Genomic DNA, 72,089 nt, shown 5'->3' on the forward strand with positions numbered 1-72,089 from the left:
CACTAGCAATGAATACAGAATAATCATGTCGAAAACCTAAGCTAATATATGCATACTAATCAATCATCTACTTAATAAACATATATACAATGAGTAATGCTATGAAATGCAAGAATGTGTCCATTTCTCAAACTTTGGAATAAGCCCCCCAGTAGGTTATCACATAAAAGTCAAGACAAAAATCACTCGACTTTTCCACTCAAGTTTTGCTACTCCAAAGTGCAAGTGGGCATACTTTTACCTTACAATCTCAATGACACACAAGGAAGCCGGTTGATCAAACACATCTCGCCACTTACTATCCTACTAACCTATTCCTAATTGAGCTAGAGGTCTTTATTAGGTGTCATGGGATTAGGAGATGGTTTAAGAAGGAAGGAAATGGATATTCAAAAGGGACAAGTCCGAGATAATAGAGTCTTCATATTATGTAACTAGAGAAAACCTTGTTATTTACTTTTGCTTCTACACTTTGTTTCCATCCTTAGCCATATTTTTTTTTTCTTTTTCTTTGGCTTTTGGCTCCTTTTATTATATTTTTTTGGAGTTTTTATTTTATTTCTATTTTTATTTTTCTTTTCTTTGGATGGAAACTTCTTTTCTTTATTTTTTTGAAGCAATTAACTAACTTTTGTTTACACGTGTTTTTTCTTCTTCTTTTTCTTCCTTATTCTATTCTCAGACTTATCTAAATTGGGTAGGTTGATTTTATTTTTATTTTGTTCTGTTTTGTAACAGGGTAAAGGATTTGTGGTTTATGAAAGGGCTAATGAAAGGCTCAATGGGGCGACTAGCGGAAAATAATTCATAGGTTTGAATTTCTGGCTATATCGATCCAAAGAGGGCCTAAATTCTTGCTTACGATATGGTTTAGTGATCAAGCAAGTGGACGTGTGATTTCTCTATTCGGAATATACTTCTCCCTTGAGTCATTTCTCAAATGTTTCACTCATATAAGGCTTTAGGCTATATTCTCATAGGATTTGTAGAATAAGTACTCTAGCCTAGATTTCCGAAACTTACTGCCAAACAATCATAGATACTCATGTAATATATTTATAGATAGATGCAAAGATTATTACCTACATATTAACCTAAGTTTCTAAAAACTATTCTAATGCAAAAGCTACGTGAGACTTCTAGATTATTAAGAGCATAAAGAAAGAAATAATACCAATATTCCTAAGTGTATAGCATAAACTTTTTATTTTTATTTTTATTATTTTTAAGACAAATAATACGTAATATACAACCTAATATGTGCTTAACATTTACATCGTCGTTTTCTATACCACCCCAAACAATTTGGGAGAAGGGGGTTCATGAAACAATTCAATAGCACAATTAAATTATGTAACTAACTAATTTTTATAATTTTTAACATTTTATAAATAAAAGTGCGTAATTTACATCCTAAAAGTGTCTAATTTTTGCAATATTTCTATCCCACCCCCAAACAATCGAACGCTTTGTCCTCAAAGTGTAAAGAGATAAGGAAAGAATTTACCATAGAAACGTGGCAAAAATTGGCAGTACCTATAACACAAATATTGTAAAGATGATATGATAATATGAAGCACAATTAATAAACCGGTATCGCATTTCAACTAACACAAACTCTACCGAGTAAACATGACAGGCTTAGGGTGGCAACATGATTTGAAATGAATACCAAAATACGCCACCCCCAAACAAAATTGGAAAACTCTTTTTAAGTTTGGAAATTATGTTTGGCCTAGACTCCAGAACGTTGGTATTGTACGAAAACTTGGGTCTTTTAAAGTCAGATTCCCTAGACTTATCTAAACATATGTATGAATATGCAGTTTATCATATATCAACAACCGAAATAGTTATGGATCGTTCCATAAATAAATATCGCAGAAAACATATCCAAACACAATCAAGCACCAAGATTTCCTACGACGCAGCCTAGTGGAATGAAAGCGAAGTCGGATAGACCTATAACATAACCGAGAATGCACCTTATGTTTCATCTTTGAACGAGAGGGTGTCCTAGTGAATAAGTGTGGAAAAGTGAATGGTTGTGGAAAATATGGTGGATTGGGATAAGTTTTAGAGGGAAAGCATGGAAAACATGAGGATGTGGGTTTAGCACAAAACTCATTCATGGTGTAGTTAGGGACTGTCTCAAGTTTGAAAATGAAGGTGTCAAGTGGTTTATCCTTGGGAAGTATTTGTTTACTAGGTGGATTTAAAAAATCATGAAGCACAGGAGAAACTAAAGGATCGAGTGCAAACTCGAGGTTCCTTTGAAAAGGTGGAGGGTGGGGAATATTGGTGATGGAAGGTGAATGATTCTCAGCTAGAGCTCTCAAGTCCATATCATCAGAAATCTTGATATATGCAAGACATTCCTCAATAGGTGGGGGTCAAAAGGATCACCGGGATAGAGATTGAAAAATTCATCTTCCGTCATAGCATCAAGGGATGAATGGTTGTTGGCAAAGGGGGACTCGCGAAATGGTAAAGAAGCGGTGCAAAAGAGTTGCAGGAATTCTTCTTCGATTTCGTCTACTACTAGGGAGTCATTGTTAAAGTTGGAATTTCCGAAGGAAAGGAATTTGTTAATCTGTTTCTCCGGAAACATGGTTTTGAAGTAATCTTGAGCTAAGCTCTCGATCATGCTAACCTCGCCATTTGTAGATGAATCGATATCGTGGTCCTCGCTTTTGAAAACATTTACCTCAACGTAAAGATGGCCAAAGGACAAGGACATCGAACTATCGCGGCAGTTTATGAGCCGCCATGGAGAGCCAAGAAGGGGACGCCCTAAAATGATAGGTACAGAGTCGTTAGTGACTTCGTGGTCGAGGATAACGGTCGGCCGGGTAGTAAAAATTTTGGACTTTAACCAAAGACGGTTTCAACCACACCCTTAGGATACTTAATAGACCGATCGCCTAATTGCAAATGTCATTTTAGTAGGTTGCATCTCCTCTAGACCTATTTGTTTATACAAATAAAACGGGAGTAAGTTACCACTAGCCCCCGTGTCTAGTAGCCGGTCGCCATGTGAGAATCTCCTAAGGTGCATTGTACACAAAGAAGACGACAGTGGTCCTTGTACTTAACAATTCCATTATTTTCGGATAAAGTTGAACCGCTCAGCTTAGAAAGGCGCCTTTAGGTATGTTGGTCTTACGCCTAGTAGTGCACAACTCCTTAAGAAACTTAGCGTGGTTAGGTAGCTTTTTATAGCTTCGAAAAAGAAGGTTTATCGTTAGACTTTTGAAAACGCTCCTAATCTCCTCAAAGTTAGTATCCCCGGTTAGCATGGCTAATTTCTGAGGAACGGTGGTTTCGCTTCTATATTTCGCGTATGGCTCGACTTGATGTGTAACCTTGGCTTTCTCGTTTCTTAGGTTGTGGTTTAACCGGGTACCTCTACAAAGGTAGGTTCTTCGGTTTCTATTTCAAGATCTAGTTCGATATCCGGTGGGAGGAGTATCATGGGGTAACTATAGGCATAGTTATTTTGTTATCAACCACTCTTCCGAACGGAGAGTGGTGATGGCATTTAGCTCACCTACGGTTGTAGTTTCCGTACTAGTATTACAGCTTTACCTCAAAGGCCGTGGTTTGCCGCTCTAGGGTTGGGTATCGTATCGCCACCCGGAAACACGCTTTTGGTTGGGCTTTCTCTTGGGCTAACTGTTGGTTTAAATTATTAACGGATTGTAGAATGTGTTGGTTAGATTAAGCCATGGTTTGGAAAAGTTGTTGCTCTCACTTGTATGAAGGTGTCAAGACGCCCGGTTGTGTGGGTGCAAGTAGTCACGTGGGTGGTGGACCGAACTATCTCGCATTGATTATTTATGGGCGGATTGTGATAGTTATTATTTACCTAACGATACCTCTATTAGCATTATAATTATTATAACATTGACCTTGTGCTTGACCTTGTCGAGGTTGCGCTTTGGTTGTTATAATTATTATAATTACCCCGATCCCCGCCCTTGTTGTGGTAGAGCTTGGTTATAACCGCGGCGCTGGCCTAACATATTGATTATTGTACCTGTAGGTGTGACTTGTTGGTTATTTCTCCAACCGGTTGGGATTTTGTCTCCAAGCGGGCGCCAGTTCACTATTAATGGAACAAGAATGTTCATAGGCTATAGGACAAAGGGAGTCGGGATGCTCGTGACTCCAAATGTAAACTACATGGATTTGAATTTACATTCATGACGGGATAGGCTTTTGTTGTACGTAAATGGCCTCTACCTTTTTGTGAGGGATTCAATTAGAGTTTTAAGCTCGTGGATCTGATTTAACCTCAAACATACCGGGTAGCCTTTAATCGCTGAAGAAGAACTAGCGGAGCGGAGTAATCGCCACTACCCTCCCCAATTATTATTACGCTTTAGTCCGATCTTCCAAAAATTTATATGCCTCCTCGAGGCTCCTTTTACTTAGGAAACTACCCCATTCATTATGTCTAGGACTTCTTTATGGTGGTGTAGAAGTCCTTTGAAAAAGCAACGAACTAACGGTCTTTTGCTAGGTGATGGTGTGGACACTCTATAAGGAGATCGGTGAAACGATTCTAAGCCTCCTAAAAATGATTCATGAGGATTCTCACGCCGAAAGAAGTGAATCTTGGAAAGCATTTCATCCGCCTTTAAAGGGTAAAAAATGTTCCATAAACAAATAAACAAGTTTGGCCCACGAGTCCATTGTAAATTAGGCGCTTTGGGCAGCTTAACCAAGACGCCGCCTTTATCAACTAAGGTGAAAGGGAATACCCTCAATTTAATTTGTTTCGCACCAACCGTAGGATGGTGGAATGTTGTAAAGACTTGTTCAATCCTACGATGTAGCCGATAAGGTTTTTTTTCATGGTCTAAACCATGAAAAAAACGGTAACAAATTAAATATATTTGGGGATGCGTAAATCCCCAATCGGGTCTAGAACGATGCAAGATTTAGGGCTATCGCCAAGGCTTTATAAAAGTCGAGAGAGGAGTCTCTTTCTTCATCCATAATATCGGTGGTGTGTGTGAAATAGTAGCTAGAGGTGTAGTGGGTGGGAAACTAGATAGACTTGTTTGTTGACGCTGCCGTGTAATTACGTTAGTTGTTTTCTTCTTCGACCGCACCTTTAATCTCATGCAAGACTAAGTCGAACTTAACTAAACATGCAACACTCCAAACAATTCGATATACTAGTAGAAACCTCTAACCGAGATGCGAGGTGTGGAAGAAAGGAATACCGATAAAGCGTCCTTGCTTCGCTTTATGAATAGCGCCTTGTTTACGCTGTTCAGTGTAAAAATAAAGTTAGAACACCGAAAAACTTAAAAATCGAAGTTTGAAACAAACCTCGTAGAAATCCGTAAAATTTGGCTTAAAGGCGCGCTTCGCTTAGAAGCGCGGTCGCTCGTGTTCCAATAACTTAGCGGGGTGGTCGCGGTATGGGGCGGTCGGTCCGTGTTCCAGCTATAGGCGCTAGTGCGCCTTATATAGGCTGATCGCCGCTCAAGTGTAATTTTTCACGGAACTTTTCAATGCTGAAACGAACAACCACAGTATGAATCAAACAAGGGTGGGTGGGTGAAATGGGACTTAAAAATGACTAATTATACTATGAAAACAATGCTAAAGTGAAACTAAGATGGCAGCGGCGCCATTTGATAAACATAAAATGATATAGTTTACCTACGAAATGAACGATGAACTCAAAACGTAAGTAAACTAAAACTATTTACGTGTCTATATTTATCAAAGTTTCTACTCTCAATTCTATTGAACAGATATAGTGGAGTAAGAAGTTCGTTCCACTCCTAGTTCTCTAGCATGGAATGTTTTATAATCTAATTTGTCGGTCTTAAGTCTAATGAGAGGTTTACGAGGGGGAATTATACTGCGATGCAACTACCCACAAGATACAAACTATAATTGATTCAACTACGGAAATACTACGATGATTATATAATAAGGAAATAGGGGGGATTGATTCCATCTTAACTCAACTTAACTCACTAACGACGAATCGTCGTAATCCGAATTGAACTGCTACGCAGAACAATTGGTTCTTCCTAATCCCTAATTACACATGACATTTCTACCTATTCATAACTAGCATGTGAACGATTAAACCCATTCTCATGGCGAATTAATCGTTTCTAGAGTGGAATAGAAATTATGACGACTCTACGATAATCGGAATCAAGTTTTCATCAAGGCTTCTCAACCCCCTCTAATGGAGGTTTAGCCGAGAATCATTCCGCAATCATTTCCATATGAATCTAAACTACACATCATATTAAAATTCTAACTTAACTAATTTAACTAACAATAATTAAATTCTAATTAACAACTAAGAAATGGTAACCAACAATAATTAAAACTAGATCTAATAGATTGAAATAACAAAAATCGAAATGACAAGAATAATAACTATTTTTATTTGTCTAATGAATGATATTCAATGATTCAAGAAATTAATCTAAAACAAGAAATGAAATTCTAAACTAAGTTCTAAAACTCATTAATGGAGGCTAACTAATCTAATTCTAATCTAGGTCTAACTATCTAACATTAACAAAGAGTCAAGCTTTTGTTTTTATACTTTCAGATCCAAAAATCGTGCATGGGCTTGGAGCCATGTTTTGGGCCAGAGAATCGGGCCCAAAACCCAATTCTTTCAGTCCAAAAGGCCTCTTCAGTTGCAGTTGTCTTCGATAGACTTTTCGTCCACTTCTGCTCCTCTGATTGGGCTAAGGCTTGGACCATTGGAAAGCTCTTTCCGATCCGGTCGTTTCGACATAAGGTGGACCCAATTCCAAAATCTGAGTCCAAAGATACGGCCTTCGGAAGTTCTACTGACTTTTGCTCCTTTATCTCGCTAAAGTGGCACATTTCTGCACATAATGGACTTTGAAGCCTGAAATGCATAAAAACACGTAATCAGTATTAACTCTTAATTATTACTCACATAATTGGTCTAAAAGTATGATGGTTAAGGGGTTAAAACTACAGTTTTGGGCTCTTATCACAAGCCATGGCCTCTATCCATTTAGACACGTAGTCCACGGCAACTAGAATATAAATGAAACCGTGGGAAACAGGGAAGGGACCCATGAAATCAATGCCCCAAACGTCAAAAATTTCTACTATCAAGATTGGATTTAATGGCATCATATTACGCTTCGTGATTCGCCCAAGTTGTTGGCAACGAATACACGTCTTGCAATGCACTTGGGCATTCTTAAAAAGGGTAGGCCAATAAAATCCACATTGAAGAACTTTAGTGGCTGTTTTCATTCCACTAAAATGGCCACCACACTCTTTGTCATGGCAGAACGATAGAACTTCATTATATTCCCACTGGGGAATGCAACGACGAATAATCTGATCCGCACAATACTTAAAAAGCAAAAATGACAGCTAAGAATTCTTTTTCGGTAGTTGAATAATTCCGTTGAGCATCGTTTAAGGTTTTACTAGCATAATAAATAATAGTGGACTTATTATCTAGGTTCTCATCCCCCAAGACAAAGACAACCGTGCATAATCACTAGCATCACACATGAGTTCGAAAGGTTTAGACCAATCGAGGGTCAGATAATTGGTGCAGAGGTTAGCATGCTTTTAAAGTTTCAAAAGCCTGCTTACAGCTTAAAATTAAAATCAAAGATTGCATCCTTTAAAAGCAGATTAGTTAAAGGCCTAGCTATTTTCGAAAATCTTTAATAAATCGCCTATAAAACCTCGCATGGCCTAGAAAGGCTCTAATATCACGGACAAATCCGTGGTTTTAGGTAGAGTCACTATCTTATCTAGTCCGCCTTTATCTACTTCGATGCCATCACTAGATACAATGTGACCTAGTACTATGCCCTTTTTCACCATGAAATGACACTTTTCCCAGTTTAAAACGAGGCTCTTTTCTTCACACCGTCAAAACCTTAGACAAAGTTAGACAAGCAGTCTGTGAAAGGAGTCTCCATAGATAGAAAAATCATCCATGAAAACTTCCATAAAGCTCTACCATGTCACTAAATATATGAAGCATACACCGAAAGGTACCAGAGCATTACAAAGGCCAAAAGGCATTCGCTTATAGGCATACGCTCCAAAGGGACATGTGAAGGTACTCTTTTCTTGGTCATCAATATCAATAATAATCTGAAAATAGCCCGAGTAGCCATCTAGAAAACAATAAAAAGCATGACCAACTAGGCGCTCGAAAGCATCCGATCTATAAAAGGTAAAGGAAAGTTATCCTTTCGTGTCATAGCATTTAAACGCCCCAGAATCAATACGATTCTCCATTTCATAGGACCTTGTGGTGACAACATAGTCACCCTTTCCGCTACGCACCATGGTAACTCCCGATTTCTTAGGAACTACATGAATGGGGCTTACCCATTCGCTATCGAGATTGGGTATATGATACCCGCGATCGAGTAATCGTAAGACTTCTTCCCTAACCACCTCTTTCATGGCAGGGTTCAGACGACGCTGAGGTTCGCGATAAGTCTTCGCGTTATCCTCCAAATGGATGCGATGAGTGCAAACATTAGGGTCAATTCCCTTAATGTCGGATAGGGACCAACCAATCGCAGACCGATGTTCTCTAATCACCCGGATTAAACATGTCTCTTCACCCTTAGTTAACTGAGAAGATATAATTACCAGATGACTACCATCCGGATCAAGTTGAATATATTTTAACTCCGGGGGAAGAGGTTTAAGCATTGGGGTGGAAGTAAAATTAATTGATGTTTCATCAGGGTCCCCATTTTGCATAATGAATACTTGCTTAGGTAGCAAGTCTTCATACTCAGTATATGGAGCAACCGAAGGGTCTACAATTGGTGTGGACTCAAGGATGGTGTTGACTTCCTCTAAGTATGAGTCATTTACAAAATCTAAAGTTCCAAAAGAAAGGAATTTATACATATTGTTTTCGGGAAAAGTGTTGTTAAAATAATCTTGAGCTAAGCTCTCAATCATGCTAACCTCCCCATCTATAGACGATTCTGGTAACTGTTTCATCATTTTAAAAACATTTACTTCAAATGTAAAGATGGCCAAAAGATAAGGACATCTTACCATCGCGCAATTTATAAGCGCTTTTGCGGTTACCAAGAAGGGGCTTCTAAGATGATCGGTACAGAGTCGTTAGCGACTTACGTATCGAGGATAACAAAAATCAGCAGGATAGTAGAAATCCTCGAACCTTAACAAGCACGTTTTCCACTACACCCTTAGGATACTTAATTGACTGTCCGTAAATCGCAACGTTATTCTTGTAGGTTGCATTTCCTGTAGACCTATTTGTTTATACAAATAATACGGAGAGTAAGTTAACACTCGCCCCGTGTCTAATAAAGCGGTCGTCGTGTGGGAATCTCCTAAGGTGCATTTTACATGGGGGATCGACCGGGGGTCCTTGTACTTAACAATTCCATTATTTTTGGATAAAGTTGGGACCTGTTCAGTTAGAAAGGTGTCTTTAGGTATGTTGGTCTTACGCCTAGTAGTGCACAACTCTATAAGAAACTTAGCGTGGTTAGGTAGCTTTTTAATAGCTTCGAGAAAATGAAGTTTATCGTTAGATTCTTGAAAACGTTCCTAATCTCCTCAAAGTTTGTATCCCTGGTTAGCATGGCTAATTTATGAGTGAACGGTGGTTTCGCTCTATATTTAGCGTATGGCTCGACTTGATGTGTAACCTTGGCTTTCTGTTTCTTAGTTTGTTGTTTAACTGGTACCTCTACGGTGGTAGGCTCTTCTTGGGTTCTATTTCAAAGATCTAGTTCGATATCCGGTGTAGGGAGTACTTATGGGGTAACTATAGGCATAGTTACTTTGTTATCAACCACTCTTCCAGAACGGAGAGTGGTGATGGCATTTAGGTCACCTACGATTGTAGTTTTCGTACTAGTATTACCGTTTACCTCAAAGGCTGTGTTTGCTATTTTAGGATTTGGTATCGCTTGTCTTGAAAACACGCCTTTTGGTTGGGTTTTCTCTTGGGCTAATTGTTGTATGCCCTGATTTATGGATTGTAAGATCTGTTGGTTTGATTGAGTCATTGTTTGGAAAAGTTGTTGGGTAACTTGTATAAAGGCGTCGATACGATCCGGTTGTCTAGGTGTAGTAGTCACAGGTGGTGCGACTGGAACTATCTCACGTTGATTATTTATGGGTGGGTTGTGATAGTTACTATTGTTAACCTGAACGATACCTCTATTGGTATTATAACTATTATAATTACCCTGACCTTGTGCTAGACCTTGTCGTGGTTGCGCTTGGTTGTTATAATTATTATAATTCCCCTGACCTTGTCCTTGTCTAGGTGGAGCTTGGTTATAATTGTTTGCTTGCCTAACATTTTGGTTATTAAACCCCGGAGGTGTAACTTGTTGATTGTTTATGAACTAAAGTTGGGATGCCGTCTCCATGGGGCATTAGGAATAGGATAGCTATTAATGGAGCAAACATTATCTTGCTCTAATTGTTGTTGTTCATAGGCTTAGAGGACAATAGGAGTCAGGGTGCTCAGGACTCAAACAGAAATTACATGGGTTGGAGTTTACATTCATGACGGGGATAGTCTTTTGTTGAATAGAAATAGCCTCAACCTTTTTAGTTAGAGATTCGATTAAATTTTTAAGTTCTGGATCGGGTTTCATCTCAAACATACCGGGCGGCCTTAACGTGAAGAAGAAGAACTAGCAGAGTGGGGATATCATCACTACCCCCAATTATTATTAGGTTTAGTTTGATCTTCTAAAAATTTGTAAGCCTCCGGTGCTCCTTTACTTAGGAAACTACCCCCATTCATTATGTCAAGAACTTCTTTATGGTGGTGTAGAAGTCCTTTGAAAAGGCAACGAACTAACGTGTCTTTTGCTATGTTATGGTGTGGACACTATATAAGCGGTCGGTGAAACGATTCCAAGCCTCGAAAATGATTCATGAGGATTCCGTCGAAAAAATGAATCTTGGAAAGCATCTCATCCGTCTTTAGGGGTAGGTAAAAATGTTCCATAAACAAATTTGAACAAGTTTAGCCCACGAAGTCCATTGAATTAGGGCGCTTTGGGCGCGCTTAACTCAAGACGCCTTTTATCGGCTAAGGTGAAAAGAAATACCCTCGGTTTAATTTGTTCCGCACCAACCGTAGGATGATGGAATGTTGTAAGGACTTGTTCAATCCTACGACGTGTTGATAAGGTTTTTCATGGTCTAAACCATGGAAAACGGGTAACAAATTAAATATGTTTAGGGGAATTTGAAAATCCCCACCGGTCCGCTAGAATGATGCAAGATTTAGGGCTATCGCCAAGGCTTTGTAAAAGCCTGAGAGAGGAGTCTCTTTCTTCTTACCATTTTGTCGGTGTGGTGGGTGGAATAATAGCTAGAGGTGTAGTGATTGGTATACTCGATAGACTTGTTTGTTGACGTTGACGGTTAATTACGCTCGGTGTTTTTCTCCCACCGCACCTTAATCTCATGCAAGTCTAAGTCTAAACACAACAACCCTCCAAACAATCTTGATATATTAGTATAAACCTCTAACCGAGATCGCGAGGTATGGAAGAAAGGAATACCGATTAAGGCCCTTGCTTCGCTTTATGAATAAGCGTCTTGTTTACGCGTGTTCGTGTATATAACAAGTTAGAACACCGAAAAGTTAAAAACTTCGAAGTTCAAAACAAACCTGTGGAAATCCGCAAAAATTCAAAGCGTAGAGGCGCGCTTTTGCGCTTTGAACTTCAGTGTAACTTCAAGTTACAAGTGTTTTAGTATGGTCGCTTCCAAGGTTCCAGCGTTTGGGCCGCCCAGCTCCCGTTTGAAGCGCCAGTCGCTTTTAGTGTAATTTTTCGCGAACTTTTCAATCTTTGAAACGGACAACCACGGATGAATCAAACAAGGGTGGGTGGGTTTAATGGGACTTAAAATGACTAATTATACTATGAAAACAATGCTAAAGGTAACTAAGATGGCGTGTAATATTTATTTGATAAATGATAAAAATGATAGTTTACCTACGAAATGAATGATGAAACTCAAAACGTAAGTAAACTAAAACTTATACGAGTCTATATTTATCAAGTTTTCTACTCTCAATTCTATCGAAATAGAGTGGAGTAACAAATTCATTCCAGTCCTAGTTCTCTAGCATGGAATGATTTCTTAGTTAACTAATCGGTCTTAAGTCTAATGAGAAGTTTACAAGGGGAATTCTATACTACAAGGTGATTTAAATTAACAAGTTACGAATAACGAAAAGGGAGAATGCTAAGGGTTTTAATCTAGATAAAGAATTAAAGGGAATTGAATCCACCTTAACTCGACTTAATCCTACTAACAAAGACTCGTCGTGATCTAAATTGAATGCTTAGCATATCAAAATAGTAATTCTAATCCCTAATTATACATGGCATTTCTACCAATTCATAACTAGCATGTGAGCGATTAAATCCATTCTCATGGTGAATTAATCGTTTCTAGAGTGGAATAATTATCACAACGATTTCTAAGTTTAACAAAGATCAAGCGTCATCAAGGCTTCTTCAACCCCTCAAATGGAGGTTTAGCCTTGATTCATACCACTATCATTTCCCATTGATTTAAAACTAAACATCATACCAAAATTCTACTTGGCTAATTTAACTAACAATACTTCAATCTAATTTAACAACTCAGAAATGATACTCAACAAGAGTTAAAATTAGATCTATAAATTGAAATGACAAAAATCAAAATTAACAAACTAGCTATTTTATTTATCAATACAAATGAAGAACAATGATTCTAAGAGTTTAATCTAAAACAAGAATTGAATTTAAACTAAACTTAATTTTATTTAATGAAAACTAGATCTAGAATTATCTATTGTTTTAGGTCTAACTAGCTAGCATTAACAAAGAGCTAAGCTTTTGTTTTTTATATGTTCATATCCAAAAATCGTGCATGGGCTTGGAGCCATGTTTTGGGCCAGAGAATCAGGCCCAAAACCCAATTCTTTCAAATCCAAAAGGCCTCTTCAAATTTGCAGGTTGGCTTCAACAAACTTTTCGTCCACTTTGCTCCTTTGATTGGGTCAAGGCTTAGACCATTGGAAAGCTCTTTCCGAGCCGATCGTTTTGACATAAGGTAGGCCCAATTCCGAAGTCTGAGTCCAAAGATACGGCCCTCGAAAGTTCTGCTGACTTTGAGTGATGTTTCTACCCGCGTCGACTTTTCAGCTTTTGACCGGGCTTTAGAAAGGCTTTGTCTTCTTAAATCTTGGCCTTTAATCACAGAACTCCTTAGCAACCGATCTTTGCTCCTTTATCTCGCTAAAGTGGCACATTTTTCTCGCACATAATGGACTTTGAAGCCCGAAATGCATAAAAACACGTAATCAGTATTAACTCTTAATTATTACTCACATAATTAGTCTAAAAGTATGACTGTTACAGGGTTAAAACTACAGTTTTAGGCTCTTATCAAGCTGCTTCAAAGTTATCCTTAGAATTGGGATCCGAAACAGGTTCCCAATTTCCATCTATTGGCACACCAGATTGCTTTGTAATGTATGAATTAGGACGACTGCTTTCATCTAATAATGCCTCAGGGGTTCTCTCTCTGTCATCGATTCAATCAAAAATAGGATAGTCTGAGTTATTATTGACTGGGTATAATGGTGTGAGGTCTAAGATCTTCTTCTCTTCTTCGAATTGGTTCTTTAGTTGTACATGCTTGCTTTTCAGTCGAAGGTTGTAGTGGACAAAGACTCGATCTTCCAGTGACTCAGTTCTCGAGTTACAACGTTTCGCCGAATGTACGAATCCAAACGTCACTACTAAAATAAGGGCTTTTTGTGTCACTTTTTAAGTGACACAAGAAATCACTTGTGTCACTTTTGAAACTAATTCTGAAGTGACCTATAAACCCTCAACACATAAAGTTCTACCAAAAGTGATACAAAAGCCTTACTAAATGTGTCACTTTCTGTTAATAAAAGTGACACTTAAAAATAGCCTCTTGTGTCACTTTTTAAGAAAAAGAAAGTGTCACAAATCTTGTTAAAAAGTGACACTAGTTGTATCCATTTTGACCCGAGTGGGATATAATTTAAGTGAAAAGTGACATATTAAGTATACTAGTTGTGTCACTTCCGGACCGTGAGTGAGACATAAGTAAATCGTCAAAAGTGACACATTAAGATACTAGTTGTGTCACTTTTGGACCGAAATGAGACATAAGAATGCGTCAAAAGTAACACATTAAGATACTAATTGTGTCACTTTTGACTTCGAAAATGAGACATAAGTATCTTCAAAAGTGACACATTAAATATACTTAGTTGTCACTTTTGGACCAGAGCGGGAGATATGAAAGACATCAAAAGTGACACATTAAGTATACTAGTTGTGTCACTTTTGGACCAGAATGAGACACAAGTATGTGTCAAAAGCGCTCAAAACCCTTTTTTCTTGTTGTCACTTTTGAAAATCAACTCCATGTAACTCGTATGAAAAAGAAAGCGACACATAAGAGTAGTCAGTTGTGTCACTTTTAATAGATATTATGTCACTTTTTCCAAAAGTGAGACAAATGAAAATAATTTTTTTAAAAAAAAATTTCTCATTTTTGTATTCAATCATATTTATTTATTAACCTGCATCCTATACGTCATAACCAAAATCTCATTAACCTGCTTGATGATAGAAACAACATCCACATACATTTATCAAAACATCACAACCAAATCACTTTAACCTATTTTATGATACGGAAACAACATCCACTTGAAAAGAAAGAAACAACATTCAAAACAATTAACTTCTATTGATTTCATCGATCAAACCAAATATTTATCATCTAGTATCTAGTTTAACTCCCAACAAAAGAAGTTATTCCAATACCAAAATAATCACAAAAAAAAAAAAAAAAAAAATCATCATAGCGCCAATAATATTCTAGCAATATCTTAGCTTATTGCGCACTTCCAACACCAAAAAACCTAGCTGCCATCTATTCATTTGTTAATCGATTTATGCACCTGCATCATATTATGAAGTCGTCATTCCACTATAACTAGTATATAAAATTTAAAAACAAGTGAATCAAGAAGAGTATATTGTACAAGTAAGAAAAAAAAATCAATAAGAAAAGTATATATACATAAAGAAAAGGAAAATATGGAAGCCCACTTGCCCAAATTAACTACTCAGATAAATTGTTGGATAAAGTCAATGAATTCAAGACGAAGTTCATCTATTTCAGTAGTGTAACTCTTCTTGCTAGAGAACTCCAATACCTATTCGACGAAAAATATATTATAAATATTATGAAAATGAATAATACAGGCAAACATTTAATCAACCTTTGAGTTTAATTAAGAAAATATTTTTTTACCTTCCCATATTTAGCTTTAAGTTTTTCGGAATCCACAATGCTATTTCCGTTGTCTATTTTTGACTATACGACAAAGTGTATATCAAATTAGTATATGTGAAGCAATTGGAATAAAGGAATGAAAAAAGCTACGTATCATTCTCTTTTTTTTTTTCCGATAATACGTATCATTCCTTGCATTTACTATACCACAATGAGTATAATATGGTTAAGGCAACTACAGAATGAACTTACCTATACATTTTTTGACTTAAGTTTTACTGAAGTCACTTTTTTTTTGTTGACCACCATCTTTTCTCTATACATTAAATATGAGTTTAGTTAAAGAGAACACTCGAAATGTGTAGAAAATCATAAATACAAATTTAAAAGCCAAAAAACTTACCTGCTTAGACTTGGTAATCGCCTGTTGCTTATAATCACTTTTGGCACTATTGGATTCCACATTTTCTAATGACAGTGAGTTGACGAGTTTTGGTCCTTGCTTGAGCAATTCGCTCAACAGTTCTGTCGTCGCTGGTGAATTAGTCACACCTTGTTCTTTAAGCACATATAGCACCAAAATTTTCAACTTCTCGTTTTGAGCTTCTTTCTCTTTCAACTTCGCTTCCAAATCCTCGTGATATTTCTTTGATCTTTTATTAAGAAGATTGAAGTACATAGTGGGAGTGGTATATTGTCCACCTACCCTGGCTCGACCACTAGGCTCTGGAGTTCCCAATGCCATAGTAAGTATGTCATTCTTTCCTTCCGTTGCCAAAACCCCATCCTCTACCTTATTTTTCAGCTCCTCCTGCAAAAATAGATAAGAATCCAATATTTCTATCAATACAAAGGCAGTACAAAGGAACCAGTGGGAAACTGCAATAGAGATGGTTTTGAATATGATGGAAGGATCAAAAAACAACACAAACAAGGACAATACAAAGGAACCCACTATTTTTGTCGTAGGTAGTAGTAGCATGCATGGGAGATTCACTACAAAATAGGTTATGGTGATCACAAAAAAATCATGCCAGGCAGTCAATTAGAAACATTGATAACTTACCTCAAGAACTTCCATAGGTCCCTCCTCAAAGTGCTTCCTAATATTCATCCTGCAAGGAACCCAATACAAGTAAGCAAACTGTTGTACATGTCAACTACCAAGCTAATCATATCCACACATAAATGAGTTATTTTTAACATGTAGATTTTGAAATAAAAAACATCTCACATATATGGAGAAACATGGATGTCAATAATATATTTAATTATAGAGAAAGAAACCATAAAGGCATGGATACCTAAGGTGTGGTGTTTCTCAAACTTTAATAGATACTAACTCGAGATCCAAAATTTGCTTAGAATTCAATAAAACTAGTAATACTAATACTAATGCTTAGAACAACCACAAACATCGTCAAATAATAATGAAACTTAAAGAAAGAAAGATAATATATTATTTTGGGAAGAAGATAACATACCTGCAGCCTGATCATATAGTATTTTGAACCGCCAGATTAACTTAAAGACATTATAAACTCGCAACCCATTTGAGGTGATAATGAGAGAGTGAGTAAATAGAGATGGAGTCTCCCCTCTTTTTCATCCCTCCACCAAGAATATCAATGTGCCCTCTTGTTATTTTGTTCCTGATCATATCAATGAGTCAAAATGAAACATCCCATCCCAACAGCAAAAAGTCACCCCAGTCCACCAGTGAAATGTCATCCCAATACAGCCTGACTCCACCAGTGAAATGTCATCCCAATACAGCCTGACTCGTTACGTTCATTGATGTATGTACTCAATTCGGATTGATGTTTAAAGAAGTGTAAGACTTCTCAAGGGCAAGTTTCTTCATTTGAAAGAAACAAACAAAAACTTTAGTGTACGAGTTGTATTCTTGTGTGTTCCAATTTCCTGTAAAATGGAACCTTTGCTTGTTGCAACAGGGTGGAACAAAAGGAAATCAGGGGAATCAGAATCTGTTGAAACTAAGGTCATGATGATTAGCTTATGTTCCAAAACTTTCTGAAAGCTGAGTGATTGAACCTTATTTTACTGAACTTCTTGGAATCTGCTACTAGCAAAAGAACTGATGAAAGCCCACTTACAATTGCAGATAATGTTCAGCTGACCACTCCATGTCTAAGAACCATAAAACAAATTTTATGTAAGGTATATACCACTAATAGAAACTACGTACATACTTTATAGCAAGACAAAACCACCTAATCTCCTATATTTTACTCCGTTCTCCTGTTAAAGAACTTGCTCGGTTCAAGTGTGTAAGCAAGTCATGGCACATCATGCTCACTAATCCTTTTACAGTTATGATTTCAATAATCAGTTAATCAAGCCTATCATTCAAATCTTACAAGATTTTCGATCTTACAAGATCATGAGTAGAGAAGTAAGCTGCTTCAGAGATGTAATTTTGGCTAGAAGTCTCGGTCTATTGGCATAGGTTGTTAAAACTAAAAGGAAATCAAACAGCTGAACAACCTTTTATTTCATTAACTAAACAATTGATTCCAGGCACTGAATCAGATATGGATCCACAAATTATTCCTCTATTCAAAAAAAAAATGAGAAAGGCACAATACATACCTCTTGTTCATACAAAGGAGAAAGGACTGCATAGCAATTGACGAATGGACCTCATCTTCATACTATATGAAAGCAATCCTAGGCTTCGCCGCTATCAACCGGACTTCCTTGAAACCTGGATATTGTTCAAACAGAAGTTGCAGCATACTGCTCGTGGTTTCATAGGGCAAATTCTGAATGAATAATATACTATTTGGAGCAGCAGCCTCTTGTTCGCTAGGCTTTCCTTGTCGATGAGAAGCAGCAGGAGCCCCATTACTCTGGGCACTTTAGTCATTAGCTGTAGCAGCACTATGCGGCTCCTCAGCCCTGCGTTTCCTTTCAGCTTTTTCTTCCTGCTTCTTTTTCTTTTCATTAGGAACAAATGTGCCTTCTGCTTTGGCCAAACAATTAGATTGTATCCTCATTGGTTTATCATAAAATGGAAAGTTTTGTATCGAACGCACTGCATTACTAGCAGTTGTAACTTCACTAAACACAACCCATGCTTGGCCTCAAAGTTTAGCTGTTTTCAACGTAACAACATCCAGGATTCTTCCATATTGAGAGAACAGAGCATACAGAGATCTTTTCAACTCATCTTTCTTTACTTTTTCGTTGAGATTTTTTATGAAAATTGTTTGGTTTGGTGGCACATCTCCTGAAAGCATCCTTGCATGCAACCCTTTGTTTTTTTTTTTGCTGCCAATATTTTACTAATCTTATTCTTGCCAAGGAGATTCTGCTGCTAAAACCTTGACTGCTGCTGAAACTACTTGCTTTTGATCTTGATTTCAAACTTTCTATGACTCTCAAACTAAGTTATCGCAAGAGATAAACTGAAATGAAATAAAAATGAAAAACAATATTACCTTCATTTTCTTGCTCGCGAGAGAAAGAGAGACAGCTGGAAAAGGAACTGGGACGGAGAACGAAAGATGGATGAGAAACCGCCGGGTGGAAGAGCGCGAGTGGTGTTAGAATGCCGGTGAGAATTAGTTTGGAGGATGAACGGTGAGGTCTCTTCAACGTTTTTGCGAGACAAAGTTTTTCTTTTTTTCTTTTTTTTTTCTTTTTTAACCCTAAAAAAGTGTTCTTTTTAAGTTAATTCTTTTTAGGAGTGAGCCTAAAAATATAGCCGCCGGGGCCCAAATCATGACTTTCAATTTCGTGGCATAAGCAATTAGTAGTGTCGCTTATTTATTTCGATAATTTGTTAATTTTATTTTTGATTTTTTTACACCCAGAAGTGACACAACAAGGCAAACTACTAGTGTCACGTTCAAATAATGGGAGACAAAAAATAAAATAACTTGTGTCACTTTTCCTAGAAGCAACACATCAGCCCTCATTCCATAAAAAAGTGACACATCAAAACTCTATGTGTAATTTTTTTTCTAGTAAGTGACACGAGACAAAAAAAATAAGTGACAAAAAGCCCTTCTTTTAGTAGTGCGTGCTCCAATTCCTCTCACATCCAAATGATGAGGTAGTTTGTGAGAGGATCCGTATAGCTAACGTTTTCAAGTGGTCGACATAACCATCTTCAACATTCATCCACCAATCAGCTGCGTCAATGACAAACAATGTAGACCATTTTATATAATTTTGTATGGACTAAAACTAAAATAGGTCAGTTACAAGTTCGAAGTGGGTTAACAATGAAACTAACCCGGCATGACTTTGGTTCTTCCATATACAAGAATTGGCGTAGAGAATACCCCAGAAGCCTATCGATAAGCTTTACATTCATTTAAGCAAGCCAATTGATCTGATAGGTCTGGGACCAACTGGTTAATGAATGTCTGCATTGCTAAGAGGAACTCCCCATTGTATGCAACATTTTCACTATCAGGGCCGTAAATTACGGCAGGATTAAGGTAGTGTGCTACAAGCAAATTTGTAGCATATTAGCTTACAACAGTTATGGTACAATTAAATAAACCTCGAGTTAACAAAAATATTAACAGCTTTGTGTAATGGGTGCCCCAATTGGTTGTTCCACCTCCTTTTAATGATTACAACAATCTATTCAGGCGAGCGAATCTTCCTCCGAACTTGCTCAATTGTTATTTCTACCCATCCGTGTAAAAACGGCATAGTCAGTTTATCACCCCTATCCACCTTCCACAATAAAACCACAATGGGTTCTAATATAGCTACAATCCCCTTCACATTCTGCCAAAATTCTCAGCCGTTTATAATATCCTCGACCATCATCATCCGGACCGTAGGATTATCATTCTTGATTTCAAGATATCCTCCGTAAACATTGACTGAAGCTTGTTTTTTATCTTCAGCAAACTTTTCAATGCCATGTAATTATTGGCAAATCTAGTTGGACCAGCTCGGACTAAGTCTCCACCACACACTTCCCTCATAAGGGAAACAACTCGAGAGTGGTTATAAATGAAAGACGTGATATCCTTCGCCTTATCAAGGATTGCTTTTGTCGATGGGGTTCAAGAAAATTCTTTTAAGATAAGGTCTATAGAATGAGCCGCGCATGGGGATTAGAAAAAGTTATACCCTGTTGTATATGAAGTAGTTTAATAGACAGTTAATAAGAGCCCAAAATTGTAGTTTAAACCCTTTAATAATATTTCTATTTAGCCAATTATATTATTAATAATATAGGTTTATCACTAATTATGTGCTTTTGAGTATTTCAGGCTTCGGAGTTGAATAAATGTCTATTTGTTACTAATTAGGCGCTAAAAGGAGCTAAAGTGATTGCTAGAGAAGTTCCATGAAGAAAGCCCAAGTTTAATGGAGAAAAAGCCCTTAAAAAGCCCAAGTCAAAACTGTTAAGTGAAAGTCAAACCGGATTAGAGAGCTGAAGAAAAGTCAGCAGAACTTCAAAAGGCCATATCTTTAGACTCAGGCCTCGGAATTTGGCCCATTTTATATCAAAATTACCGGCTCAGAAATCTTTTTCCAATGGTCTAAGCCTGACTTGATCAGAGTAGTATAAGTTAGTGAAAATGTGTGCTACAGTAACACGACCAGAATCGAAAGTCTTGGATTCAACCAATTGGGTTATGGACTTGATTTACGGGTCCATAACCTAACCTAAAAACCCATGCACGATTTTGTATCATTATATAAGATAATAAAAACCCTAAACTATCTCTCTCCCTCTCATTAGTTAGAATAATTTAGCTCTCTATCTCTCTCTCTCCTTTTTTAGTTTTAGTTTATGAATTTAGTTTGTAGCCTCTATTAAAACCTTTTAATAAAAACTTTAGTTTATTCAATTCAATTACTTCTTCTTTACATTATGTATTCCTTTTATTATTTTAGTTTAATTAATCCAATGATATTAGGCTAATCCCCCCATTAGAGGGAGTGATTATGAAGCCTAATAAGGAATAGATTGATTAGTAGAATTATTTAATTGTGTATGTATTTCAACGAATTTAGTTTATTGTATGACTTCCAAAATAAGCATATAGTAAATTAAACTAGGAATTGTTATAATTAAGTCGAGAGACTTGGTTGTAATAATCCTACATGCTAGTAATAATGACTATAGAAATATAGGTTATTGCTAGGGATAATAAAGTTTGAGGTTTTAGGTTGGATCATTGTGTGAAAACCTAAAGATGATCTCTTTTCAATGAATAATTCTATTCTTGTTTAAAACTAATTATTAGGTGGATTGATTACTCTTCTCTATAACTTTCTCTTCTATCAAAACCTTATTTCTATTAGTTTAGTTAATTTAGATTTATTTGAATCCGTAGTATAATCGTAGAATAAAAATCTCTCAACATAATATTACTCTCACTATTGTTTTCTTGTGTTTGATTAGTTGAATTTCTTTTATGTCTTGGTAGTTTAGGTGTGGAATGAATCCGTACTCTTTATATTACTTCATTATTATTTGAGAGTGGGAATATTGATCTAAGCACTTGTTTAGTTGATTGATTATTTGTGTTTACGCATAGATAGTTAGTTTACATAAATTTGCGATTATCAACAGTTCATACAAAAAACCTATTTGCAAAAGGAATCTAAAATGGGAGAATAAAACTTATTTGTAAGCATACCATTTTCTCTTACAAGCATCTCTCCAGCTTTCTTAAAATTCGCCCCGTTGTCCATTACATTCTGAACAACATTCTCCTTGCCAACCTTGTCAACAACACGTCTCATGTGTTTTCAAAGAAGTGGCGGTGATCTTTCTTGTGTTTTCGATAGATCAACGGACGAATCAAAAGTCATGAGCCCATCACAATACACCATGAAGTTCATCAAGATTGTTGTGTTGGACCGATCCAGAATCACACATAATTGAAGGACACCATATATAGACCATTTTATTTTCATATGGTCAATATATAATTTGCACTCTGCCTTAAGCATCTGCAACTCTGAATTTAGTAGTTGATAGGCTGAAGGAGGGGTCACTACAAGACTGGCACGACATGCCTCATCGAACATCGACTTGTAATACGGGTTGTTGGTCACTGCATTTGGAGACAAGTTTCCCCAAAGTACAAATCTAGCCACAGCTGTTCTAAACATCCCAGCTTTGGACTTATCGACTAGCGTCATCTGGTAGACAGATGGTTGATTAACATCAGTCATTCTCGGTGAATCAACATCAATAAGCTCGGGATGCCTAGTGCTCTTCGAACGGGAGAAGAAAGACATAATACCTTTGCCTTTGCGAGAGCTTGTGCTTGGAACATTGGTGTTCTCTCTGGTTGGAGCCCTCTTATCCCACGAGCCCGTCTCGCAGAACCTTTGGTACTCATCTCTAGATTGTTGTCGAGCCATATTGAACTCGTAGTCATCCTCGTCTGAGTCTTCTCCAGGAGGGTGTGCATGCATGTCAGCTCTATAATGTTCTTGAGCTTTGTTTTTTCCATTTCTTTTCTCAATTCCGGATTCAATTATTTGTCGAAACATGTCTCGAATTTCCTTTCCACACTTCAAGCATTTCTCAACATTTTTGTTCCCTCCGTCAAGATGTACTTTAAGCCTTGTAATGCCACCTCCAGCTAAAATCTTATGACAGTATTTGCACCGTGTCTCATTTTTATTTCCAGGGATATGGATAGCGTGGTCTCACCCGATATCAAATCCCTTTGGCATTTCTATCCTCATTTATCACAAACGAGAATAATTTAATATGATCTTATAAGGGCCATCAGCTACTTCTTCTTAAAATCTAGACTACCTTTTGGTATTAACACCAACTTCATTGTGCTTATCCCAAAGGAGAAAAATGCCAATCAGTTAGGCAGATTTCGGCCGATATGTCTCTCGAACTTCATTTTCAAGGTCATCACTAAGATTCTTGCCACAAGGTCGATGGCCCAAAAGAGCGAATCGAATCATCGCAAGGAACAATATGGCTTCATCCCTAACAGAAATTCACAACAAGCCATTGGCCTAGCATCGGAACTGGTGAATGATTTGCAGACTCTTAGACATGGTGGAAGCATAGGGATAAAGTTGGACATCTCTCAAGCATTTGACACGATGGACTGGGATTTTCTGTGGGTAGTTAGAAGCCAGGTGGGGTTCAATGAAAGATGGATCCAGTGGATTCAAGCACTTTTCCAAAGCAACACAATGTCTATCATGATAAATGGAGGTCTTCAAGGGAACTTTTCTGCGGGCAAAGGTCTTAAACAAGGAGATCCTCTATCTCCTTTGCTCTTTGCTTTTGCGGAGGATTGCCTAAGCGTAAGCATCGATGGACTAGTTCGAGAAAAGATACAAAGATATGGTGATAAACTCCAAGTAGTGTAGTCCCTCACATTTGATGTTTTTCATGGATGATATTTTTCTTTTCTCGCAATGCAAACATGGGATGTATTAAGCAAGTTGTGAAGGTTCTTAATGTATCAAGACACCTCGGGACAGCTCATAAATAAGGAGAAAATGCAAGATTTTTCTAAGCCCAATGCAAAGCGAAGAAGGATTTGATTCGAGAAACAATGGGAATCAAAGAGGGAGCTTACCGGAGAAATATCTTGGAGTACCATTGATCATGGGTAGAGTAACAAAGGCGCACGCACCGCTAGTGGACAAGATTAGGAAAAGAGCGCGCGGGATGGGCGGGGAAAATGCTATCATTTCAAGGAAGGGTTGTTTTAGCGAGACATGTTCTAAAATGAAGATTCCAAATTATATGGCGATCTACGATGGCCACAATCGATGATCAAAGAATGTGAGAGAATCATCGAATTTCATATGGAGTGGTAACCCTACCGGAGGAAATCTTTTACGGTGTCTTGGGAAAAACTTGCAAACCTTTAGAGGAAGGTGGACTAGGCATTGGAGACTAAAAGATATCAACCTCTCCATGCTCATGAAACAAGCGCGGGGACTACTTACGAGAGGAGAATGACCGGTCGAAGTTTATGAGAGGAAAATACACAAATCGATCCGCAACCGACCAATTACAAGACATCGACCGTTTGGGGGGGGTATCAGATGGGCTCTTAAGGAAATGACCGAACTTCATGGATGGATAGTGGGTAATGGGACTTCTATTAATATCTGGCGCGAAAAACGTTACGTGAGAAAACCCATTTCGCGATTTCTTCCCAAATTGAAAGTAAAGATATCAAGAAATTCCAAGGAAGATTACAGGAGTTCATTCAGGGTCGGTATTGGGAATTCTCAGGTACCTTCTCACAAGTGCTTCAAGCAATCGGTATTAACCCCCTCTCTCTCCAACAACCTGATGACTCTAAAGGCGGATGAGAGAGTATGGCTTTCGATGGCAAGGGTTTATTTTCGGTAGCAGCCGTACATAGGGACATCGGAAGAAAGCGATGAGGCATAAAAGTCGCAAGTTCATATGGGCGCCATGATACTTCCTAAAACGCAAGGCATTGCATGGAAGCTAGTAAGAGGGACATCGAGAAACGGATGATCGCCACAAAAGAGGAAGACGCAGCTTGCTTCAGCGATGTCAGATATGTAAGGGAGGAAGAAGAAACTCGAAAGCACATTTTGTACCACCGTCCTCCGCAAAAAGAGTTTGGAATCATCGCGACAAAATTTTCAAGATTCACCAAGTATCGAATCTTTCAACGATATTATGCAACAAAGCAAGCATCATAGCGCATTGATCTTGGATATGTGGAAAGCTTGCTTGCTAACTTGCATGGTCAGTCTGTGGAAAAATCGGAACAAGGTGATATATGAACAGAAGAAATCCAATTTTTCGAATATCTGCTTCCTAGCCAGGAGAGCCATAATCAAAGCCTACCACTGTTCATCAGGTACTATGAATAACTGCATGAAGGACATGAAAGCTCTGCACACCTTCCAGCTTCCACATAAGGCCATAAGAGCTCCTCAAATTATCGAATACTCTTCGGCTTCCCCAACACAGGGATCTAAAAGTGAATGTAGACGGAAGCTCTAGGGGAAATCCAGGTGGCAGGCCGGGGAATAGTACTAAGGGACTACAAAGGAGAATTCTTGGGGGTAGCAGCAGGGGGTTTAGGTATTGCTACTAACTATATGGCAAAAAGTGTTGCGGTTATTGAAGGGATTCAGAGAGCTTTGGAATTGGAATGGAAATATATATGGGTTGAATCGAATTCTTCCTCAGTGGTTAAAGCCTTTCAAGAGGACACAGTGCATTGGAAAGTTAGAACCAAATGGAACCAGCTGAAGGAGAAAGCCAAATGGATAAATGTAACGGCAACATGGCAAGAAACTAACTTAGGAGCGGACAGTTGTTCGAGACATGGAGCAGCACTACAAAGGGGGGAAAGTAAATGGTGGGACACAAGGCCTCTTTTCATGAGAAACCTGGAGAACCATTTCACTACCTATTTTCGATTCTCTTATTAATTTTGGGCTGTAATAGGTGGGTGCACATATGATGTTACTCACACTAGACAACTTTTCTCTACTTATTCTTTTCCTTTGTATCTTTTCAAATTATTCTTTTAATCAATTACCTTTTAGCAAAAAAAAAAAAATACTAAAGTGGGCATAGTAATAAACAGTCTCACATCAGGATTACTATCGGCTAGGGCTGCCAATGAATCGATTTGGGTCGAGTTATGAAAAATCCGAACCTGAACCGATAAGAAAATTGGGAATCCGAAACTGAACCGAACCGATAATATTATATTTTATCCGAAATAAAATTGAACTGAATCGATAAGATATATTGCAACCCGAACTGAAAACTATAAAATCAATTAAATCCTAATTAAATTGATTAATTTCACTCACACAATTGATAAACATATACAAAATTAACCATAAATATTACTAAACTGTCATCTTACCGGTTCGGATTCATATCGGTTTAGTGGAAAGCAAACCCGAAACCAAACCAATATCTTATCGGTTCAGTTCGGTTTCGGGTTGGTGGAGGACAAACCAAATTACCAAAACCCAAACCATTTTTTATCAATTTGGTTCAGGTCGGTTATCAGGTTATCAAAACCCATTGACTGCCCTACTATCGACAACGACATTCATTTTCCTTAAATCTTAACACACTCAAACTTCATCACTTGAAATAATGCACAACCTCCGATCCTCATCACAGTCCGTTTTCTCTTCTCTACCAACATAATTACTGCTTTCTAGTATAGAGATGAGTTCTACGTGGAAATTTACTCGCCCCTTAAGAACAATTTCTGTAGGTTTCCAATCACAATCCGCACTATGATCCAGTAAACAATTATTGTGAATGAAATTTTTGTATTGGTCAAATATCACTCCTAATGGTGTATTTATAAGAAAATAACAAACTTTGACTAGGACATCAGTGATATTTACTTTGAAAATTAGTGGGTCCACTACTTTGGAAATAATCAAACAATTATTTCTTCATAATGAAAATCTTATAAGTCATTGGCTGCCCATCGTAATTGAAAAGATCATTTCAGATTGGATTCAAGATCTTTTAAACAAATATATAGAAAGAGACTGAAGGCCTAATTCAGGAAAAAACCAAAACCAGGAAACAAAATGGCAAATAGAGTTCAAGAAGTTTTGCTTCGAAAATTATTCAACCTACTTTCTTGAACAAGAATGATCCTTATTAGGAAGAGTTCGTTTTGAATTCAATGAAATGAAGCGTGAGTTAGAGAGCATGCAATCCTTTTTAAATGATGCTAATATAAGAGGAACAAATTGTTGTGCAACGGAAGCGATAACAAAGACAAACGACGATAACAATTTGAAAGGAGTGATGAATCACAAACAATTAAAGTAAACAAAGTATCAACTATGCAAAAAATAACCAACCAAGTAGTAAAGACACAAAGATTTATATGTTTTGGCTTACGCCTAAGCCACAACCAAATGAAAAGTTTCAAATTGAGAGAATCAAATAGTGTTACACATTCACCTTGTTTAATAAAACACCCAAAGTCTCCTTTTAGAAGAACTCACAAATCTGTTATACCCCTGGATTAAAACCCTAACTTTGTTTGTATAGTGTAGCTGAAATTTCAGTAGAATATGAAATTTTGGTTCATTTCGACATATGGCTACCAAAATATCGATACCAAGATGTCATCCCAACAATTCTCCACCTTGGCGAGAATTTCTCAAATTCGAACTGACCAATCCGCTACACCCAACCAAACAAACACATATCCCGAAGAACCAAGCAAATGTCCCGAAAGACCAACAACGGCTGCACTACATAATGGTTGCCTACGTACCCTCTAAACGGGATCAGACCAATCATAGTTCACATATGCTCATAAGAGCCAAATCATCTCAAATGAAGGATACAAATCAAGTCCAAGCAATGGTGAAACTTGACTCCAAAAACCACTTTGGTTAACATATCAGCGGGGTTCTCCTTGGTGTCTATCTTAGTAAGTAAGATATCACGTACCCTCTTCCAAAATCTCTCTGACAAAATGAAACCGCACATCAATGTGCTTCATTCGGGCATGATGAACTTGGTTCTTGGCCAAATATATAGCACTCATGCTATCACAATGAATCTGAAGCTGATCCTACACAATTCCTAAGTCATCCAACAAACCCTGCAACCAAATAGCCTTTTTCATAGTGATAAGAGCCCAAAACTGTAGTTTTAACCCTTTAACAATAATACTTTTAGACCAATTATGCGAGTAATAAATAAGAGTTAATGCTGATTACGTGCTTTTATGTATTTCAAGCATTAAAGTAAATTATGTGCAGGAATGTGTCACTTTTGCGAAATAAAGGAGCAAGGGTTGGCTGCTAAGAAGTTTTGTGATTAAAGGCCAAGATTCATGAAGAAAAAACCTTTTTAAAGCCTAGTCAAAGCTGAAAAGTCAAAGTCAACGCGGGCAGAAACAGCGCACAAAAGTCAGCAGAACTTCCGACGACCGTATCTTTGGACTCAAACCTCGAAATTGGGCCTACCTTATGTCAAAACGACCGTCTTGAAAAGAGCTTTCCAATGGTCCAAACCTTGACCAAATTAGAGGAGAAGTAAACAAAAAGTCTGTCGAAGTCAAATCTAGCTTAAAAGACCTCTGTGGACTGAAGAAATTGGATTCATAGGCTCGATTTTCCGGCCCAAAACATGGCTCCAGGCCCATGCACAAAATTGGAGATCTCTTTCTCTTCTTGAAGGGAGAAAAGAGGCAGACTCATTAGCTAGAACTAGATTAGAAAATAAATTAGCTTAGACTCCATTAATTAGTTTTAATTACCTTGTTTTGAATTCAGTTTTGAATCAGTATTTGTTATTATTCATTAGATCAATAAAGTTAGTTAGTTATTCATAAATCTAGTTTCATTTCATTAAATCATTTTAGCTTCAATTCATAGATTTAGTTAATTATCATTACTAGTTTCAATTCAATCTTGTATGATTAGATTTCTATTTTAAATCAAATAAGTAAATTTATAATCTTTTTTATCATGTCTTGTTATGATTTATATATTAATGATAGCATAATGATTCAAGGCTAAAACCTCCATTAGAGGGGTTTGAATAAGCCTTGATGAAGCTTGATTTTTGTTAGCGTAGAATAGTTATAAGATTCTATTCCACTCTAGAAGGTAGTTGATTCGCCATGAGAATAGGTTGAACTTTCTCACATGCTAGTCATTATTTGGTAGAGATTGTCATGAATGATTAGGGATTAGAACGACCAATTCTTATCGTAAGAACGTAAGAATTGGATTACAACAATATATGCTAGTTTATTAAGTTGAATTCAAGGTGAAATCAAATTCCCCTAATTCTTTATCTAGATTCGAACCTTAGTATTTGAATTTCCATCGTAGTATAATTTCCATCATTACTCTCATTGATTTTGATAAACTGATAATCGTAGTTAAATTAGAATTTTAAAGAACTAGGAGTGGAACGAATCTTCTATCCAACTCTATTGCAATAGCATCGAGAGTAGAAAACTTTGATAAGCGTAAGCTAGAAAATAGTTCTAGTTTTACTTGCGTTTGAGTCTCATTATTTATTCATAGGTAAAACTATCGTTTTTACATATTATGACATAGCCTCGGTCACTGCCATATATTTTGCCTCTGTCATAGATAATGCAACCGTAGATTGTAAATTAGACCTCCAACTCACCGGAGCACTAGCTAAAGTAAATACATACCCAGTAGTGGACCAACGCTTATCCAAATTACCTCCATAGTCAGAGTCCACATAATCCACACAAAGCTGACTAGTATCCCTCTCAAACATCAAACCAACATATACATTACCAAGAATGTATCGTAGAATCCATTTCACAGATTGCCAATGTTTCATCCTAGGATTGTGCATATATATACCAACAACACTAGTAACTTATGAAATGTATGGCATAGTATATATTATCGCATATATCAAACTACCAACAACACTAGCGTATGGAACATGAATCATGTACTCACGTTCCTCATCAAAATTCGGAGCTAGGCATAGTAGCACTAAGTTTAAAATGAGGGGCAAGATGTGTACTCACATACTTAGTGTTCCCATTAATACCAAACTTCTTTAGTACTTTATTTAAATATGTCTTTTAAGACAAACAAACTCTACCTTTTGCTCTATCTCTCTGAATCTTCATGCCAAGAATCTTCTTAGCTTCACCCAAGTCCTTCATCTCAAACTCTGAGGACAAAAGTTGTTTCAGCTTATCAAATCTCAGTCTTGTTTATTGAGGCTATAAGCATATCATCAACATACAAGAGCAAGTAGATGAAATAACCATCATGTAGTTTGCAAAAGTAGACACAATGATCACAGTAACTTCTTGTGTACTTAAGCCCTAGCATAAATTGATCAAACCGCTTGTACCACTGCCTGGGATACTGTTTCAAACCATATAGCAACCTTTTCAGTTTACACACCAAATCCTCCTTTCTTGCAACTTTAAATCCACTCGGCTGAGTCATATAGATCTCCTATTCTAAATCACCATGAGCTAGCTCTAAATCATACTGAACTACCAAGGCAAAAAGGATGCGTGAAGGAGTGCTTCACAACCGGAGAAAACACCTCATTATAATCAATCCCCTCCCTCTAAGCATAGCCTTTAGCTACCCATCTTACCTTGTAACATAACTCATCACTTAAAGATTCTTCTTTCAATACAAACACCTATTTCCCGCTAATCGCCTTCTTACCTTTAGGTAACTTTACAAGCACCCACGTATTATTCTTATGAAAAGATTGCATCTCCTTATCCATAGTTGTCTTCCACCTTTTTGACTGCGAGCACTAGATTGCTCCATAATATGAGAAAAGAGTGTCTTCGTCAAGACTTTCAATAATGGGAAGTACATAGGTAACATAATCATTTAGAAAATACAATGGGGGAACATTCCTATTAGATTTACCAATTGCAATAGACTCATAAATCAAAGCCAAAGGACTAACATTAACCTACTCTTCTAATGGAGCCACATTATCTGCATCATCATTTGTTCCATCACCTGTATTCACTACTTCTGTGTCTTCAACTGAAACATCAATTGACTGACTAGCCATACATAGTTGCCAATCTACTAGATACAAAACCATCTGGACTAGGTGGAAACCCATCAATCTCTACCTGCTACAATACCTCTTTGGCCATACTCTCCACCTACTAAGAGTCAGTAGACTTCAACAAAAAAGCCTCATCAAATGTCACATCTTTGCTTAAGACAAACTTCTTATCTTGCGGAGGATGACATAGCTTATAACCCTTCACTCTACCTTTCAAACCCACAAATATAATTTTCTTTGTTTTAGGATCCAACTTACCATCTTTGACATGAAAGTAAGTAGGGCACCAAAACACATGAAGGGAATCATAATCCTGATAAGTAGGATTCCATACCAAAACTCCATAGGAGTTTTACCTCCAATTGCAAACGAAGGCAACCTGTTAACAAGATAGCATACATAAGTTAAAGCCTTAGCCCAAAACGTTTTGCACAATCTAGCATTGGACAACATACACCGCACCTTCTCCATTAGAGTACGGTTCATGCGCTCAGCTATCCCATTCTGTTGCGGCATATCTTTCACTGTGAAGTGTCTCTCTATTCCTTTATCCTAACATACTTACAAAAACGGATCACTTGTGTATTCACCGCCATTATTAGTACGAAGTCTTTTGATTTTTTTACTAGTTTGAGTTTCAATTAACTTCTTCCACATCACAAAGATAGCTAGGACTTCATCCTTGTTTCTTATGGTATATACCCATAAAAGCTTAAAATAATTATCAACAAAGGTCACGTAATAATGTTTGTTTCCTCCAAGAGATGCATTTCTAGAAGGACCCACCCCAAACATTCGAATGAACATAATCAAGGGTTCCACGCGTATGGTGGATAGCGGTGCCAAACTTCACCCTTCTTTGCTTGCCCAGAACACAATGTTCACAAAAATCTAACTTACAAGTCTTAACACCTTTCAACAATCTCTGCCTCATTAATGCTTGCAAGGACTTCTCACCTGCATGTGCAAGACACATATGCTATAATCTAGTGGCCTCCTTAGCAACTGCCTCTGAATGCTCAATAACAACTACTTCCCATGTAATTGTACTACCTTTCAAATAGTACAAGTTATTCCGCCGTATGCCTTTCATGAAAATCATTGCTCCCGAGACTAACTTCATAACACCATTTGCAATAACTACCTTATAGCCTTTAGCCTCCAAAAAACCAACAGAGATAAAATTCTTCTTTAATGTGAAAACATATCTAACATCCTCCAATTCCCAAACCATTTCATCATACATCTTGAGACAAATATTATTTATCCCCAAAGTGTGGCAATGTTGATCATTCCCCATCAATACATCACCACTATCAAGCTCCTTAAAGCTTGAAAGCCACCCCCGTATGAGACAAACATGATAGGTAGTGATTAAAGATAGAGAACATATGTAAAAACAGTGTTTATATCATGCTTATCAATATTCATATTATACTCTCTAAATCATGTGATAGAGAGAGCAATCATGTTCGACCCACTCTTGCTTCTTACGTACTTAATAGCAATTCTAGAATAAACTAAATTATTCACTAATGGTGAGAGTAATATTGTGCGGTGAAAATAGTAAATTGATGATATGAGAAGATAACAGAGAGGGGTAATCCACCACCCAATTCGATTGACTATTAATTTAGTTGTCGAATTGTTTGTTTTGATCCCTAGCAAACTTATGATTATCTTTAATCATAACCTTTCTAGCATGAGAGATTAGCACCTCCACAAATCTCTTTGATGGGATTTCTAATCTCTAGTTCACCGTTGTGAGATTTATCTCTAAACTCTCCCAACGATGAACTTGAAACGCTTTAACTAACGACTACTACGTTAACTACCAATCATCGTCACGTGACTTTATAAACCCCCTCTATTGAGAGTTTAACCTTGTGTCATCGGATTGAATCTAATTAAACAATGAATAAAAGACATTAAAGTAAAGAAGAATCAAATTAAATTCAACAACTAAAGCTTTATTGATAAGGGTTTCATGGAGGCTACACTACAACTATTTAACTAAACCTAAACTACTAAACTATTCTCTATGTTCTATCTTGTATATGAGAGGCTAGCCCTAATCTTCTTTATATATGATAAGATTAGGTTATATTTTCGTGCATAAGCCTGGAAGGGGGACTTTGGACCTATAATGTGAGCCCAAAGTCCATTAGGTTAAGTGTAAAAGAGCTAATGCTATTGGAAAATACTTAAGTACCATTTTCATCTACTTTTACAGCTCTGATTGGGGCTAGGCTGGGTCTATTGGAAAGTTTGCTCTGAGTCGGTCGTTTTGACATAATGTACGCTTAATTCCAAGGTCCGAGTCCAAAGATACGTCTTTTTGAAGTTCTGAGTCACCCTTATAAATAGACTTTTACCTCATTGATCAGTTGGTCCTGCACAATTTCCCAAAGTTGAGTTATATGTTTAAACTGCCGATTGTTCATTTCCTAACAAATACAACTCATTGATGCACAAATGAACACTTTGATGATCTCAACTAACAAAGACTTGCTTTTACTCATCTGCATGAGTTCTAACCATTTACTGTTTGAGTCAGACGATTTGGTATGGGGCCCTAAAACCTACTTAACACTTTCCCAAATAGTTTGACTGTATGAACAATCAAAGAACAAATGCAAGGAATTCTCCCTAGATTTGTTGCAAAGGCAACAAGAGGAATGCTGAAGTATCTTCTTCTGCCTATCATGTGTTGGTAAATTGTTTGAGAGGCGAAAAAAGTGTCTGGGCAATACATACTTCCCCATACAAGACTATACCATCTCACCTTTTCTCTTGGAATTCTAAGAGCATTATAAGTTGTCTTTGAAGATAAGGAGCCTGAAGGATCAGGTATTTATCTCTTTTCAAAGAAGATTTAGGTAAATCATGAACCCTGCGATTCCAGTCACCATTAGTTATCAAAACATTAACCTTTGCATTGAGTGGCAATTGAAGGGTATCTCTTGCATAAGTATCTTCAAAAATAGGGCTCTCACAGCACGCCACAGATCATACCACAAGGAGGTTTCGAGGCCTGTAGTATATCTGATGAATCTTCTTGTTGTTTTCTGGTTTCTAGTAAATTTCTCCACACCCAAAAGTAATCATTATGAATACTCATGACCCAAAAATGTTTATCCTTGGTATGATGATTCCAGGCCCACTTTAAACACAAGCTCTCTTCTTTTGAAACAATCTTGAACACTAACCCATAGTAGGATGCTTGATTCCACAACTTGATATTCATGATTCCCAATCCTCCCTCTTACTTGAGCAGTGCAATGCAACCCATAATAGCATGATGCATTCTATAACTTATTCCAACATAGTGAGTGGAAGAACAAAAATTTTGGCCCAGTACACATGAAAAGAGAATAAGACTGATTGGATGAGTTGGAGCCTTCCTGCGTGTGACAAACATCTAACTTTCCAATATAATTCTGAATTCTTACAGTGATATTCTCTATTAGAGGTTGACAGTCTCTAATCCCAAGTCTTGTAGAAGTTAGAGGCAGTTCCAAGTAAGTAATAGGAAGTGTTGCTTGTTGTACCCCTATAGTATCTGATAAAAGCTTACTTTCATCTTCACTCAGTCCTCCTGTAATGAGATTGGTCTTTTGAGTATTAATCTTCAACCCAATTCCATCTGAAAATATATTCAAAACCTTCATAATCTCTATAGTTACTTGTGTTTCACCTTTGAAGAAAAGCATGGCATAGATTGATAATCTCAGTTTTCCTACACTTTGGATGAGCCCTGATGGTATTGTTAAAACAATCTCTCTTTGAGTAGACAACTCATAGCTTCCATGATAAGAACAAACAAATATGGTGACAAGGGATCTCAGACCTAAGACCCCTTTTGAGCATGAAAATAGCTCTCAGGCTTGCCATTGATTAAGATAGAGAAGAGGGGGTGGAGTAACACAACTTAATCCATCTATGAATCTTTGGGGAAAGTTCATTTTTCTCATCATAGAATCCAATACAATCTAACTTACTGTATCATATCCATATGCTTTACTTATATCAACCTTTAGAGTACACCGAGGGGATACGACCTTCCTATTGTAACATCTAAGAAGCTCATGGGACAATAAGAGATTATCTTGAATAGACCTCCCTTGTATGAATGTAGACTGATTGATATCGACTAGAGAGGACATTAAAGGCTTTATTCTCTTTGAGATAATCTTAGCAACACACTTGTAAGTAGTGTTATACAATGATATAGGTCTGCAATCTCAGATGTTTGAAGGGTTTTGAACTTTGGGGATCAGACTAATGAAAGTGGAGTTGTAGCCTGAGGGTAAGGTACTTGAGGAGAAAACAAAACCTATAGCCTTTTAAAAGTATGGGTTAAACCCATCTAGATTAGGAGCTTTTATGTTAACCATGGAGAAAATGGCCTCTTTAGTCTCTTATGAATCAACATCAACATTAACATCTAGGAGAGTTGCATTAGTTGTATCTAGTGTTGCTCTGACTTGCACCTCCTCAAAAACATCTTTGTTTACATAAGGACTCCCCCTAACTGCTTCTCGTAGTGACAAACAATAAACTCCACCACTTCTATGCCATTGGTAATTTTAACACCATTACTGCGTTATCAATGGACTATATGTTATTCCTCATTTGTCTTTCCTTGATGATGATGTGGAAGAAGGTTGTGCATCTGTTTGCTTGTAGTAATTAACCATTGGCAACTTGCCTTTTGTCTGTTGTCGTCATACTCCGGCCATCTTCAACATATCTGAATACTCACTTCTTGCTTGTTTTCTTGCATAAAGAGGAGTGAGTATATCTGGTCCAAGATTAACAATTCAAACACTTCAACCCATCCATTTCTCACTCCAATTCCATTCGTGCAGTCACGATCTATTACACACACACACACACAACCAAAAAGAAAACAGCCATCTTACAGGTTTTTTTGCGCTGTTGGATCACGTTTTCAGATCCCTGATCTAAACACCAAACTATCGAAATAGAAACTTACGAAGGTTTTCCTCGCTCCTTTCTCCTATTCCTCTCTCTAGCACCGAAACCATTCTAGCAAATTCAACCCATTTCAGCTCCAAAATCAACCCATTGCAGCTACTCCAAATTCAACCCATTTCAGCTCCAAATTTGCTTTAAGATTCCAGCAATTTTGTAAGTAACCGATCTCCTGTTACTCTTAAGGCAACTGTGAAGCTCTTAAATGTTTTATGTGTCAGATATACTTTGGATGTTAATTGTTTCACTTCTGTTGCCAGTCCCAGCGGAGGGTGGAACACCGGTGGAGCTTGATGTGCATGAGTTCGAAGGTTCTGGCATTGCACTTGGCCATGTACAATGTTGATGAGGTTTCTTTCTTTTGTAATTTGATTTAAAAGTCTAAAAGTGATCAGGAATTTCTAGTCTCACATATTTATGCAAGAATTATGTAATTTTCAGTCAATTCGAGCTTTTATTATTTTATGGTTGTGTATTATGTAGTTATATTTGGTAAATGAATCTTAGTGACCCTCATTACACTCACTATTAATACATTACAAGTTTAAGGACATCTTCCACGAGGTATATGAAGAGAATTGGAAATAGAAGTTTGAAGAAAATTTGATATGGTCAGCGCATATCTATGATGATCTGTGACTGATTATAGGTATTCTTAACATAGAATACCTATAATCAGTCACAGATCATCATAGATATGCGCTGACCATATCAAATTTTCTTCAAACTTCTATTGTAACCTGATATGTAACCTGAAACTGAACTAGTTTATTTTTTGATGTGCAGGTATGAGCATTGTCTAATTGATGACATGGTGGCTTACGCATTAAAAAGTGAAGGTGGATATGTTTGGGCTTGCAAAGACTATGATGAAGATGTCCAGAGTGATTTTCTTGCTCAAGGTGCTCATTTGGCTCCAACTGTTCGAAATAATTGTTCAAGTGAATACTTGTCTTGCTTCTTCTGTGTAACGCACTTGGTGATGTTTGCTTCTTTCTGCTTCACAAGAGTTTTTAATCTTTAGGACTTCACGTTTACCTAAGTAGCTATCTTGCCATTCTCTCTGTTCCAGTTCTTGACTTGATGTGCACACTTATTGCTTTCTTTACTATGCCCCTGACCTAAACTTACCTGCTAAAGCGTTTACGTGTACTAGCTTAAGACTAGCTGATTTGTATTTTTGTTTTAATATATGAATATAATTGGTTTACCTTATTAGACAAATTTTCTGATCTTTTCTTTATTCAATTTGTTTATTAGGTTGGACAACGTTGGCTTTGATAAAGGACAGACTATATTTTAGACCTTGGCAGCTCACTCATTTTGTTGAAGATGGAGTTTGATTACAACTTTTGTTGGGCGTGTTCAAATTATTGTAATTAGCAGTTCTGACAGCAGAAGGCCTGCATTAGTTCTGACAGTAGTTCTGACAGCAGAATGTCTGCATTAGTTCTGACAGCAGTTCTAACTCTAATAACATATCAAAGCTTGTTCTTCAAGATATGACTATTTTGTAAATATTTCAATTCATTGCTCAATGATACATATTGTTCTTCAAGATCCTTTGCTTGTATTTATTCTTCTAAATGACTTTGCTTTGATATGATTGTGCCAATTCAGAAAAATTGTGTGTTCTTTCTCGTTGGTGAAACTTTACTGAAGTTATTAGTAAGGATGCAAAAGATAAAGAACAATCTTTGAATTCATTTCAGACTTGTACATCAGAACAACTATTAACATCGTCTAATAAAAGGGTCCCTTCAGAAAGTTATCAAGTTAATTTTCATAAACTTGATATGTGGTGATGCTTTTTCAATTTCTTAAAGTCTTGCATAGCATTTCCAACCGTTTTCATGTTATGCTTCTCTTTCATACAAACACGCATATTTGAAACCACATTTTTGCGAACATTGTGCATTACATAAAACCAAAAATCTTGAAAACACGATACAGAGAGTGCAAGGGAGTAAACTAACTTGAGTTTCAAATTGAGTACAAGGGAGGAACTAGTCTTACATACAATTTTGAATACATGTTCATCCATTTATATTAAGTTTTGAAAATTCAATAGCATCAGGCGGCGGTAGCAAAAGAAAATCAGCTCTGAACTAATTGTTTTCTAGTAGGCGGCAGCAGCAGCAGCAGCAGATAGGCAACAAGGCAGATAGAAATAAAATCAGGGATAGTTTAATGAACTATGTAAGAACAAAACTAAGACGAAATCACATCTCAAATAGATCAATGAACCAAGCCTAGATATTTTAACTTGTATAGTATAGAAAGTGCAGCCTGACACAAACTGACAATATGCAAAACGGATAGCAAAAACATGCAAATACTAAAGCACAATATGCAACAGAAAAGTTTATCAGGGCATCTGAATTAACTCACCATCAACCTTTTTGAACAGAGAATCCATTGAAGTTTTATATTTTCGGCAAAAACCTTCTGCAACCTGAAAATGATTTAAAAAATAGTTTTAAACAAACAGACAATACCTTAATCAAATTTCAACACTAACCCTTCTAAGCTTTATACCAAAACCACTAGCTTTGACCCAAAAGGCTTTTCTTTTTAAACCAATAGAACTTAGACAGTACTTGTATAAATATAATCAGGTTCACCAAATACATCAAAACTAGCATAACTATGCAAATAGTGAGATACTATATCTTCACTAGCCTTGCATCCCGATATGATCGAATTAAACCAAAAAAGCGAAAATAATTAATAGAAAATCTACAAGACAAACACTTATATATACAGCAACATGCAAAAAAGCTATAACATAACAATAAGAAAACATAAAACACCCATAGACCACACAGATTCCACAACTGCCATCAATTGGTTAAAACAATAACCAACCCAATTACTGCCACCTCAGCATACTTCATAATACCTTCTGTCCTCAGTAGACTCTCTCTATCTTTTGTTATGATAGTTAGGATTTTTACTCCCTAATCCACTAAAAATCCCCATTTTCACTATTTACCAAAGAGATAAAAAAAAAATTAATCAAATGTTAAAAAAAAAAAAAAAAAAAAAAAAAAAACTAAAGGAAAAGAGACAACCCCGGAACCTCGTCAAGGATAATCTTGACCCTTTCTCCAACGAGTTGAGTGCCAACAAATCTTTCTCCTTTATGATATATGTCACCGTAGCAACATGTCAAACTCGCATAGATTTCATGGTCATTGATGTCAATGAGAGCTTGCCTTTGACAAACAAGAACTAATCATTGCAAGCAAATGAACAATGTAAAACTCAATTTACAGTCGAGTAGAAAACAATTAATCAATAGTTTTCATTCAAATTACAGAATCTACTGTTGACAACGCACACTCTCTCTCTCTCTGTTAATTACAATAATGCTAGTAATGCACGGTAACAATGATGACGACAATGCCTTCACTAATTGTCTAACAACAAAGAGGAAAAAATTCATCTAATACCCTTCAAAGAAAAAGGATGCAGTGCTTCACATTAATAAAGATCAAGATATAATATTTCACTGAAATGCCCAAGCAAAAATCCCATTGTATAACAATACATAGGGTATAGCCATATAGTGTATAATGTTTATACAAACAAATGTGGAAAAACTATAAATTCCATATCATAGCACCTTAAGAACAAACTGTCATAGCAGCAACTCCCTCCCTTTTAACAAACTGTCAATTACCCTTATAATCCAGATTCATTGCCAAAATATTGTCCTAAACAAAATGGAATTTAACACTTACCAAAATCCAAGTCTTGCACTCCCGCTCTGAAGGTAATACAATCTATTCGTAACAACCAATGAGTGAAGAATCGCTGGAAACCTGTAGAGATTGGAGCTGGGAGATAGGTTGATTTTGGAGGTTTAAATGGGTTGCTAGCAAGGGATGATTGGAGCTGAAATGGGTTGATTGGAGCAGGGAGATCGGTTGCTTGCAGAATCCCTGGAACCTTAAAGCAAATTTGGAGCTGAAATGGGTTGATTTTGGAGGTTGAAATGGGTTAAATTTGGAGAATTTGATTTTGGAGGAGCTGCAATGGGTTGAATTTGCTTGAATGATTTCGGTGCTGGAGAGAGGAATAGGAGAGAGGAGCGAGCAAAACCTTCGTAAGTTTCTATTTTGATATTTTGGTGCTTAGATTTGGGATATGAAAACGTGATCCAGTGACGCAAAAAAGCCTGTATGAATGGATGTTTTCTTTTTGGCTATCTACCTAGCCGGGCCGTATATATATATATATAGCCGAACACGAGGGAAAGATCGTTTATACCGATACTGACAAGATCATGTTATCGGGTAATGGGGACACGCTAACCATCCCATTTTATACCAGGATTTGGGTTTAATCTCCCTCCCACAGAAACCGGTACGTTAAAACCCCCTCAATTCTTTTCTCACCACAAAACCTCTCTGCATTTAATAAAATAAAAAACTACCCAAAATACCCCCACGTACATAGACTCGTGAACTTTCTGTTTTCTGACCACACTTTCTTATCGCTTCCATCTCTCTGGCTAGCTTTTTAGATCTGAAGCATCTTTTACTGCAAATTCTCATAGTACACGAGTAAATTCTCTATTTTCTCGTCAACAAAAAAAATGAAAGCAACAAAAGAGAAAAATAAAACTCTACAATTTCGAAAAAAGCTGAAAATCAAACAAAAAAAAAATCAAACCTTCAAGTTCTAGAAGAGATGGAGATGAAATTGAAAAGATTGTTGCTCAAAAAACTACGAACAAACCAAATCTTGTTAAAATCAGTTCAAGTTTTCATAGTTTTGCAATTTCAAGTTTAGATTTTTATGTTTGTGTATCTAGTAGTTTTACTATGCATTTTTATATTTTCGTAGTTGTTTTTACTCTACATTCTTAAATTTGCATAGTATTTTTTATTTGCTTTTTCATGTTTGTGTAATGTGTGGTGGTAATTATACTCTGCATTCTTAACTTTGCATAGTATTTATACTTTGCATTCTTAATTTTGCATAGTATTTTTACTCTGCATTTTTAAATTTGCACAATATTTTTTATTTGCTTTTTCATGTTTGTGTAATGTGTGGTGGTAATTTTACTATGCATTCTTAACTTTGCATAGTAGTTTTATTCTGCATTTTTAACTTTACATAGTATTTGTACTCTGCATTCTTAAATTTGTATAGTATTTGTACTTCGCATTCTTAAATTTGTATAGTAATACATTTATGCATTTTAAAGTTTTCCTAGATGATATTTGTTATTAATTGGTTTTCTCTTATTATAAGAGAATGTAAACAAGAAGGTGTACAAGAAATTCATAGCTTTTGTAGTAGGGGTCATGTGCAAGATTTTAAGGAAACTTTTAGAGATGACCATATTGTGAATTGAAGCTGAAAGAAATGTCATTTGGAAAATTGTTTATGGTGTTTCACGATGGTACAATCACAAAGACAATGTTAGAGAAACACAACCGCTACACATGATCAAAGTCTTACAAGCATAGTTAAAGAAAAGGCGAAAATTCAAATTCGAAAAAAATAAGTGGGTGGAGCTGACTCAAAGCTAAAGATAGTGGTATTCCAGTCGATAACCATCATAACTCGGGAGTGTTCGCTTATGCTGTACTATTATTGTTAATATATTGCAATTGTTTAGTATTCATATTCCGACCACAAATTTTGAAGATCGAAAACAAGTTGAAGATAATTAACAAAAGAGAATTCAATTTCTAAATCTTCTCTCATTATATATTAGGTTAAACTTTCTATTCAGGTTGTTGATAACCTATGCAAGTAGAGAAATCCATATACTAAATATTGAAGGTTAAAATTCGTTGGTTGTAGAAGTTTTGCAACAAAACTTGTGTTTGGTCATTTGGGTTTGTTAGGGACCTTTTTCTTTTGGTTCTAGCTTTCACAAAGATTGGAGAGTTAAACTATGCAAATTAAAATTTTCATAGTGGTATTATGTAATTTTAAGTTTGTATAGTACTACTACTATACATTTTTACGTTTGCATAGTACCAATCTAGCTAATGTTGTATGATTAGTTTAGTTGATTACAATGGTAATGCATGAATGGTATCCGTTATTCATCTTCGTGTATGAAAATAAATGCAGTCAAATGTCGAAAAAAAATTATAAAATAGGAAGAAAGTGTTATTGTTAATCTTCTCATCTTTTCAGTAGCCATTTTCTAGAACAAAATATTCACATGTACATACAAATTTGCATAGTTTAAACTAGTATGAAAATCTAAATTTTCATATGTAAATATAACTTTACATAGTTTAACTAGTATGACAATATATGTTTGCATATGTAAATATAAAATTGCATATGTTAACTACTATGAAAATATAAACTTTCATACGTTATCTCAAATTTACAAACATGTTCAGTTTCAATAACTACTATGCAAATGACAGTTTTCATATGTAAATAAATCATGTTAACCAACTATGTAAATATAAATTTTCACAGGAAAAATCAGAAGTCATGTTTGTTCAAATTTAAAAATTTGGTACAGTGCCAATTGCTAGTTCAATTGCGGCTTGCGCTTTTTTATTTTCCTCTTGCAACACTACTGCTTTCATTCATTTTATTTTCCTCTTGGGCATTTCCACAAATACGTAGTGAGCATATTCAACTTCTCCCCCACCTTGAATATATACCACTCAAATTTGTACCTATAAAATATGGTTATCCATGAACCCATTTTATATCACAAGAAATCAATGTTATTTTTTTAGTGTAACGAAGAATCTTCGCTGCTTTATTGGAAAAGGTAGTTTGTCTCCGAACGATCTTGATTTATTGAAAAGGGTATAATAGGAAACCAAAAATTTAAGGAGATAAAAATTAGACCGCAAATCGCTTACAATTTCAAAAGCGAGGAGTTTATTTGGCAAGGCCTAAATAATAGGGAGGTTTTACATATACGCTCGTGACTGGGGAGTTTATATATAACAGGATTTGATTGAGGGGGCTGAGGCCCATTTCTTGTTAGTTATACTAGCATTTCGCCCAGCCTATAGCCAGGATTGTTTCAGCCAATAGGATGGGCTTGCTAAATGAATTGTATTAGAGTTAAGGTCAAATGAATTTGGACTTTAGGCCTTGGAGGGTTATATTACCAAGTGTTATGATTATCTAACGTGTCCAAAAAGATTATCTGAAATAGAATAGAATAGAATAGAAACACACTGAAGCTGCCATTCGTGCTTTCCGTGAGAGATATCCTCAAGTTTACTCTAGTGAGCTGCTGATAGAGGATCATTTCGGTTTGTCAATCGAGGCCACTAGTTTCAGGTTGTTGCACCATTTCTGCAAAGACATCTCCGGGCAAATCATGGTTGACATATCCGAAGTTTTTCCTATCCTTGCGAGTCTTCATATGTGAGCAAGTTTTCCATGTTATCCTATGGTTCTGCAGTTCCTCTTGTGTATAGGCATCGACTTCTGATTTGTGGTGATGATAGCGTTAGCCTGGTAATTATCTTCCTTTTGATAATTAGAGATCTTCGTGTTATTGAGTAAACAAAACTAAGTTTACTTACTCGATTTAGTTTATCGGGACCATGTTGGGCTGCGCAGTTTTATGAATTGGAGAAGTTTCCTGTTCATTCTCTTGGACTTCCTTCTCTTGTTTCGGATCCTAGTGCAAAGACATCGGAAGAAGCGTTGGTACATATATTTGGCGAAGCGAGGAGAACCATGCCTTCAATTTTAGCTTTGTATGCCGTTTTGATGTGTCTCGCTGGATATCCCGCTGTTAATTGGATAGTGGAGGTAATACTTGCTGATGCACTTCTTTAGAAAGGTAATAATGAGCTTTTTTTTTTAATGTGACAAAGGTAGTAAAATAAATTGTAGTTATCATTCAAAATTGAAGGTTCTAAAACTTCTAAACAAATTAAAATGCATGAACATTCCTAATAAAACTTGGCATAATATAATTGATAATTCCATGTAACTCTATTCTATTCATCATCACTAATGTTGATCAAGGCAATTCTCTGTTTTCTGTTTCAACATTAACAAGTGTTGTTCGCAATTCTCTATTTTCTTGTCCAATGTGCATGATATCAACATGTAGGCCTTGATTTATTTCATGAAATTGTTCATTGGCTTCTTGAAGATGTTTGATTTCCTTTGTAGCTTCTTCATGAATTTGACGTAGATGATTGATTTCGCTCCTTGCTTCTTTAAGTTATGTGAAGTTGAAATCTTGGACTTCGAATTTGTACCATTGACATAGTGATGTGAGAGCGGCTTGTGCAGCTTCATTCTCGGCTTTATTCTGTGTTTCTTCAAGAGTTCCATAGGATGTTTGCAGGGTTGAATCTTCATCTTCATCATATTCGTCACAGTCTTCTTTAAATATTCCTTTCAGAATAGGAACATCTATTGTTACGGTTGATCCAAATTTGTCACCCTTCACTTTTGTTATGTAAACCGGTGGTTTATAAATATTGATTTCCATCAGGATTTGATTCAATATTGTTTTCCTTGAAATAGAAAAGATTGTATTATGATCCATATTGCTGCATATAAATTTTAAAAAAATTAGTATGTTATCTTATGAATAAGTTACAAATTTCAATGTAGCTAATGTGTTAAGATGTTAAATCATGCTCACATATGATGATTGATACCAATCTATGTGATAGTGGTGTAGTTCAATTCAGATAAGTGATATATGTACTAAATATAACAATAAATTTATAACAGAGCAGTAATCAAGAATTCATAGAACAATAAATTTATATGTAAATTTGAAAGTTTGGTAGTTTACCTAGGTGTTGAAGATGGGAGATGGAAGTCTGCAGGTTGTTTGAATGTGTTATTGATTGATTCTCTAGTATTTATAAGTTAAACTCTTTTGTTTATTTAGAATAATATTACTTTGAGTGTTTTATACGGTGTAAAGTTATTGTTTTAGTGTGATTCTTTATTGGTTATGGTTTATCCAAATAATAAATTTAGGTGGGTTGAGTGGTTTATCCAAATAATAAATTTAGGTGGCTTGAACTTTTGGGATTGGGTTATTGACGGTGATTTTTTTTTTTTTTTGGGTTTATCCATATGGAGTCGCAATAGTCTTGGAGTACAGCGCTTTCCTTGTCTGTGAACCCAGCATTTGTGCTCAATGACCAGAATGGCTCGACAGCAACTTGGTCCTAAGTATGTTTAACCATTCAGAAAGAACAGAACTACCTCACCAGTGCATGCTCGAAGCTCCATTAAAGATTTCCAACACCGGTTTTGTTCCTCGAGTTCTAGTCGAAAGCTAGGGAGTTGAACCGAGGCCAATGGTGGTGCTTGCTTGCATCATGGACACTACAATAGTCCATGTTAGTAGCACTGCTGCAAAGAAGAAATTCACTTGCTTGGAAGAGAATGCCATTGACTTGTTTAATTAGATTGGCTTGGAGAGGAGCTAGACAGAACTACCTCACCAGTGCATGCTCGAAGCTCCATTAAAGATTTCCAACACTGGTTTTGTTCCTCGAGTTCTAGTCGAACAGGTAGAGTTGAACTGGAGGCCAATGGTCGTGCTTGCACAGTCATGGACACTACAGTAGTCCATGTTAGTAACATTGCTGCAAAGAAGAAATTCACTTGCTTGGAAGAGAATGCCATTGACTTGTTTAATTAGATTGGCTTGGAGAGGAGCTAGTGCGACTATGTGAGTGAAATGAGTGGGGAAGCTTTTGCTTTATATAGAAGATGTTGAGGGAAGGTAAAGAGATAGAAATATTGCATTTTTGTGTTGTTGTTATGTAGTTTTGGAATTTCATGAGGCTTTCAATAGTTCATGTATGTAAAGCATCATAGTAACTCTAATCTAGTAATCCTGCCGACGTCAGACAGCTTCCAAGTCTCTGTAATAATTTGAAGAACTTGACGTATTATTTGTTGAGTGTCCAATCTTTGGAATCGATAATCCGGGCTATTTGTAACTCTGTTTTCATGTTAAAAGCGTGTTTTAAAGCATCGATGATGTTTTGCAGCTCTTTGGAGTCTATGTTAATCAGCTTATTGTATAACTATAAACTTTTCAATAATGGTCTGTTTTCGACCTATGTAAATGGTTCGACTTAATATGATCTTGGACTTAATGGAGTTCTTGGAAGTTTGTGCGTAACTGGGACTCTTTTCGTTTTGTTTTTGTCTTTGTAATTCCCAGCCATTTCTCCAGTGTCGTTGTAATTCGTCTCTCTTGTTTCTCAAATCCGACAAATGTTGGTTGATTGAGTACTGGAGCCCATTACATACTTGCATGAAGCCATCTCAAAGCGAACCTCATCACGGAAAACCATTTGAATGGATTTCATTCCCCCAATTTTTACTATATGTATACATATTCTTCCTAGCCCTATACTTCGTCCAGTGCTCACTATATTAACATGAAAATTGAACTTCCTAATAGAACGCGTCAAATATAAAATAACTTAGTATTCGGGCTGACCCTTCTTTAGAGCCTTGTGCTGACCTTCACTTTTCTTATATCAATTGACGTTCATTCTGCCTGCACATTTTATGAGAAAATTTATAAAAGGTAAATTTTCCTCAAGGTTCATGGACCATTCCATGTAAAACATGGTCTTAGAAAATGTTTATTTGTAGAAAATGGTGTGTCCTTCACTCGTGGTTATTAAGACTATATCAATGATGATTGGAGGTAAATCTTAGAGAAAGCAAGTCACAGTATACCTCATGAGAGAAAAAGTACCACACTTTAGTGTGGTGTTCTGACACATCACCATGTATATAAAGACGCCGATTCACGGTTGAAAGCGTTGCCTCGATATCAATAAACCCAGCATCAACCATCCTCCTCAATGCTCTTTCTTGCGAAGTCTTCCCTCTTAGAGAAATAGAAAAGTTATATTTTGTTTGTGAGGAAACCTATGGAAAGCTCTTGAGTATACTATTCAAGAATGTAAAGCATAAGCAGGCCGCATATCCAACTATAAAGCAAACAGAACATAGATCCATGAAAATACATCTTCAGTATATTAGAAAGATCGGACTCACATAGGAGTTATGCTCCATGCAAACAGACCTGCTTGGTTCATTGAATGGTGATCGTAATTCGGGTGCAGGTATAATGCCAGCAAGCATCGCAGATTCTCCTAAATTAAGAACTGTGGGGTGCTTCCCAAAGTAAAAATTGGATGCTGACTCAATCCCATAAACACCATGTCCCCAGTAAATCTGTATCATCACATTTCCCGTTGAACTTTCCAATGAAAGATTCATAATAGAGATGTGAAAAAAAAAATACATCGCTTGCCTTGCTCAAGTAGGAAGTGTTTCTTGAGATATGGTATTAGTGTATTACTCATTCAGTAACTGCAACTGGTAATGAGTAAAACTCAATTTGTGAGACTTTGGAATGTAGTCATACCCAGACACTAAGCAGATCACAATAAACGCATGATTCTCCATGAAACAGGAAGGTCTTCTTATTTCCCACTGGATGAAGAAATGTGGGTAGCACATTGTAGATTGTTTCAAAGCAACATAATGAACAACCTAGTTAGAGATTGTGACGGCCTACTTGGCTGATGAATTTCTTATTCTTCACTGCGATAGGATTCTAGTCCAAGTCACAAACACAGTGTATTGTGAGTAATACAGTATTTGCACCAATATTGAAAAATATTAGTTTCATAATGAAAAGTTATAAGGGCTTTTTTTTAGTGTGAGTCAGTGTATGCAGTGTTTCTTGAGATATGGTATTAGTGTATTACTCATTCAGTAACTGCAACTGGTAATTTGTGAGACTGGAATAGAATAATATTATACTATGGATTAAAAATGATACTATACAGTTGAGTCCTTGAGGCTAGTGTACACATACATAGAATCAGCCATAACCAGAAGAAACAAAGTAACACAAAAGTGACACCCTTCTTCAGTTGAATCAATGTAAAACTCTACATGACCTACGATTTCCTTGCAAAGCAACTTTGCCTCCGCTGCCAACTTCAAACTCTTCGCAATAATCAACCCTGTTTGTCTGTATGTGGACGCTGGGATGTAGGCCTTTGCATCTTATTCCTTCCCCAAAGACATCAGTTCCCAATATTCCCGTTCCCTACTGACACGAAATATATTGCTCCCATTTGGAGTCCAACAATATAGATCAACCCATTCTCTATCCAAGATCTCCATCTAACCCTGTACCTGAGGCATATAATAGAAAGGCATTGTTGCCCAGGGTAGGCCAAGTTCAGGTTTTCCCTTGTTATATGGACATATGTCATAACAATCATATGGAAACTAAAAATTCCATGATACCTTGGCAACGAAAGATAGTAAACCTGCCAAACCTACAGGAAATGCCTAAGAAGGATTAATGATGACATATAAACTATAGAACTGAGACATTACACTCAAAGCTAAAACTACCTACTTCCACTATCAATTAGTGATGCAAATAGAAATATCAACCACAACACAATAGTAAGCTTTTCTATTAGCAGGAATCATAAATAGCCGATGCGTCCAGATAGAGAAAAAAACCCTTTCGTGTATAGGAAATCGCAACAATAGTAATACGGGCAAATCAACCGAGCCCTGAAGTAACTGAGACAACTTTTAACTTATGAAGATGAATTTTTGGTAAGTACTCTATCTGCCCATCAAACTAATTTGGAATGATAATTTTAATCCTTGGAAATGTCAAGACGGGTGCATGTTCAGAAGCCTGACAGAGTAGTATGTGGCAGCTAGCACAGTCTATAAATCTACTGTCTTCTCTATGGTTTTAATGTCTCCTTGAGATTGTTTACTTCAAAACACTTGGGGAGCTTCATTTATCCAACTCCCTAGGAATGTTCAAGCTCAAATGTTGTTTAAATTTATTTTTTCATCTTTTTTAGTTAAGCCGTGAAGTATTGAGCCTAGTATACTATCTGGCTAGCAGTGTAAATCAAGAAATACATAACTAATTGTTTTCGTGCTTGTGATAAATAACATGTAATGGCTAGTGATGGACTTTGGGATGTGGTTAGCAATGAAGACGTTGTATCCATTATCAGAGACACTGTTAAAGAACCCGGAATATGCTCCAAGAGGATGGTTACAGAAAGCTGGCGGCGTGGCGGCAAGATAACATCACAGCCCATAGTTATCTTTCTCAAGGTCCCGCCTCTACTGCGAGAGGATTTATCAACCTCCTCTTTGTATGTGTTAAAGGCATACACATTAATAAAAATTAACCTACCAGGTGTTAAAGGCATACACATTAATAAAAATTAGCCTACCATAAAAGGAAGAGAACTACTCAACTACTAATAATATTGGATGATAGGATTCAAAGTTTTAGTCTCAACAAAAACAAATGTACAATGAGAGGAGAAATGCCTTGAACCCATATAAAATGCTTTAAAATCCATCAAAAACGTCAACTCTATTAGTAACAGGTGTCGTATCGAACCGAGACGTTCCCACTATCAATGAGAGAGAATGTAGGGGATTTTAATCAGTGATGCAAATAGAAATATCAACCACAACACAATAGTAAGCTTTTCTATTAGCAGGAATCATAAATAGCCGATTTATAAGACCATACTAAACAAATACTAACTTCTGTAACATCAAAAAACACTGCCCCGGCCATAATTATGAATGCTATAGATGTGCTTATAACAGAAATGTTATATCTTTTGAAAGAGTGAGAAAATTACTTGGGCAAACTAAGCCATGATGTGCTTATAATGGTAGTCAGTAGACGTGCCAAGATGCCGAACAACAATCCAAGGCAGACATACGCCTCACAACAAACTTCTCTTCCAAATCCTCCAAACCACTTCTCTCAATCACCCTATTCAAACCCTTTATATTCCTAGACCAAGACCTTATTCGTTCCTAGGCATGCAAAGTCATCTACAGATTGAGTGTATTCTGGGAGCAGCCGCGTTGGTTTGTGACCCCATGGGAAATTCACTGAATGTGGAGCTAGAGGGTGCCTTTTTACCCACCCCATTCCCTGAAAGTTGAAACTGACCATCACTACATCCTAAAACAAACAGACTTCTACCACTCTCTATATAAGCCCTAACTGAAGTACTGGAAAATAACCCCATCCCTTGCCCGAGGTGTCAAACAATCCTTCTCATCCCCGACTACTAAAAGTATACATCCTTAAAAATTAAGGAACTAAAAATCGCATCATTATCATCATCAGCAATAGCATGTAGGAAAGTCACTGACATGCATGTGCAGTTGTGCACATCCTCTTAGTAATATCGATTGACTTGACTTCGATACCCTTCTCCTTCCTATATACAGGTTTCACATCACATTCAATAAGAACCAATAATGCTCAGCTCGAAGCATTAAAAGGCTTTGGTCACGAATCAATAGAAATTGTAATCGTGGGAAAAAAAAGGGAACATACTAAATCAAACATTAAAAGGCATAGAAATTGTAATCGTGGGAAAAAAAAAGGGAACATACTAAATCAAACATTAAAACGTCCTAATTAGTGATGATTCATTTAACAAACTTAAAAATGAAACTCAGAACACTCCAAATTGACTTACCTATGTAAAAAACTTTGATCATGGAGACCTAGAACCAAATCAGATGCGCTAACCTCGCTAATTGTAGACGCAATAGTTCTACCATCTTGATCACCTTCTCTAACAACAATCTCCACCTCAGCCTATACATACCACATGATCACCATATGATAAGAGCAGAAAAATTATACTTACATCAGGGACTTCGTCACAGAGATCTTTAAAAGAGAGAGCTAATTGAATATGATTACAAACAGCTGATGAGGACTGTAAAACAATGCATGTTGCCTCCGGCAGCTGGATAGAGTATATAAGTGTTGCATGGAGCAGTAAAGACAGAGTCGGTATTAATCTTCGCCAACTGGGTCCCTTGAGGTTGGACAGTAGGCACTGACAAAAAGAAGATGCAAACATTTGTCAATTTTCTATACTAAAGTAGGAAGAAATAAAAAGGATCCAAGGAAGTTGAAATCTAAGTCGGAAAGACGCGATTAAATAACTACATTTAGGAAAAGAGAAAGGGTGTGAAGTAGTAAAATATCAATGACGGCCCTAACTCCTAAGCTAAGATAAATGACATTTGCAAAGGTCCTTCTAGGTCTTGCATCTGTTTTTAGTAGATACACTGTGAGGTGGTCTGCAAGGTCCCTTTCTGATAAGAGAAAAGTGGGAGCTTGAACACACAAATACTTTACCCATTTAGAAATGAATGCATGTTTGCGAAACATTATCACCCAGACATGGTCGGGTAAGAATTGGATACCTAAAAAAATTCAGTCGTTCAAAGAAGATGATATTGAGTTAGATATGTCCACCAATAAATCCATCCAACTAATGCAGGCATATTGCACAGTAGAAGTTTAGTACACCAAAGCAGAATTTCCTCAAGCAAAGCAGGTATGATTGTTCATGTTGACACTTGACAATTTATCACAAAGCACTCCTAACTTGGGGAATTTGCAAGATAGTTCAATCAATATCACCAAATAGAGGGAACATTATAAGAAATAAGAACTTACACTGGGAGTGGTTTGTATTCTCCTTTGTAAGTATATTATTGGAGGAGCTCCTTCTTTCTCAAACTTTCTGAAATATGACATGTCCTCTGTCAGTCCAACGTCTGCCAGTTTCATGTTATATGCAGAAAACAGGTCACACAGTAAGTATCAAACACCTGCAAACACATAAGGAAGGGGAAATAAAAGAAATGAGCTCTTTTGAGCAAGTAGTGGTTATGCCAGGCAAGACACACTCAACAATCTCGATACCTTTTGATCCTTTAGTATCTGTGGAATAGGATAGCATAGTGATCAAAGGACTCTATCATATGGGACTCGCTGTATAGCATATTAGCATTACATCCTTAAGTCTATAAATTAGACTCATCAAATCAAGATGGATATAGAAAGAAATGTATCTCAGCTATGTTTGTTGTCAACTCACATAATGCGAGCGCTTCTGGACACGGTACAAAAAGAAAGGATAAGAAAACTGAAAAAACATCATAAAATTGTGGAATGCGTCAAGAATACCTTAAATAGATGCTTGTGAGGGGAAATGCATCATAAAATATATGCACAGGTAATTAAGTATAGGTAGTTGTACACAATGTCCAGTCATCATTGATAGTTTCAATACAGCATCCGAGGAGGATGACTAATGCCGTCATCTTAGCCTACCATTTCAGAAGCAGAATCGGGAAAATTGGTAAAGAAAAAGGACTTCTAGAAAAGGAGTTATAGGAGTAGTAACAACCCATCAGAAAGATGATTGTGCGTCAGAGGAGTTTCTTTGTGGAGAAGAAAGGGTTTTGGTGAATGAAGAGTTTTGGAGTTTTTTGTTTTAGTTTGAACTTTTTGAAGTCGAAGGGGGTTTTTTTTTTTTTTAATCAATTTTGCTGTTTGTATGATTTGTAGATATATCACGAATCGTTTTTAAAAATTGCGTATAATTGTTTTCTCATAATTTTATGGATCTCGAAAACATATAACCAATCTAGAGCAAATCCAACGGTTGGTATAAATTTTAGTAAGAACTGATTTGTAAATAATCAAAATACTGTCCTGATTTTTAATTAATTTTGGGTACCTACTTAAAAATTGTGCTGACGTGGCCTCCTAAAATCGCAGATGAGCATTTTCGCCCACTGTGCAATAATGGTTTTAGATATCAACGTTCCAACAAAAATACTTGTATGCATAAGTTACGCAGGGTAAATGTATTAAAAAAGGACAAATTTTAGCGGACGGTGCTACTACAGTTGGTGGCAAGCTCGCTTTGGGAAAGAATGTAGTAGTAGCTTATATGCCATGGGAGGGATACAATTTTGAAGATGCGGTACTTATTAGTGAACGTTTGGTATATGGATATATTTATATTTCTTTTCACATATGGAAATATGAAATTCAGACTCATGTGACAAGTAGGTCCTGAAATGATCACTGATGAAATACCGCATTTAGAAGCCTATTTACTCTGCAAGACACAAATGGGATTGTGATGCTTGGATCTTGGGTAGAAATGGGTGATATTTTAGTAGGTAAATAATTAACGCCACAGATGATGAAAGAATCATCATATGCCTCGGAAGATAGATTATTACGAGCTATTATATATATATATATATATATATATATATATATATATATATATATATAGTTAGGCTATGTGAACAGCCAATTTTCGGACAGCCATCGAACAGCCAATTTTTGACCGTTAGATCGTTAGATCATCTAAACTAATATCAGAAACCAACTTTAAGCCTTAAGCACGATATTATGATATTTTGATATTTCAAAAAATCACCATTTTCGTCTCCAAAAACAAAACTTACGATACTGATTCAAACAAAACCCCAAATATTCAAACAAATCGGATGCAGTTTCAAATTAAAAATCAAACCCCCAATCATTCAAACAAGTGGTGGAAAAGATACTTTGGGAAGAAGACTTTTAAGTCTGATATACCCAAAACGAAGTGTTGTAATCACTATACGTAAATGGGCAGAAGAAGGAAACCCAGTTGGTAAATATGAGCTTAATCGTATCGTTTGTGAGCTTCGGAAGCTTAGACGATATAAACATGCTCTTGAGGTACTGCCCCTTTTGTTTATTTGTAGAAATTTGTATTGTTTTTGAGTTTTTGGTTATGTTTTTGGATGGATTGTGATTTGGGTGTTTGTTATATTGTGTTTAGTTGTGGAAATGTTTAGTCTTTTTGATATTTGGGATTGTTTGGCTGGTGGTTTGTTTACTTCTTTGTGAATTTTGTTTAGTTTTAGAATTTATGAGTTGGGTAATAATGGTACTGTGATAATTTTGTTCAGTTAGTCATTTGGATAAGTTGTTATGGAAATGTGATTAGTTTTTTGGGGATTTTAGCTCTATGGTTTCTAATTCCAAATTGGGGATTTTTGGGTGTGTTTGAATAGTTTAAATAATTCTAAACTTCCACAGGTCCACTTTAGTAAGCAATTTTGGATAAAACTATTGATTTGTTGCGTTTAGTCGCACTTTTGAATGGACGTAGCTTTTCAGAGCTTCTTTCACAAGTAGCTTGGAAATCTCAAGGGAGCTTGGAGGAGCTCTATTTGGAGAATAACGACATCTCTGAGTTTGGAAATCTCAAGTAAATCCTACCCGATCTCGTCGTTTTTTGTACAAAGCATTGACATGCTCAACTGTAAATCTGTTTGCCTACAACAAGAGAAGATAGTTTTTGGTGACAGTGCGTACTTCCAATCCATATGTGTTTGTCCTTTCAGTGATTCTCAAGTTCGCACTGCATGAAAATCCAAGTCCATGAAAATCGAAAGCATTATGGTGACAGGCGACAGCTGGGGTACGACAAATTCCATTGCCAAAGAGGTTGGAATGAAAACCGTCATTGATGAAGCCAAGCCTGATACAAAAGCTGAAAAGGTGAAGGAGTTATAGGTATGTTGTTCTTCTTGGAGGCTATTATTTGTGCATTAGCTCTTGTTTGTATGGCATTATGGTGTAAACACAAAATTTCATGTGTCTCTTAATTATGTTCTTGTTATAGCTTTCTATCCTGATTATATTTCAAAATTTTCATTTGATCTCCAGAGCAAGGGGTTGACTGTGGCTATGGTTGGTGATGGCATCAATGACTCGCCAAAGACTAGTTCTTCTTGAAGTTGGAATGGCAATAGGAGCAGGTACAGACATCGCCGTCGAGGCAGCTGACATTGTTCTCATACAAAGCAACTTAGAGGATGTGATAACTGCCATCGACCTCTCTAGGAAAACCTTCTCTCGCATTCGTCTAAACTACATTTGGGCTTTGGGTTACAATCTTCTAGGCATACCAATTGCCGCAGGGGCTCTTTGGTAGTTGGGCATGGTTGCCTTGTGTTTTCAAGTTGGTAGTTGGTTTCTGTATAAACTACATTTGGGCTATGGTAGTTGGGCATGGTTGCCTTGTGTTTTCAAGTTGGTTTCTGTTGGTCTTTCTATGTACATATTCCGTATGTAATAAAGTTGGCTTCTGTTGGTCTTCATTTGTTACTATATAGAAAGTTCTGTACTTAGAAATCCAGTTTAGAATAGGCAGATTTGAGACTTATTCATACTTTAGGATAATATAACGGAGAGTTCCCTCTCAACATACAAACATAGTTTACCAAAAATTCTGACAGCCAAAATAACTGAAAGCCATATAAACCCTCTCAACATACAAACATAATTCTGACAGCCATATAAAACTCTGACAGCCAAAATAACTGAAAGCCATATAAACATATATAGAGAACATAGTTCATGTGAACTCTGTTAAAACTCCGACAGAGTTCACCGAAAATAACTGAAACAAGGCAAAATTCTAACAGAGTTCACCGAAAATGCTAGTTAAAACTCTGACAGAGTTTACCGAACTCTGATAGAGTTCACCAAAAATAACTGAAACAAGGCAAAATTCTGACAGAGTTCACCGAAAATGCTAGTTAAAACTCCGACAGAGTTTACCGAACTCTGACAGAGTTCACCGAAAATGCTAGTTAAAACTCCGACATAGTTCACCGAACTTTGACAGAGTTCACCGAAAATAACTGAAACAAGGCAAAATTCTGACAGAGTTCACCGAAAATGCTAGTTAAAACTCCGACAGAGTTCACCGGAAATAACTGAAACAAGGCAAAATTCTGTCAGAGTTCACCGAAAATAATAGTTAAAACTCCGATAGAGTTCACCGAACTCTAACAGAGTTCACCGAAAATAATTGAAACAAGGCAAAATTCTGACAGAGTTCACCGACCATGTCAAAGTGTCGTCAAATAGAAACTCGTTTCCTTGGTTTAGTACTTACTGCACTGACAAAGGTGAGTTGACAACTTCTTGTCTAAACCATCTGACATTTCAAGCTAGTGCAACCTCATGTACGGCCACCTAATGACATCTTTCATGTTTCATGTTTCTAGCTGAAGTTTCATATGCATGTCTAGAAAGACCATTCATTATCAGTTCTAGACTTCTAGTATTGACACTCTTTACTGGGAAATTGATAGATTTGTCAATCAAGAAATGTGTACCCTGTGACTCAAAGGATATCCGGCCAATGACCTAGTCTTACAGAATTGAAACAAGTGGGCATAATATTGCTTTAGTTAGTAGCAGCCAATAATTGAAATTTGAAACAAACAGTTGCTTTAATAATCTACAATCAATGGTAGATTCATAGGTGATTAGAGTACTAATAAAAAAGAGTAACAAAAGAATCTACCAACAAAGATGACAAAGTAAAAATATCCAAATCATCGGGAACTAAAACAATCAATGTAATAAAATATGTCAGACCGGCTAATACACCATAATATCCAAATCTTAGAATCCACTGCAGCATTAACATCCTATGGTACCACACCTCGGTACATCAAAGATCAAGCCATGTACTTCCCATGACGAGGGTCACACTTCGCCATCATGGATGAGGGCTCAAAGGCACTGTTGGTAATTTCAGAGACAGATAGTTGTTCATGGTAGGCCTTTTCAACAGACATAACTGGAGCATAAGAAGAAAGCATGAAATGGATACATAGATATGGAACCAAGTTAGTTTGGAACTCTCTGACATCCACATTGAGGGCTCCATCAAAACGGAGTGAAGCAGTTAGAGAAGAAATGACCTGTGAATAAGGAATAACAGTCAGTCCTCTCCATATCCAAAATCATTTTCATCAACTTTATACAACATACAAGATCAACATAATTATCAAATCATTAGTTCATTAAGATCAATCTTCAATTCTTCAGCTATCCGAAAATAAGAATAAAAGCACTTTAAATGACATACAAGATCTCCTTATTTAAATGCAAAATTTGTTCGTTTAAACCATAATCATGAGAGGCACGTTCCAGTTTCTACCTACAATAATCCCAATCAACAGTCACATCACCTTAATACTTCCAACATAATTTCAGAATCAGGTAATAGTATCCATATGTTTTTTTTTTTACAATTTCACTATATAAACCACATTCATAACAAACACAATTAGCTAAATTCAAGCAAAAATAAGTTCATTCTTGTAACGCCCGTATTTTTAAAATACGTTTTTATCTATTTATTAATTAATTAAATTATTTATTTTAAAAATTCGTCGGATTGGACTCGGGATACGTGGGCCTGGTTTTTGGGCCCGAGTCTGTGTTGGGCTTGGGTTTCAGACCCAAGTATATAAACACATTTTTCTAGAAAATAGGGTTCAGAGAATAATAAAATAATGAAAATGGAGGCAGAGAAAAAGCTGGATTGCTGGAGGGTAGAACGCGACGACTCGGACTCGGAGGAATTTCGTCGAGCTGTTCATTGTTGTGAGTAGATTTTATCTTTCACTGACTACTAAAATTAAGGTTTTTCGTCTGTTTGAATTTTCGGATTTACTGTCCAAGCTATATAAGTTTTGCTCGTTCTTCCGGTTAGCTTACGCTCGATGTCCATATATTCAGAGGGTCTGTCGGACGTAAAACCGTAAAAGTGTAAGCAGTTATTTTTCTTGTATTTTTCGTATATAAGACACAGTTTACTTCAACTGTGCGTTTTTGATGTTCTGCTCGTCTCTTCAAAGATGATTCTTATGATTAGTATTGAAACCTTGTTAGATTACAGGACGATCCAAAGACTCGTAGGTGGTTATTAATGGAGGCGCGAGCCCCAAACCTCCTCCTCTGGCCTGTAAATGATTAGGACGCCTTTACTGTGATACTGCTGGTTTGTGAGTTGTAATTTTTCGTTGTTTGAAGTATTTGGATGTTGGGTTATTAGTAATGGGATTAGGAGGATTGATGGAGGAGATGAGGGATGCGAGTGTGGTGCTGTCGATTGGAGCTCGGAGAGAAGCCATTAATGGCGGTCGCGGTTTCCAGATCTAGTTTTGGGTGATGTGGGGATCTAAGGATTTGAGGTGTGTGGGTTAATTAATGTTGCTTGGTTTTCAAAGAGGAGTGAAACCGCGGGGTTATTTTTGGGTGACGATTTGGAATTTGGGGTGGTCGATTTGGGGGTGGTGGTGGCTGTTGGTAGCTAGAGAAGATGAACAGTAACAAGCCGATTTGGGCTTGGGCCAAATCGGTTGGGCCGAAAACATTAGTTTGGTTGGGCCGGTTTTTAGTTAAGTTGTATGGGCCGGATTCTATTTTAAGTTGTTGGGCTCGGTTTATATTAAGTTTTGTAGGGGTGTTCATCAAAAACCGAAAACCGAAAAACCAAACCGAACCGGATTGAACCGGCCAATTTTTCCAGTTTTTTGTAGACCCAGTTCGGTTCTCGGTTCCTAAAAGTGAAAACCGACTGGGTCGGTGCGGTTCTCGGTTTCATGTCTCAGTTAACCGATGCCAACCGAACCGAACCGTGTTTAGTTCATACCCTAAGTTTTGTTTTATTTCAACCATTGGATTAGAACTTAGAAGTCTAATCTTGCAGCCGTCTACTCCTTCTCAAATCTCAATCACGAAAAGGGGCTTTGACAGTGAAGCTCACCCCTGAAACAGCACCCCTGAAACAGCAGGAAGTGGGGGGGATTTGACGAACTTGGAGGAAAGGATGACTTCAGCACTTATGAGTTGGAAGAGAGGATAGCAAAATCGAAGATTATAATTTTTGAGGGGGAATCATCCCTAAACCCATCAAAGTCCAATTCAACATCTAGAAGTGTCCGGCGAGCTCACGAAAGTGACTCATTAGATTCACGATTAATCTAGCGCATTTGTTATGTCGGGCACTCTTTTCCTTGGGGATGGTAGGCAGAGTTTAGGTTTGATCTACATGTTCGGACACAACCATGGCAGTGAAGAGCAAGGTTCTCGTAATAGGGGGAACTTGATACATTGGTAAGAGATTTGTTAAGGCAAGTTTAGCCCATGGTCATATAACTTCACGTACTTCACCGGCCGAAATTGGTTTTCAACATAGACAAAGTTCAAATGCTCATTGATTTTAAGCAACAAGGTGCCCATTTAATAGAAGGGTCATTTTTGATTACCAAAGCCTTGTGCATGCTGTGAAACAAGTTGATGTTGTTCGTGGCGCAATTTCTAGTAATCGATAGTAATAACCTCCTCTTACAACTCAAACTTATCGACGCTATCAAAGAAGCCGGAAATATCAAGGTAAGATTGTCCTATGATCAAATGTAAATTATTTCATTATTTTAAATTCATGCTCAACATTTTATAATTTGCATGATTTATGTGCAAGATTTTGTACAAAAAGTCATAGAATTCAACAAAAATATAATTTATGTACAAAATTTTACAAAATGATTCTTACCATCAGAATTCGGTATGGATCCATCAAGAATGGGACATGCACTTGAACCCGGAAGAGATGCATTTGATAAGAAGATGTTAGTGAGAAAGGCCGTTGAGGATGATGGTATCCCTATCACTTATGTCTCTGCTAACTGCTTTGCTGGCTACTTCGTCGGTAATCTGTCCCAACTAAAGGGTTCATTTATTCCTCCAAGGGATAAAGTGTGCCTATATGGAGATGGCAGCGTGAAAGGTACTACAAATTGCAAATAACAACTCAGTATGTTCCCATTTCATCCTCAAGTGGCATAATAGTGCCTCTGCAACTGTGGGGTTGGCTGTTTTCTATGGGTTTATGTTGATACATTGGTTGACTTTAGCGTCACCATTATGGTATTTAACTATTTATTTGTATTAGTAAAGAGCTTTGTCCCAATTCTCTTGGTTCAATCCAACTTCTTGCACCCATTTCTCTGGTCCTTTTCAGGGAAAGCAATTCCTGATTTCCTGGTAATAGAGATGTCATTGGCTCATTGCATTGTATTTGTTGCAAGGCCACAGCAAGATCCATGTATTACATCGTGCTAAAAGTGTTCATGGAGTAAAGAAGAACATCCCAAAAGTCTTGAGCTGGTAAATACATAGTCCCACATCGCCCAGAGTACAAACAATAATAAGATTACAGGTTTATAAATACATGGGCTTGGTTAGTTAACCAACTATTGGGCTTGGGTTTGGTGCAAATCAGGCCTTAAGCTAGTAAATAAGCATTTTTGTAAAAGGGGCCTAAGGATCGGTTTATAAACCGAACCGAACTGAATTTACTGTTCGGTCCACATCCGGTTTTTGTGATCCATCGGTTTGTTGACGGTTCTATTTTTTAGGAACCGAATAGTAACGGTTCGGCTCAAAATTTTACCTAAAACCGGACCGAACCGAACCGTGGACACCCCTAAAGTTTTGGACCAATTTGGCTTAGCCTATGGACCGGTTTCATTTTAATTTTCGGGCCGAACTCAGTTGTGTTTTGGGCCAGTTCAGTATACGTTTTTGGGCCCGTTTCTAATATTGCTTGGGACCAGTCCATTGGACTTAAAATAGATCTGTTTGGGTTTTCCAATGTTTAAACTTTCGGGTTCTAAGGTTGGGCTCGGCCAGTTGGGTCCGAACCAAGACCGTGGTCATGAGCCCATGAGCCATGCACCTTTGTCCTTAGCCATGAACCATGGCTATGACCATGAACCTGTCGAACACGAAAACGACAGTTTGACTTTGACTAGGACAGTTTGACTTTGACCATCGACCGTTGACTTTGACGGTTGACTTTGACCTTTGACCATGGACGGTTGACTTTCACCTTTGACCATGGACGGTTGACTTTCACCTTTGACTTTGACGATGACAGTTTGACTTTGACCATGACATGTTGAGTTTGACCTTGACCATGAGGTGTTGACCTTTGACCGTTGACCGTTGACTTTGACCGTTGACTGTGAATGTTGACTTTTCCAGTTTTTCATATGTTTGTTTATATGGATATATATATAGTAATAAAATACTGTCGGATATTGTATAACTTGGTTGGTAAATTATCTAATTTAGATTTGACGTGAATAGTGTGTAAAGCATATTGGGCTTTGATTGTGGACTGTGGACTGTTTATTTGTGCTACGTTTTATGTGTATATTATATGGACACATATAGTAACAAAATGCTGTGGAAGCTAGTGTATATTGGGTTGTCATTATCTAAGAAAGATTCGATAGTGATGCTGTGTATTTTTGACACGTGACGATATTGAGATGTTAGGAGACATTATATTCCTAATACGTTATAATAAAAATGTATATGATACGTTGAAGCATTGTGACATGATATAATATGCTGGGATAGTTATATTAATGCAATATCTTGGAGAAATGTATATACACTCCATTATTATATATGTGAGATGCTACTATGAGGTAGCATAGTATTGAGTGAATATTTGCCCCACCTGAGTGTGGTGTAGTCTGATATATTGGCGGCGGGAAAGTATGAAAATAGTTATGAGATATATTGAGATGTTTCTAAATATTGTAGCTTAGTGCAATAAGGTAATTGACCTTCACGTGATATAGTAGAAATGTTTATGAGTCATTAATGTATGACACCTGAATAAATTACATAACGAAAATCCTAGAACCTGACTACCACAACTCATGTGATTGGCCCTTCTGGCGTTTCAGTTAATCTGAATGGCCTTCGGCGCCCTTTCCGGCGTTCAAGAAAAGTTGAATGGCCCTCCCCGGGCGAAATTAATAGTGGCTTGATTATTCCGTTCGCAAAATAGAACGATGATGCGCAATATTTTATGCCGAATAGTGGCAGTGCTTACATAGATTTGGCTTCCGTGTGAGGATTTACCTGGTGTGCGGCATCCCGCTCAGGGTGGTTACGCACGGAGTGGCTCATTATGTAAGGGAGGCATGTGGATGTATGTACATGTTCGGTGTTGGGTAGCGATTGTGGTAGCCGAGAAAACTAGGTAAGACATAGATACGACGTGATTTTAGGGACACGCAAAGAAAACCTTAATTAATATAATTATGGTAATATGTTTGTTAATGATGTATATGTAGATAGATGATTATATATGGTTTTGCGAAGGGGTGGGTCAAACTAATTATTTGGGCGAGAGCGACCCCACTCTGTGATTGAGCATGAAATGAGGTACGTATATAATATGTTTGTTTGGTTATTTGTTTAGTTAGAACCTAAGGCGCATCGATGGAGGAACTACATGCCTTATTTATGATGCGTATAGTTTGTGGTGGGGTTAGTGGGAAGTTAAGGCGCCTCAGTGGAGGAACTACCTGCCTAGATTATTGTACTTAAGGATGTTGTATTAGTCGTTAAAAGTTAAGGCACCTCGGTGGAGGAACTAACTGCCGTATGGAGTATGTATATATTTGTATAAGTATATGTTGTTTTTAGAGCTACTCACACTAGCATTTTTATAATGCTGACCCGATTTGCATGTTTGCTTATCGGGTGTGTTCATTCAATGAACATAGTTGATAAGTTTTGACAGGTTTAGTGTTGAAGAAGGTTGGTCTTTGCTTGTGGTTTTCGCGTTATCGTTGCATCTCGATTTGTTTTGTTTTCCTCGAGGTGATATAGAATTTCAGTCTAGACAATGTTTTTGTATTTTCATTTGTAAATTTTATTAAAGAGTTATTGAAAGGAGAGTTGTAACCTAATCTTATTTGTGAATCTTTGTCATGAAGAAGACTTTTGTTTAAGTTAAAATTTTTATTGGTTTTTATTATCCGCATATTTAAACTGTTTATGGGTTTTTGGGAGTTGAGAGTGCGTCACACCTCGGAGATCGAAGAGTCGGGGACAAATAATGTTTTTCCGAATTCTGTCGAAATTCGGGGTGTGACAATTCTACTATTAAACAAGCATTCCTGTGAAACAAGCCTGCTGCTAACCCAAGCTTGTGGAAAACAAGGAAGCCTTGTAGACCAGTACAGTTGTCAGCAAGATTCAAAACTAAGTATCCAGATAGAACTATACTTAGCTTAACATGCAAGTAAAAACACCGCAAGATTCAATCCAGACTCCTTATCAAAATTGCAGGTATGCAAGTAATACTTACATCTCACAAATTATGTCTTATTTTTCTCCGGACAATTTCTCGAGTCATGGTTAGCTATCTTTCCACAGTTTCTACACATTCTTCCTGGATTGTTTAGGACTATCTCCCTGGGGGATTTCCATCTCTCCACATTCTTCTTCCTCCCTTTTGTTTAAGAAATGTTGGGATTCAAAATCAATATCTGAAATAAAGATTTCGAAGTCAAAATCAAATAAATTTTTATATCAAATTAAACATTAAACATTAAACCTATATCAAATTAAACATTAAAATCAATTAACCTGTGAGGTATCAATCGAATGCTCTTCAACTGAATGCTCTTCATTATCTGCGACTCCTTCGCTGGAAGTTTCATTCAACTTTGAAACTCTAATAGACATTTCACCCATCTTTTCTATAAAATATGAATAAGCCTCAACACTATTCCCTGCATCGTAAGCCACTTTAGAAGCAACTTTGATACAATGAGCCACTCTCAAAGGTTCATGGTTTTCATGGCCGACCACTAATCCAGTATCAAACTCCGCTTTATACGTGTTTGCCTTTTGCATCCACCGGTTTAAAAGAAAATGCCTTGGAATCTCTTCAATTTCATAACGCTGAAAAATCTTTAACATGTGACCACAAAGTAACCCCATAAACTGAAAATACTTACATTCACAGTCTCCCTTTAAGGTTCTTCTATTGAAACTCACTTTCCAAACGGACTTCTTCTGCGGGTCTCTGAATTTCACCATGTAGCTTCCGATTCCATTGTCGACAATCTCGTCCCCATCAATTTTGTACTCCATCTTTACCTTCTCTAATTGCTCCTTAAATTTATTGAATGCATTAATTGTATAGACCGACACAACATGCATAAGGAGAAAAGCATCTTTAGCCACAATTCGTGAACTATGCTCGGTGCGGTAATCATAATCTCTTTCATTCCTAGCAATCAAAGCCAATGACCTCTCATTACCATGTACAAACTCCATTAGCCTAGTTGTCGAATTTACGAATTGGTCATAATGAGAATTCATCGATTCACTTCTCCCAGTCGTATGCATACCAGCAAAAAATGTGTTACTGAGATAACAAGGAACCCATCTCTCCCGTATATTATACATTTCAGTCAACCAAGGATTTTCAGACAACTCATTATTCTCTATTATTGTACGCCATCTTCTTTCAAAATCACTAATCCTATACGAGAAAGAAATAGTGTTCTTCAAATTAGTTACCAGTGTCTCAATTTTAGTAAATGACAACTTCTCTTGAAATTTTTGCATAATATGCCAAAGACAGTAACGATGACGAGTATTAGGGAACACTTTGGCAATGGCTGCAGTCATCGCTCTATCCTGGTCAGTGATGATTGCAGTTGGCGCACGACCACCCATGGCTGCAAGCCAGGCCTTAAACAACCATATGAATGTATATTTTGTCTCATCAAGTAACAACGCACAGCCAAACTGAATCGACTGCATATGATGGTTGACTCCAGTAAAAGGGGCAAAAGGCATAGAGTATGCATTCGTACGATATGTGGTATCAAAAGAGACAACATCCCCGAAATACTCATACTGCACTCAAGACCTCCCATCAACCCAGAAAAAGTTTACTGCAGTCCCATTTTCATCTAGATCAATAACATAATAGAACTGAGGATCCTCGGCACTCTTCTGCATAAAATATCTAAGCACGGCAGTTGCATCACCTTCTTTAGGCATCTTTCTAGTCAAACCATAATGATGGTTCCAAAGAATCCTTCTTTGTAAACCCAAGTTCTTCCCCATTAAACACAACTTGACCTTTCCGGCGACAGTAATCCATTTTCACTAAAAATCTCGGTCAACCTCTTTTGCGCTTCAAGCATATTTTTTCTTCGATCTCATACAATTTCTCTTTGCTGGACTAACCAAACCGTGGCTATGTTCATTTTCAACGCAGCTTACAGAGTACATCTCTTCGTGTTTTCTTTTCATAATACGCATTTTAGCGGGACAACTACACTTGACAGTGCTCGTATTCTTAGAAACACCCACTTCTCCCACTTCTCTCTTATAGACCCCTTCACGTGCGCAAACCATTAAACAACCCGTAGCAAAATCCACACCTTTTTTCCTATCCGTCGACCGAACACGAGTCTCAAATCTCTCTTGTAGACCATACTGTCTGTAGTAAGTCTTTGCGTCGTCAACACTATTAAAAATCATTCCTACAAACGGAGCAACTAGTTTATGCGTTTCTCTATCCAGGGATTTATTCGAAGAAGACCCAACAACTACGTCTTCATCGATACTGATTGTTACATTTTCTGCCGTTGACTCCATACATGCACAATTTTGGGTGATCTAACGGTTGTGTATTAGCAGTAAATCGGCTACAGGAAATTAAAATATAAAAATTAACATCCGGCCAATAAACACAACCTAATAAAATTACCATACAAGTAGTTAATAACACAAGATACTTTTAAATAACGAAGAAAACATACCTTAAATCGAAAATGAGGGTTTGAAATTGGTCCAAAATTTGAATGGGGGTTTGATTTGTATGAATTTTTTGGTTGAATAATTAGGGGTTTGATTTTGATTAATCTGATTTGTTTAAATAATTTGGGGTTTGATTTTGATTTTGAAATGGTATAATTTGGGGTTTTGTTTGAATCAGTATCGTAAGTTTTGTTTTTGGAGACGAAAATGGTGATTTTTTGAAATATCAAAATATCAGAATATCGTGCTTAAGGCTTAAAGTTGGTTTATGATATTAGTTTAGATGATCTAACGATCTAACGGTCAAAATTGGTTTGTTCGATGGTCATCCAAAAATTGGTCGCTTCACCTAGCCTAACCGATATATATATATATATATATATATATATATATATATATATATATATATATATATATATATACTACTTATTGCACGTGGTACCCACGTGGGATCCACAAACTTTTTTTTTTAAACTTATAAACATTAAATTACTATTTTGCCCCTAAAAAGTTAAAAAAATAATAATGAAATATGAAATGACCAAACTGCCCCTACATCCACGCACATTCACTATTCACTCGACCCCTCGTTTTTCTATATATTAAAGATACCATGGTTTTATATACCTAAGGGTGGGATCCGTTTACCATGGTTTTTTATACCATGCATGGTTTATATCACCCCCCTTTACAAGATGAGTTAAAAGCTAATATTTTATGAATATGATCTCCTAATTATGGATGAATTTTTCACAAAAATTCGGCTCATTTGAAAACCTCTAACCTATTTAAAAATTGTTGACAACTTTAATTTTTTTTTAACGACCCAAATTTTTCGATTTTGCAATTGTCTTTTGACATTGTTAAACATCATCATATGAGCTAAAATTTTGTGGAGGTGATCTTCATGGTTTGTTGGATATATCCACTAAAAATTAGGTTATAGTTCGTCTTGTGGGTGAAGTTGTCGGCCATGGTATAAACCATGGTATTGGGTCAATTGTGTTTCCGCAATATACTAAAATGTTTTGGTTTTCATGCGGCAAAAAGATTCCATGAAAGTTTATTTTTCAAAGCAACAAACTTTCATGGATTTTGATTTGATTTTATTTTTTTGCAAGCGTTCAACTTGTTTTCCATTAAGACGCAAGTGAAATAACCATAATTTCCGGTACCCTTTAACAAAGTGTTTCCAAACCTACTTCTTGGTAAAGAGAGAGAGAGAGAAGAAAGGCTTGGGATATGATAATGTAGGAGCTTTACCTGAATTGGCTTTAGCAACATACCTATTTTTTCCCATAACTAACTAATAACCTAGCTAGCCACTTTTAAGTTTCTAATATCACCGGGAATAAAAAATTTCTTATAAGTTTTTGGGTTTTCACTGAATGGGATACAAAATAAAGATAGAGAGAGAGAAATATCTTACAAAATAAAGTTTTTGGGTTTTTGGGTTTTCACTTTTAAGTTTTTGAATAAAAAATATCTTAGAATGAGATAGAGAGAAATCTTATTAATTGAGTTGTCACTGAATGGGAGGAGGCTACCTTTATATATAACTAGGTAACCTCATTTCCAAGATAAAGAACTACTAGGATAAACACCAAGATACAAGGATTACCAGGATAAACACCAAAATTCAAGGATTACCTAGATCAACACATATGAGGTGTCCCATATGGGCTCAATGGTGGGCATCCATATAGGCCCACGGATTTCATAACACTCCCCCTTGGATGTCAACCATTATTATGGAAATTCTGGTGGATGCATCTTTTGTAGCATTCTTTTGGATGCTCTATAACTATCCAATGACAGATGCTTCATTAAAACCTTGCTAAGGACTAGTGGGAAAAACCAAAGTGAAGGAAAAAGAGTACAACATTATTCAGAATCATTGTGACTTACTTAATACTGCCTCATTAAAACCTTTACTAGGAAAATCCAGTGGGATAAAACCTAGATAAGGAAAAAGAGTACAATGCATATGTCCTGGGATACATTCTTCAGGATAACTATTCTATTTCTCCCCCTGATAAAAACAAGTCTTTATATGACTTGGTGGGACACATTCTTTATGATGGTCACCCTGTTTAATTAACCCCCTGATGAAAACAAGTCTTTGCATGGCTTGGTGGTGAATTCTTCGCAATTTAAGGAAGCTATTGTTGGATCTTGCTTTGTCGATTGCCAAGACATAACTGCATATTTATTAATAAAAATTTAACCTGTTTGAGAGTGACCCTTCTAAGGGTCAGATGGATAACCAAAGACTGCATAGCCAACTAGATCATAGTCATTAGTAGAACCATAAGAATAAAATAGTTTCATACCAGTTATTCCATAAAAATATCTCAATATGTGTTTAACATCATTCCAGTGTCTAAGTGTATGTGCACAATTATATCTTGATAAGAAACTAATAATAGAAAATGCAATGTCTGATCTGGTGCACGTAATGTGCTAGATACATAAATGTTTTAATATCACTAAAGTAGAGTATTTTCAAGACCAAGAACTTCCTCATATTCTTCCTTTAGTCGAAATGGATCCTTATCTAAATCCAAGTTCCGCACAACCATGTGCTTTGTCCATTTCATTCCAAAAATCTATAGTCAACAGTTTTCTCCAATTTCTTAGGAGTCCCAATCAAGTTTATACCAACCAAACTTGTTGCTACTATATTAAATCCAACCTCGGATTTTACTATAGGTCCACACCATATTTTTCAAAGAGTTTAATTATGCTTGAATAAAAAATTCCAGATTGGCCAATCTTTCTTTTGTCGACGAAACACGTGGTTTATTTATTTTTCATCATTGTCCTTTGATGTTCCAATAGCTATGCCATAGCTAAATATGTCATCCATGACAAGTGCTTTCCTATACCACAATTCACCTGAACATGCATGGAATATTGAGATTGATCTCTTCATTTTCAGGTACCTGTGCCTCTCCATAGGCAACCATAGGCATTTCAGTGAATTTGGATATTTGCACATTTTCATTATTTGTTTATGGAGCTCCAGCCATTACCTGGCTATTATTTGGACAAGATAGTTCCTCAGTTCTCCTCTCATAGGAGCACTATCTTTGGATCCTATTGGTCTACCACACTTTTAGCGTATAGTAGATTCATTTGCCGCCATGTTTGGACCCCGTCCAAATGGAACATTAACTTTGGCTGGAACATTCATGGTTACTTTTACTATATCATTAAATGCTTAGACATTTTCTCTACAACCTCTTGCAAGTGTATCATTCTCCTTATCTCATATAGTCACATTCATTGTTTGGATCCTTAATGAGATAGTGGACGTGATCCACGTTACTTCACATCTTTCTGAGAGCAACCATTGTTTTTCTCTCCCTAATGACGGGAAGACTGTCTCATTAAATTGACAATCATATAATACAGACTGTCTAAGTGAGCTTCTTACTCCCAACGTTAGATATGATACACAATGTCTTTCTCATTTATGGGAATAGTCTACCAGACATATATACATAATACTTTTCTCTATTTATATATCCATACATTTTAACATAAAGCAAAATAAATTTGTAAAGATTGATACTAGCACAAGTATATTAAGAAAAATAAAACTTAAGATTTATAATAAGGAAATTCAAAATATTAATGACAATCCTAGCCTAGACTTTCCATGAAGAGAACATAATATTAACTATAAACGTTTCATAAACTGGTAATAAAAATATAATTAACTAAATAAATCATTCTAAGGATGAAAGCTTGCTCGTCAAACTTGCCCATTGCTATTTGGATCCTCATACTGAACCTCAAGGAAATCGGAACAATCCAAATGAGTACCATCATTAAAGTGGTCACTCTTCCAATTCTCTATCACATTTGTTTCCATTTTCCTAGAGGCTTTATACTTTTCAACCTCTTCTATTGGAGCTCGGCAGTATTTTGCCCGATGTCCATCATTACCATCACATCTGTAGCACATATCACTGCTCTCCTGTTGTTTGTTATGAGGATTTGAGTCCCCTATATGCGGTGGAGCTGTCCACTTGTTCCAATTACCCTTTTGTTGGTCATTAGTATGCCAATGATCATTTTTTCTATTACCATTACCATCTCCATAAGGATGATAACCTCGATCACCTCTCCTAGTATTTTTGTCTCTTCCACACCATCTCCCATGTCCTCTACCATGACTACCACTAGCTCAAAAGCTGGCATTTGCTTCTGGAATTTCCATTGACCCAGTTGGTCTAGAATTATGGTTCTTGATTAAAAGATTACTATTTTGCTCCGCAACAATGAGACATGTTATAAGATTAGAATATTTGGAGAATCATCTCTCTCGATACTGCTACTGCAGGAGCACATTCAAGGCATGAAAGGTAGAAAGAGTTTTCTCTAACATCTGCTCATTAGTTATCTTTTCACTACACAATTTCAATCGAGAAACTATATTAAACAAACCAGAGTTGTATTTAGAAATTGTCTTATAGTCTTGGAACCTCATGTTGAGCCATTCACTTTGAGTGTTTGTATGACCATCTTTTGGTGATCATACCTATCCTTCAGGGATTTCCAAAGACCTGATGGGCCTTCCTCTGTTAGATACTCATTCTTTAAGTCATCATGAATATGATGACGTAGGAATATGAGAGTTGTGGCCTTTTCCCCTGGACTTATTTTGTTTCTTTCTTTAATAGCATTGCCAAGTTTTTTAGATTGTAAATGGATCTTGGCATCCAACTGCCATGATAAATCATTTTCGCCTCTAATTGAAAGAGCTTGAAAATCGAGTTTAGTAAGGTTTGATATCTTTCAAGTAACTATAACAGAATAAACAAAATTTAGGCATCAAATTTTCACGTTGGATCGAGATTTGGGCCAGTATTTTGAGTCACATATGCATGTATAACAACCACAAAATATCATTTATCGTAACAACTATTTATGCGTTGAAAACGGAGTTATAATGAATTATATGCATCAAAATAAGTTAAAATGGCTTAAAGGTCAAACAAGGTTAGCTGGGTTTTATTAACTTAAGACCCAGAACCAATAAAACATATGGGCTTTGGCCTTTAAAAGTTATTAGGCCCGGCTAACAATAGAGATGATGTCAACGTCATCTTCTCCACTAGAACAAACCGACCAGAACCTTTTAAAGGAATCATGGATACTTAACTAATTAAAGAGATTCAAAACATATAGTAACCAGTCATCATAAAGCCCGAAATCCGACGTCAACAAGTAACAATAAGGGCACCATCTAGCATTAGTAAAACATGTTGAATAAATCTAAACTTCATCCATTAACCAACAGGTAAGAGTAATCAATGAAATAGATGGAACATACATATACATATACACATGAAACGTGAGACAGTGAGACAGTGATCCACAATACACTAATATCTCTTAATAACATACTGATGCCAGAAAAAAAAAATCTACAGTACACTAATATCTATTAATAACATACCGATGACGAAAAAAAATTCTATAGTACAATTAAATTCGACAGTAACGAATTTAATATGGTATCAACAGTATCGATTACGATTTAATCATAAGTTAAACACATATCATTAATCGTAAGTAAAACACATACCTTTAATCCAAAGCTAGAGACTATCATGCTGATAATGTGTTAGAATTAAACAGAATTAGAAAGAACACCACACTAACTTAAGTATATTGAATCATGGAGAGAATGAGATAGAGAGAAATCTTATTAATTGAGTTGTCAGTGAATGGGAGGAGGTTACCTTTATATATAACTAGATAACCTCATTTCCAAGATAAAAGATTACCAGGATAAATACTAAAATACAAGGATTACCAGGATAAACACATATAAGAAAGTGTCCCATATGGGCTCAATGGTGGGCATCCATATAGGCCCACGTATTTCATAACATATATACTTTTAAAGTAATTTCATGTCTCTAATTTTCAGTTCGCTTTTAAAGTGATACAGCAAGTCATCTTTAAAAGACAACCACATCATAAAATAAAATTCGCACCACTTCAGAAAGTGAGGTTGTAAACTATTTACTAAGTTATTTTTGGTAAAAGTGATATTAAAACAAATTTACTACTAATTACTAACATCACTTCTGGAATGAATGATATCAAATTTCACATACAACATTACATATTTAGAAGTGACCTTAAAAAGTTGTTGTTAAATCACTAAAATGTTGTAGTACGATTGTCCCAAAGAAGGATAAGTGTGAAAGGGCGTGCAACTATTTTAAGTGTTGGAGCAAGTCCAATGCTATATGGGATGTTAAAGGCCATATAACTTCACAAACACCTAAACACATTTTCAATAAGGGTGCTAAATAGATCGATGGGGTCTAAATATGACTGGTGTGATAAACCCAGCTAAATTCGAAGCCTCATCTAGCAACTACTATATTTATACTAGCTTATGGCAAAAATTGTGTGATGAATTAATGTGTCGTATGTACTCTTATACCACGAAAAAAACCCTAACGCCCTAATATCAAGACAAAACCCCCAAAAACAATTGGATTGAAAACCCCAACCTTAGGTAAACAACATAACAAAGATAAAATCTCAAACACTTATCTTAAGAAGTCAAGACTGTACATTAGATAATTAGATAATGACAATTTTGTTGGTAGACTTTAATTAGGACTATTTTTTATTGGTTTAAGTTTTTTGTTTAATTGGTGTGGACTCTTTTCTATTAGTTGATTTTCTTTTTGAAGACAACAAAAGGCACAATTTGTGCCGTTGTACATCAATTAATAC

The 72,089-nt window shown here is 36.6% G+C and overlaps 3 protein-coding genes, 1 long non-coding RNA gene and 1 pseudogene across 11 annotated transcripts; 2 read left to right on the forward strand and 3 right to left on the reverse strand.

The window, feature by feature from the left end:
- Positions 1-14,797: 14,797 nt before the first annotated feature.
- On the reverse strand, positions 14,798-40,284 carry LOC147514816 (uncharacterized). Of its 8 annotated transcripts, XM_086585233.1 has the most exons (9): positions 39,661-40,284; positions 38,306-38,369; positions 17,425-17,520; positions 16,854-17,306; positions 16,436-16,484; positions 15,773-16,180; positions 15,388-15,450; positions 15,187-15,289; positions 14,798-15,031 (listed from the first exon to the last, which is right to left on the reverse strand). In XM_086585233.1, exons 5-8 carry the CDS (start codon positions 16,481-16,483, stop codon positions 15,200-15,202), a joined length of 609 nt encoding a protein of 202 aa, XP_086441359.1. In that variant the 5' UTR covers position 16,484; positions 16,854-17,306; positions 17,425-17,520; positions 38,306-38,369; positions 39,661-40,284; the 3' UTR covers positions 14,798-15,031; positions 15,187-15,199. The 8 variants fall into 8 exon arrangements, 5 of the variants coding, with proteins under 5 accessions (XP_086441359.1, XP_086441365.1, XP_086441354.1 ...); XR_015209690.1 differs by lacking the exons at positions 16,854-17,306; positions 17,425-17,520 and adding an exon at positions 15,622-15,685 and having other exon boundaries at positions 39,661-40,270; XR_015209691.1 differs by lacking the exons at positions 15,187-15,289; positions 16,854-17,306; positions 17,425-17,520 and adding an exon at positions 15,622-15,685 and having other exon boundaries at positions 39,661-40,270.
- Positions 23,284-23,727, forward strand: LOC147514817 (secreted RxLR effector protein 78-like). The gene has a single exon (XM_086592696.1). It carries the CDS (start codon positions 23,284-23,286, stop codon positions 23,725-23,727), a length of 444 nt encoding a protein of 147 aa, XP_086448822.1.
- A 7,410-nt stretch (positions 40,285-47,694) lies between the features above and the next one.
- On the reverse strand, positions 47,695-50,609 carry LOC147514818 (uncharacterized). Its single transcript, XR_015213297.1, has 2 exons — positions 50,455-50,609; positions 47,695-48,237 (listed from the first exon to the last, which is right to left on the reverse strand). It is a non-coding gene; the product is annotated as an uncharacterized LOC147514818 (long non-coding RNA).
- An 8,120-nt stretch (positions 50,610-58,729) lies between these two features.
- On the forward strand, positions 58,730-59,514 carry LOC147514819 (isoflavone reductase homolog; annotated as a pseudogene).
- Positions 59,515-64,412: 4,898 nt separating this feature from the next.
- LOC147514820 (protein FAR1-RELATED SEQUENCE 6-like) lies at positions 64,413-65,156 on the reverse strand. Its single transcript, XM_086592697.1, has 2 exons — positions 64,779-65,156; positions 64,413-64,505 (listed from the first exon to the last, which is right to left on the reverse strand). The coding sequence occupies exons 1-2, from the start codon at positions 65,154-65,156 to the stop codon at positions 64,413-64,415; spliced, it is 471 nt and encodes a 156-aa protein (XP_086448823.1).
- Between the last annotated feature and the right edge of the window lie 6,933 nt (positions 65,157-72,089).

Source organism: Coptis chinensis, chromosome 2 (assembly GCF_015680905.1).
Source record: "Coptis chinensis isolate HL-2020 chromosome 2, ASM1568090v1, whole genome shotgun sequence".
Classification (NCBI taxonomy): Eukaryota; Viridiplantae; Streptophyta; class Magnoliopsida; order Ranunculales; family Ranunculaceae; genus Coptis; species Coptis chinensis.

Coding starts and splice junctions, on each gene's coding strand:
- LOC147514816 (XM_086585233.1), bottom strand. CDS start 16,483: ATGAATATTAGGAAGCACTTTGAGGAGGGACCTATGGAAGTTCTTGAG. Junction 15,451..15,772: donor CGATTACCAAGTCTAAGCAG/GTAAGTTTTTTG, acceptor TTTGTCGTATAG/TCAAAAATAGACAACGGAAA. Junction 15,290..15,387: donor TTAAAGCTAAATATGGGAAG/GTAAAAAAATAT, acceptor TTCGTCGAATAG/GTATTGGAGTTCTCTAGCAA.
- LOC147514817 (XM_086592696.1), top strand. CDS start 23,284: ATGGCCCAAAAGAGCGAATCGAATCATCGCAAGGAACAATATGGCTTC.
- LOC147514820 (XM_086592697.1), bottom strand. CDS start 65,156: ATGGAGTCAACGGCAGAAAATGTAACAATCAGTATCGATGAAGACGTA. Junction 64,506..64,778: donor AACACGAAGAGATGTACTCT/GTAAGCTGCGTT, acceptor TATTTTATGCAG/AAGAGTGCCGAGGATCCTCA.